We start from the raw sequence: 71,096 nt of genomic DNA on the forward strand, positions 1-71,096 counted from the left end.
AAACACCGGTTGTTCAGCTTGCTCTAACATTTTAAAGAACGAAGAAACTTGGGGGTTCGGGGTTTCATAACGCACTTCTTCATCGTCAAGGTCATCAGGATTAAGTCGATCCTCCAAAATTTGGTCAACAGTATCACGCAATGCATTTTCCACGAACTCACGGTAAGGATTCTCACTAGCATTTGTACTAGGTAGTTTCTCACCGTGATACGTCCATACATAATAATTATCGGCGAAACCATACGACCAAAGATGAATTTGAACATCTGCTTTCCTTTTAAAACCTAGGTTTTTGCATTTCTTACACGGACACCTCATTTCACCTAAATTCTTGTACTCACTACTTCCCTCCGCGAATTTAATAAACTCTTTCACCCCCTCTGCATATGCTTTCTTGGGTTTCTTTTTTTCGTCTAATCTTTCATACATCCACTGCCGTTCTAATCTTTTCATGTTATTATATATCTACACATTTATATATATCATTAAAAAAGATAATAACCTAACAATAATCAAAATCAAGCATAATAAACAATAATTTAACATTTTAACCAATATAAATATTGTATTTCTTTGAATTGGGTCCTTATCACTCCAACCTAAACCCATCAATGTACGTTTTAAGTCACTAGCAAACATGTACTTGTGATTTATTAATGAGAAAAAAAATTCGGCAGCAATTCCCATCCGTTCTCCAAATACACAATATAGAATAAATAATTACTCTACATATGCATTTAGAGAACATTAAAGGAATTGTCACCAAACTCTTTTCTCATTAACAAATCACAAGCACATGTTTACTACCTAAGTGACTTAAAACGTACAAAGACAGTCCCAAAACGGGGACTATTCAAAAATTACTCCTACTAGGTCAATATGAACAATAATTTTAACAATATTAAAAACAAAACATACAACAATGACTACTTTTTCAATTAACAAAAACTAACATGATTTACTTTTCATTTTACATATCTAGTCTAATTCATATCTATTCTAATTAACATTTAACAATAATCTAATTTTTAATAATAAAATTAAATATCTATCTTAACTCAACATGCATACATTAAATAAAAAAAAAATTATAACTAATAATCTAAATTAACAACATACATTAACAACATACATCCGTCACAACATTGGCTTCTATCCTAAGTCAACATGCATCAACACCAACCCTTTTTCAACAACAATTAAAACAATAACTAATAATCTAAATTAATTAAACTAATTAAAAAAATTAAAAGAGTAATATCCGTCAGTTTTTCACAATTAACGGAATATCCGTCGATAGAAACCTCGACGGATTAAAACAATAACTAATAATCTAAATTAATTAAACTAATTAAAAGGAGTAATACCTAATTAACTTGACCAAAAAAAATGAAAAAGGAAGTGCGGTGGTGGCGGCTGCGCGGCTGGCGGCGGCGGGCTGGGGGCGGCGGGCGGGGCGGCGGGCGGCGACGGCGGCGGCCTACTATTAACAAAAAAAAAAAAAGATAAATAAGAAAAGGAGAAGGAAAAGGATGAAGGAGAAGGAAAAAGATAAAGAAAATAGAAAAAAAAGATAAAGTTAATTACCTTATAATGATGGCGACGGCGTGGTGGTGTTGGTGGTGGTGGTGGTGGCGCCGGAAGTGGAGGAGGGTGGTGGTGGTGTCGGGTTTTATGGAGGTAAGGGGTTGAGGCGATTTTAATTGATTTGGGGGAATTTTAGTAAAGTGAAGGAGGAAATTTGCGCGTGTTGCAGTTAATAGAAACCACTGACGGAAATTCCGTCAGTTAAATAGAAATCCTGACGGAAATTCCGTCAGTATTATTATTTAACTGACGGAAAATCCGTCACTACTCACTTTATCAGAAAAATAATGCAAGGACTGTACACGTCAGTTAAAGTAACATTCCTGACGGAATATCCGTCAGTTTTTTCAAAAAACTGACGGAATATCCGTCACTAGGTCAATTATTGTGACAGCCTGTCACACACTACCACCCACTAATAATTGACCAAGTGACGGATATTCCGTCAGTATTATTATTTAACTGACGGAAAATCCGTCACTACTCACTTTATCAGAAAAATAATGCAAGGACTGTACACGTCAGTTAAAGTAACATTCCTGACGGAATATCCGTCAGTTTTTTCAAAAAACTGACGGAATATCCGTCACTAGGTCAATTATTGTGACAGCCTGTCACACACTACCACCCACTAATAATTGACCAAGTGACGGATATTCCGTCGATTTTTGAAAAACTGACGATATTCTCGATAAGAGGGTAAAGTGATTTCCGGTTTGTCATCCAATTTAACGCGCAAAAAGCATTGACGGATTTTCCGTCGGTATTAAAAGATTCCTGACGGAATTTCCGTCACGTTCTTTTTGCCTTTGACTTGGTCAACGCGCCAATAGATACGACGGGATATCCGTCAGGAAACTTTACTGACGGAATTTCCGTCACACATCCGTCAGTAACCCGTGTTTTCTGACGGCCTCTTTTTTCCGTCGGTAGGGCCGTCAGTAAGCCGCGTTTTTCTTGTAGTGGTCGTAGCCAAAGAGGATGTTGGACAATTGTGTTTTCCAGTTAAAATAGGTGAGGGGGTGAGTTTCTTGCATTGAGATAGGTTGACATCGATGAAGGGGGCTTTAGGGTCGTTGGGATTAGGGATGAGGTTGCCATGAGGAGCCATGGAAGGGATCGGTTTGGGAAGAGAAGGAAGACCGAAAAAATTGATTGTATTTGAGTAAGACGGATCTTATAAGCTCGATACCATGTAAGAGATGAGAAGAATTGATTATGAAGGTGGTTGTATTCATTGTTGCGTAAATTACAATATTTATAATGAGTACAAATACAAGACCTTGGAAAAGAATTAACCTAATTACCTAGACTATGCAAAGAAATAAGGAAAGCATAATTACAAGAAAGATATGTAGAGTAGCGATCAAGGCGAAAATATACGAGAATATACACGATATAATTTAATGACTAACAAGAGTTCCCTCACTAGCATTAATGAGAGACCGTCTCTCGTAAAAATCTGTATAGATTACAACTCGTGAGATTAATCACTAGGATTTTCTAAGTTCAATACATGAACTACGTAAGCGAGATCGCTAGTCGTCTACTTTTGCATTCATTTCTTGTACGAATACATAAATATAAGGATGATGATAGGATGTGGATTGATGGTATTAAGTCTACGTATTATATAGTGACGCCATTTCAATTTCCACGTTACAATAAACAAAATAAAAAAGATAGAATCCAATACTTTTTAATTTTATTGTCCCCTTCTTTTAAAATTTATCCTAAAATACTTGTCCCATTTCTAAATTTAATATAAAAAAATATTTGATTAGCGATATTGTCCCTAAGTAATTATTTAGGGCCATCTCCATTATAAGTAATAACATTCCCTCAACTTATTTTTAACTCGAGGATTGGAGTAAATAGTTCGTCATTTTTACTTAAAACCTTCCAAAGTAGGAAGTGGAAAAAGGGATAAAGGAGCCAAGGAGGTGTTTTTTTTAAGCCCATTAAGAAAAGAAATGTCCAAATTGAAACAGAGTCCTTTTTAACCGTATAAATACATCCGTCCAGTAACTTTCCTTGGGCTTTCAGCCCAAATTTAGATTGTCTAGCATTGTGCTTAGACACCTATTCTTCAAGCGTATATAGTGATTTCTTCACACAACAAATTACTATCTATACTTACAGGTTTACCCCTTCAATGATTATATATATTTTTTTTTTGTCAAATGAGACACAACAGTATAATATACAGGGGACGTAGGATTCGAATCCGTGTCCTGTTGCCATGATATTTTATGATCTTTTGAAGCTACAAAAAAGTATCGACTCATCTACGGTTATACGAATAACTAGTTTAGTAATTAAAATCGTGAAAAGTGGTACCGACGACCTTGTTAAAAATCTTCATAGCATTAAGACCGGCCTTATAACTCCCTTCTACCAAAACAAGTAAACGTATCGAGATTATATAGTTAGGTCGCAAAACATATGGAGTAGTAGTACTAATTAAGAACTACCTTAATTATCGATAATCTTAGAAGCAACCCAACTAAATTTAAGTTCCAAAAGAGGAACATATAGCTATATAAGGTGACTAGCAACAAATTACACAAAAGAATGCTGTTTGTAGTCAAAATTTCTTCACCAAATTGTACATATTTGAGATAAGTATAAACACAATTAAGAGACATTAAGCCAAGGACCCTAGAGGCAGTAAGTGCACTGTAACAAGTCATAAATCAGTACTTAAAACACAAAGAGTAATGGTCTGTTAACTAGCTGTCCAATGTACTACAATTACCACCAATCAACATCATTCATCATTGAACTAAAATTAGCTCATTACATTAGTGTTCTTCTTAACTTGGAAATATCTTATCACCTCCCATTTGGGGGAGGGGACCATTACATTTGAGGTTACATCTTTCTGTATTTCAGATTTCACTTCTCGTCCGTCCGTCCGTCCATCCGTCTGTAGCTTACAACTTCCTGTAATCATATTGCAAGGTACTCCATTCGACTGAAGCGTCAACATACTCAACAACTCCTATCCTGAGACGTGGGATGGCATTCCGATCTTACCTTGGATTAGAAAGGTCGTAAACTCATATTCTGCAAGTCTGCATGCAGTTTCATAGCTTACGACTCCCTGTAATCATAATGTAAGGTACTTACATTCGACTCAAGCGTCAACAACTCGTGTCATGAGACATGGGATTGCCTTTCAGCTTCCGACCTTATCCTGGATTAGATTAGAAAGGTCGTAAACTCATACCCTGCATGCAGTTTCATAGTTTCACCTAATCTGATAATAGCGAAAGCATCAGACACAGTAGACTTGAAAGATCTCAAGAGTTTACAACACAAATGATGAACAGAAGACAGCATGCAATTCATAAATCATGACTTACAATTGCGAAATTACATTGCATAACTTATGTTCTAATGTTCTATACAACAATCACAAGAAACTCAACTAAAGTTTCGACAGGCTGAACAACACAGAAACGAATTCCAACCAAAGATGCATGCAATGCTGAAAAAATTTATGTGAATTTTTTTTTTCCTTCACCCTTCCTACCAATTGTACATACACTTCATCTACCACTAATCTCCAATTCAATCAAAGGTATATATATTATACTTCAAATCACTGAAAAACCCGAAATCAAACAATAATATTACACTTAGAAAAAAAATTAATCAAAATGAACACAAAACATACATCAACATTCTTCCTATACATGATGAAACAATCACTCCAACACCAATGCCACCCGGTCGCCACCCTTTGGATGCAATGCCGGGTGGTGAAGACAAATGTGACGGCCCATTAATTCCGATATCCGGAGAATTCTCCGGTGCAGGCCCAGGCCCAATATACGGCGATTGGGTCCCAACAAACGGCCCACTAGCACTCCCACTACCACTTCTCAAATCAACCTCACTACCTTTCCCAAATAACTCCTTAGGCAACAACACACTCGATATTCCGAAAATAGCAACCGGGTTTTGATCAAAAACGGTCTGAGTCACAAAGGCCTGAACCAAACCGGTATTAAGTGCAACCGAACCATTAACTCTGGAAATATTAAGGGTAAAACTCCCTGCCCCATTATCCTCGGTCGCTAGAGTCGGTTCTAACGGGTTTACAATCGACTCTAGCGACCCTAACGGATAATAAGAAGTTAAGACGTGGAATTTTAGCACAAGGGATTTCTTATCGGCCGATAAAGCCTGAAGCTGAACCGAAGGCGGAAGGTTCGCGAAGGCTAAATCGGTCGGTACAAATAACGTTATCCCTGCCCCACCCTCTTTATTTTGAAATTCCGAAACTACCCCTGACGCCGTTATCATAGACGCTGCAACATTAAAATTATGTCCGTCAATTAACGCTTTCGTAATATTAACCTCAGGTGGTGCTGGCCGTGTCTCCGACGCCGTTAGATCGAAATCGTACGGAGTAAGGAGAGAATCAACGGTGAAAATCGATACAGAATACGGCACCGTTTTGATGAGAGAGAGGATATTGCAGGTGCTTGAGCTGTTATTTGGGGGATGAAACGAAACGACACCGTTTGATGGATTGAATGTTGAGTTTAACGACCCGAGATTAGCGGGTGCCCGACCCGTGGTTTGTAGTAGTGTCGGAAAGAGTGTGCCCGGTGGTTGGATCCGACGGAGATCCGGCCACGTGAGGTATTGGAGGAGCACGTGAGAGCGGATGACGTCAGGGAAGGAGGAAGGTGAGGTGGAGGTTGGGGAGGTTCGGAGGTATTGGTTGGGTACGGCGAGGATAGTTAAGGAGGTTCGGTGGGTAAGTTCGGATGAGATTCCGGTGGAGGTTAGTAAGGCGGTGAAATCGGAGAGATCTGGGTAATTAGAGAGGAGGGTGGTAATGTTGAGGGAGTAAATAGGGTAAATGTGGTGGGTTAATAAGGTAAGTAATAGGAGGAAGAGTGTTGGTGTAGGGGTAAAATGGGAAAATGGTACCATTTTTATTGGAGTGAAGCTTGGTTGAGGTGAGGGTGAGGTGAAGAGAGTGGAGTGGAGAGGATAAGTGTGTTTGTGTAGTGAGTGTTGAATTGGTGATGGTGGAAAGAGAGAGAGGAATATGGATGCATGTAGTAAAATGAATTGAATGATTATGATTAATTACTTGTTTCTTGTTGTTATGTGTTGAGCTTTGTTATGTTTGTTTCATGGAAGGTTAGTGGGGGTAGTGACTATAGTGAGGTTAGGGAAGGAGATTAAAATGTATATTGAGATATTGATTGATTCATTATTTTGGATGACGGTGTAATCGAGACGATCTGAGTTTGAGTTTGGATGGGTTAAAGATCGGTTTGAATGTTGGTTTGGGTTTGGGTTTGAGTTGTCTGGAAATTTTAAGATTAATCTTGATTTGGTAAAAGCTCGAGATTAGTTTGAGTGAGTTGGAGTGTAGCTATAATTGAACTGAATCTTAGAGTTTAGTAAGTTGACTCGGATCATTTACAAATTAGAAGTTTAATTTGGAAATGTGAGTTAGTTAAGGTCATGTTATTTTGTATTTCCTCTCATCCACACCAAATGTTACATTGACCTTATCACACTTGTTGAGACGTGTTTTGCAACGTGAATATATTTAGTTATACATTATTAAAAATTATAAAAATTTGATATTCTTATAGCATTCATGACGATAAACCAAACAAGATCTCATATGACTATATTTTCTCTTATAGATTAAGAATAATATCAAAGATTCTCTGCGACCATAAATAGTGCCAAAAAGTCAATGTAAACTTTGGTCTGAACGGAGGGAGTACATAATTTGTTTAATTACTCAATGTATTTTAGTGTAGTTAAATTCACTAAAACTCCCATATTTCAGTTATTGCAGTGTCACTAAAAAGTTATTTCAGTTTAATTTAGATCTCACTTGTTCATTTTAAAGAGTGTTAATCTAAAAGAACTCAAATTTGAGTATGCCATATTATTTACCGACCAAGGAAAAAAAACCATGTCTTTTAGTTCCGTTATTTTTCTAAATCGTTCATTTTTTATTCTAAAGGTAAATGTCATTGTTGATTCTCGGCCATTTGGAATTTCAAAGAGTACTTTAATAGTTTAATCCGGGTAACTTGTATCCTAGGTTGCACGAAAACGGACACGGACACGGACACGACACGGACACGGGATACGGCACTCCGGATTTTTTTAGGACACGGACACGGTAAAAAAAAATCAATATACATATTAAAATAAAGGGAATTTAAAGCCCTTTATGACTGACCCAGACTGACCCAAAGTCCTAAAAATGAGCAAACAAGCATTAATGCATTATACATTTGTCCCGGTTATTTGTTGTCCCTTTTCATATTAAGGTGTCTCAGTCATTTGTTGTCATTTCTATTTTAAAAATGAAGTTCATAAACAATTTGATCATTCACACTAGTAATTGGCTCATTCCTCTTTGTTATTCTTTGTGCCAAAACTAAAGGACAACAATTTACCGACAAGAGTAAAACAACATAGCTTAGGTAAATAATGAGCTACCAGTGTTGTATCCTACTTTTTCAAATTGGCTATTACATTCAACTATGTTCATTAGCTAAGAGCAGGAGTGTCTAAGAGAATGTTCAATCACGAGCGAAGAATCGAGCCCTCAATTTGGTGATCAAATTTACAAACGTTAGTTGAAAAAATACAATCCAAATTTTGGTGACGTGTACATTTATATTGGGGCCTCAATTTTTTAAAGCATGATCACCATTTATTTTAAGACACTCCTAATCCAAATTTTTCACATTTCACCAAAAAAAAAAAAAATAAAGAATAACTAGTTTTGGAGCCCGTGAAAATCACGGGATCGTTAATAATTGACTGTGTTTAAGTATTTAATTTGTGAATAACTTATATGGAGTAATCCCCCTTTCTCAATCATTTGTATAATTTTAATTAAAAAACCACTTACAAATAATTTAAAAAAAAATGGTAAATAAATGAACATGACTGAGGGAGCGGTATTTTAAAACAAAGTTTAATACACTCCAAATTTTTGATTCTGGATGATACGCAAACCAAAATGTGGATAGCTTGGTTGTTTTGAAGCGAGGACACAATCCGTCAAATTGAATTTTCGGGTATATCTGGTCTTATGGACAATCTTGACGCCATAGAAGTATTGAAACATGAATTTACGCTCCATTGTCGTCTCCTGTTTTCAAAGGATTTAAAAATATGGGTACAAGTTTCTAACAATAAAACAAAACATTAAAAAAAGTCACCCTTCCATATATGAACAAATTGCATTGAAATTTCTCTTCTACTACATATGCAGTTTAAAACCTCCTAACTTTAAAATATATAGCGTGATTACTTTTCATTCATTATCCTTTCTTTCTCTACAAAAATGTAAGTTTCTTATTACTTCACTTATAGTAAGTACACATATAGATATAGAATTTAAATAAATACTCCTGTCAAAATCCTAAAACTCGTACAATATGGATAATTATGCTAGTCTCGTAAAAATATTTCTTATTGGGTATGCGAAATAATTACGCGAAGTTCAAAGCAAATCCATTTTAGGATCGCATTAGCATATACATACCTCCTACAATAACATCATTAATTAAATTATCAAGTTAATTAATTGAATTGACACCTCCAATTAAGACTATTAAATATAAATACATGAACAAAAAGAAAAGGAAAAAGGAGACACAAAATTCTAATAAAATACTCTAAATTACAGAGAGAACAAAAAAACTAACTTTTGTAAGGACGGGTAATGTTGATTTGGACAACCTGGTATCAAATAAGACAATATGAATTGGTATTTTGATGAGATTTTATAGAAAGAAAATCAATGACTCTCAATTTTCTCGTTTGAGTTGCTAATGGTTCTTCAATTGCCTGTTTAATTAATGGTTCTTCAATTGCGTCTTTAATTAGTGATTCTTCAATTGTTTATCTTGCAAAGAGAAACGGTCGTGAACTTTTATGTGAGCAACTTTAACAACTATTCCAAATAATTCCAAGGAAAGGTTACATATATTTAAAATATCACATTTAAAATATCACTTTATAGGTGAACTCTAATAATTATTAGTAGTAGTATAAGATGAGCAAAACTAATTACACATTTCTCGGAATCGTGCAATAAATAGAGATTTATGCATATACGATTCTAAACATAGCTTCTTCATATTCGACCATTCACCAAAAATTATAATCAAAACAATACTATTATACTTCATACGAAATATTAGCCTTTTTTAATTCAGGAGAAAATAAAATATAAACAAATCATTCAAAAAAAATATTTATCCAAAAAATATTGTGAGTTACAGAATAGTATATTTGATGGAAAACGAAAAAAAAAATGATTTAAAGGCTTGAAAGCATTGAATTGGAATAATGAATTGGAGAATAAGAATCAGTTTCTAACTAATTACTATTTATGCATATTATAACACTATGATAACATCAAATTGACATATGTGCGCCGTACTTTAACAATTTGGCTAAGCAATTTGATTTGTAACCTGTTTGACAAAATAAAAATAGAACATAAGTGAAAGAGTGAAAGATAATAATGTAACATGTCAACAACTTATTAAATATTTTTGCTACCATAAATTATTTCAAATATACCATTGTAGAAAAAAAAAAAAGAAAAACCGACAAAAATGAAAGAGTCATCCAAACCAAGAAAAAAAATTGTAAAGAAGATCTATAGCCATTATTTCGAATCTTGTGCATTGTTATTGATATGTGAGTATGCCATCCTCCTATAATATTAATACAAACACACACAAAAAAATAACTAATAAAATTATAATTACTTCAAAACATAATAAAAATAAAAAGTAAAACAATTAATTTAGTTCTCATTGTATAGTTTACCTACCAATTTTTTGAATAAAGTTGAAAATTCATTCTCCTGCAATATTAATATAAACACAAAAAAATAACTAATAAGATTCTAATTAATTCAAAACATAATAAAAAGCAAAAGCAAAATAATTAATTTAGTTCTTTAGCTATACCTTACCTACCAATTTTTTGAATAAAGTTGGAAATTCATTCTCCTGCAATATTAATAAAAACACAAAAAATAATAACAAATTAATACAAAACATAAGAAAAATAAAAAATGAAACAATTAGTTTATTTTTCTATGTATACTTTAGGTGCTATTTTTTTGAATAAAATTGAATATTAGGTAAATATAATAGTTATATACTTATATATATGAAAAATTCATTACAAATTCTCTCAAAATTTTATGAATGAAAGAAAAATAAAAAAATATGGTACATAAATATGGAGTATTTATAGTAATGATAAAAGGAAAGTTAAAAGGTCATTTCATTAAATAAAGAAAATAATGGTTAAATAAATAAGGTAAATAAATAAAAAAAGTATGAGAGGAGATCAATGGCTTACAATTTTTTTTTATTCTTTTTTTTGTGTGTTTATACTTTATATTTTTTAATTTTTTTTACCTTATATTTTTTGATTTTCTTAAATTGGTAATCCATATCACTGTTTTTTTACCATGTCACATTAAAAGTTGTCACGTCACAATTAAACTTGCAATGTCACATTTTTTAGGATAGCCTTTTAATAAGATTATATAGATGGTAAAGACTAAAGAGTATAGAGGAAAATGAGACCTAATATAGGCACCACACGCTTAATTACTTTTGTAGGTCATTAAGTATGAAAAAGTCGCAATTATGTAAATGTCACCACCACCAGCTGTCGATTACAGAAACAAGACAAAGCATAAAATAGCTGTAGAATTCTTGCTTTTTCCCTTTTCTGAAGCTGATGGCTCCATCGCTAGGTGTATAAGATATTTGTGATCCGACTTGTATAATATCTTAATGGGCTTTATTAATTCCGGATGATTGTTATTGGGCTTTAGTTCGTTGGTTTCCTATCATCACTAATGGGCTAAAGATGAGAGTTTTTCATTGGGCTTTAGTTCGTTAGTTTCTTATCATTAGTAATGGGTTAAAGATGAGAGTTTTTCAAAGGGCTTTAAACCGCAGAAATTTCCACCTAAAAATAGTCACACTAGGTGCGGTTCATGACGGGTCAGGTCGTGTCGAGCTTAGCTAAGCTCGGTCGTGGGTTAAGTCAAAGCGGGTCCGATCATATCGGTCCAGGTTGTGTCTGCTTGTCTGGTCATTGCGGGCCGGGCTGGATTCAGTACATGTCACTACCGAGTCAGGTTATAAACATTAATAAGCAAGTATGAACTTTATTTTTACCGGAATTAGTGTGAATCTCTTATAAATCTTACCATAATTTTTCTTATTAATGTGTGCCTTTAGAGCACATCGAACACGTTAGAAAAATCGATAAACATAATATTTTATCTTAATTTAATTAATAATTCAAGAGATGTATTTATTTTAGTTTTAAGTTTACAAAATTAAGATGAATATCAATTCGGTTCAGGTTTAGTTGGGACAAATAAGGTAGTTTTAGGTTGTCGATTTGACCTCGGACCAGGTCAAACTGGTTTTGGTTCGCCCAATTTTCTTATTCTATGAAAATCAAGTTTGTGACAGTTCAGGTCGAGTTCCTTGAATCAGGTCAGCTTTTGCCCGCTCTAAAATGATGATTCGCTATTGATAACATCATTTGATTCATTTCCATTTTCCAACGGCAATTCACTTTACGATTTGCATGAATACAACAACATTCACTTATTGCTCGCATTGCATCCTGGTCTGCTCTCCATCTCAGCCAACAAAGTAAATTGATAATTATTTCGGCTATCTTGCTTGCTTCCCTGAATCATGTTTTCTCCGTTGTTCCTTTTCCTCTCGGTGTGTGCCGTAAAATAGATGCCTTGCTGGTGGCTTTTTGGTGGCGTAATGATTGAAATAAGCAGTCTATTCACTGGGCTTCCCAAAGTGTACTGCAAACACCGAAAGAATATGGAGGTCTTGGTTTTAAAAACTCCCACCTACTCATTCAAGCTTTGCTTCTTAAGAATTTCTGGCGTATCCATTCACAGCCAACAACGCTAGTGGCAAGATATATGGTTCCAAAGTATGGCCGAGATTTGCCTATCCCTTTAGCTAAATCTCGGGTTTCTCAACAGTCGTTTATATGGTCTAGTATTTACAAAGTTGTCTGTGCGGCTAAAAGCGGTATTTGTTGGAAGCTTGGTAAGGGAAATTTTGTGAACATTTGGTCCAGTCGTTGGATTAATGGTAAACTGCCATCTGTTACTGTTCCAGTTTCAGCTCCAGATCCTGCACCGTCTCTTTCTGATTTCTTACTGGAATCGGGTGACTGGAATCCTAACATGGTTTTCCGATATTTTTCCACCACCTGCGCAAAGGAAATTATTGCTTTGGAACCACCTGCACCGAACTTTGATGACTTTCTTTTCTGGAAATATACGGAAGATGGCACTTACTCGGCTAGATCTGATTATTCCCTCCTATGGTCAGAGTCTCCAGCTGCCAGCTCTATCCGCTCATTTGTCCATAACTTTCCTTGGAAGCTTGTATGGCGGAAGGGAATTCCGCCCAAACACTCGATTATGTTATGGCGTTTAGCTCATAACATTATGCCAACAACCGATAATTTGCTATCAAAACATGTGCCAGTCGACTCCGTATGTCCACTATGTCGGGCTTCCCCTGAAACAGCAGAGCATTTGTTTCGGTCCTGTGTAATTGCCCAGCATATCTGGAAAGCATCTGCCCTTGGGATCAACACCATTGCTAACCCATCTATTCCTTTCATCTCTTGGATTGCAGATTTCGTGTCATATCTTTATCGTCAAACTTTCGCATCTGATAAAAAATGGCTGCTGCTTTACTTCAGATGTGTTCTTCAAGCCATCTGGACTACTCGCAATTCCGTGCTTTTTCGAAACACTTTTGTTGACCCTGCGGTTACCTGTCGCATTATTGAAGATCTACTGCACTCACATAGTCGATTTTCAGAGGTACGTTCTACACATTTGCGATCACTTTATGGATTAGATGCACCCGCTGATGTTCTGGGTCAATCAACACTTCCACGGAAAGTGTTTTCGATCTCTGTTTCACCACGCCATGTCCCAATAACAAATTGTTTCACCTGCTGCATCCACAGTTCCAATTTGGATTTCTCCGACTCAAGTATTGTACGGGCAAGTTCATTTTTGGATGCATCAACTAGAGTTCTGTTAAGAGCTATGCGCTACGCCCATTCAGTGGGCCTGTCTTTTGTTTGTTTTAAGGTAACTTGTTGTAAACTATCTGCAGTTCTGGCAACCTCTTTGCCAGTCCCAATTAGTGTGCGGAATTCCATCTGAGAAATCCGTGCTTTGTTTGTAATTTATCCTTCCTGGTCTGTAAGCCTGGCAACAGGCTAACTATGAGTACTAGTTTCGTCCTTTAATATAATCGGTTTATTATTGTCAAAAAAAAAAAAAAAAAATACAACAACATTCAACGTTTCACTCCCAACCCATTTTAACCAAATAAATATTCTTTTCACATCATTTAAAAAGAAAAAAAAATCAGTTTCCTCCACCCAAATATCAATTGAAAAAAAATCCTTGTGTACTCCTTGAATGAGTCAAAATCATGCACATGTTTTTCCTCAAAAAAAAAATACACTTGTTCTTCTTCGTTGATTTTCAGGGTAGAAGATAGAGGGATAGAAGACGTAAACCGACATAATACCATAATAATGGTGTATTAAAATGATTTTCGTCAACGTGAAATCCTCGATACGAATATTATATCATATACTATACTATAATTATATGAGAAGATATCATACGTTATTATACACCTAACCTTAATACTTCTTTGATTATTTCTTCCAAATCAATATAATACGACATAAATGCAATCAACATAGTAGCAAAACAAATCAATATTCTCAACGTCAAAATCTCCGTCGGTTGGCCATGGCGGTATCAAAACACATAGTGTTCACCCTTATGTTCATATCTTTAATCTCGTTTAATGAACTCGTACCGGTCTCCGGTGAAACAAACAAATATGTTAAGCTTCCATTGGGTCAAAATCAAACCGGACCTGAAGCGATAGCATTTGATTGTAAAGGTGAAGGTCCTTATGTTGGAATTTCTGATGGTCGGATTCTCAAGTGGCAAGGACATCATATTGGATGGACGACATATGCAGTAACAGCCCCATATAGGTACTGTATATAACTTCTTTTCTTCTTCGTGCATCTTTAATCACGAATTGTTAAGTAAGACGATTTTACATGCAAAATCACATGCTATTCGGGTCAAACACCCAGATTATTTTACATTAAACTTTTATGTACATTATTAGTTACACATGGACAGAACATGAATGGGTACACTTGTTCCTTATATTAGGTCCATGTTATTATGATTTCATGTTAGTTGACAAAATATATTTCGTAGTTATTTTATACCAAAACTTGATATAATTGTAATTATTTTACGTTCGAGAATAATTGCTTTAAATCAAAAATTGATTTAAATGTCTAGTCAATTTTTTTTTTTTTTTTGGTGACGGGTTTTATCATGACCCGAGTTTAAAACTCTTAGCATCAAAATTAGTGGTTTCATAGGAGCATATTAGTTGACGATCATTTTGGACAAAAACTTGATGTGATTATATATATGTAATTAGGTCGGATTCGTGTGATGGAGTTGATGGTATTCCAAAAGAGAAAGAATGTGGGAGGCCATTGGGAATGAGGTTCGATATGAGAACATGTGAGTTATACGTAGCCGATTCGAGTTTTGGATTAATGAAGGTTGGTCCTGAAGGTGGTGTTGCTTCTCCAATTATCAATGGAAATCCGTTCCTGTTCCTAAATAGCTTGGACGTTGATTTTGTCAACAACCTTATCTATTTTTCAGAGACTAGCACCAAATACCCTCATTGGTAATATTTTACTACTAATCTGCCATTTTATATGTTTGGTAAATGTCATATTGTGATACTCCGTAATATATTAATAGGAAGTTTTTATTTTTGAATATTTTAAGAGCTTATACATGGAAATAATCTAATTGCCATATAATATGCTAATTTTCAAACGCATTTTCTTAATTTAATTTAATTAATATAATAGTAAAACCTTGCTACTAAAATCTGTTAAGCATCCCCTTATACTTAAAAGAATAAGAGTTCTTCAAAAAATTTTCGCCTAAATAAATTTGGCTATAATTGGGCTTTTATTATTCAAATATGTAATTGGGCTTTTATTATATAATATCTATAATTGGGCTTTTATTATATCATATCTGTTATTGGACTTTCATCTGGATTATACTGAACTTTCCACCGATTAATACGAAATATTAATAATAATAAATTTACAATTAAATTTTAAATTGAGTTAAATATCAATTTTATTATTATTTTCGTTAATGTTTCTATTTAAAATACCGCGCATTCGCGCGGAATCTATACTAGTATTCTATTAACATCAAACAATGGTACTATGAATCTGCTTGTACCGTTTGAATGTTATAAGATCGAGCTTTCATATAATCTACTAATTACCAAATGCATTTTCTTAATTCCGTTAAATTAATTTGACGATAATGTATTTTTTTAATGTTATCCCGTACTCTGAATCTGCTTCTACCGTTTGTCAAATGGGACCATAACTTCATCCCAACATAAATTAGACGTAAATGTTATTTTGATTTTTTATTTTGTAATCATATGTTGATCTTACAAAACAGGGAAGCCGGAGAAGCAATTAACAATGGCGATAAAAGCGGACGACTAATGAAATACAACATGAAGACCGGAGAAGTGACAGTGTTACTCACTGGTCTATCATTTGCTAATGGAGTTTCACTAAGCAAAAACAATGATTTTGTTCTCGTAGCAGAAACAACAGCAAATCAAACTCTCAAGTATTGGCTAACTGGGTATATAGCAGGATCGCATGAAGTAATTCAATTGAATGGAAGACCAGATAACATAAATAGAGATGCAAATGGCGATTTTTGGATTGCAATACAATTGGGCAAATCGGTCAAAATTAATCATCTTGGAAAAATACTAGAGAATTTGGAGGGTGACGAGATTGTTAACCCTACCGATGTTTCTGAGTTCCATAATCGTCTTTGGTTTGGATTTATTGATCATCCTTATATTTATCATACTTAAATGGCTCTAATTCGAGAGTCGATTCTATTATAGTAGGCATCACATCCGGATGGCCATGTTGTAAGATGAATGTTATGAAATGAGTCAGTCACATAATAATAAAAAAAAAGTCTTAAATGGTTCATGGTCGTGTTTCTCTTTTAATTTTCTTCTATGGGTACGATTGTAATAATTCAAACTATGGGTGATTATTATTTAATATGATCAGTCAAATATTTGAAATTGACTCGATTCGCAGAGGTTAAAACTCAAATTGACATAAGCCCTTCTTTTGTTGGCTCGCAACCTAAACCAACATGATGACCTATCCCAACCAGACTATATAATGTCTACAAGTGACCCGGAAATGGCACTGCGTAAGGCGAAAGCCTATATGCAATGCAAGGGTGTTCGGCTGTTGACATCAATGTGATTGAGTTATGAGTAGGGTATAAGCAGTTTTCATTTGATGCTAGATGATATCTCTATTTCAACAACTTTTTTACTTCATCTTACAACTTTTTTTACGGCTGCCAAAAAAAAAAACAAATAAAAAACAACTTTTTTACTTTTATTGGCAGGCATTCTTGGTCTTTAGATCCCGTATCCACTAACTTAAACTTAAGTTTTATAAGTTCTGTTGAAAAAGGTTAACTTAAAAAAAAAAAGGCCTTATATGACATAAGACAGAAGTATCGTGATAATAAGTCATGAGTATACGAATTCTCGTTCAAAGAATCAGAAATATGTACGTACTTTTTGTACTTTCATTGTTTTCCCAGTGAAGAAGGTTAGAAGATAGAAGGAAGAGCAAATGTAAAGCGACATAATGGTGTATTAAAATGAATCTCCTAGACGTGACAACTTCTTCTTTCTCAATTCTGATTTAATTAATATGAAACTATAAAATGCAACAAATAAATCAAGATCCTCAACATTTCTTTCCTTTTCTCCTTGTTTTGCTAGTTGGTTAGCCATGTTGGTATCAAAATACATAGTGTTCACCCTTAAGTTCATATCTTTAATGTTGTTATTTAATGAACTCGTATCTGTCTCCGGTGAAACAAAAACTTATGTAAAACTTCCATTGGGTCGAAATCAAACCGGTCCCGAAGCCATAGCTTTTGATTGTAATGGTGAAGGTCCTTATGTTGGAATCTCCGATGGTCGAGTTCTCAAATGGAAAGGACCTCATATTGGTTGGACGACATATGCAGTAACAGCTCCACATAGGTACTTTTTTTTCTTTTTCGTTGATGATACCTTTATTAATCGTGGATTTTTGGATCAGACGATTTTACGTGTAAAACCACAGACTATTCGGGTGAAACATCCTAGACTACTTTATGAGAAAATTCCTGCACATTATTTCGAAACCAAAATTTGATGTAATTTTAATTATTTAATAGGCCGAATTGGTGTAACGGACTCGTTGGTTCTCCATTGGAGGAAGTATGTGGAAGGCCACTGGGATTAAGGTTCGATATGATGACTTGTGAGTTATACGTAGCTGATTCGAGCTTTGGATTAATGAAGGTTTCTCCTGAAGGCGGTATTGCTTCTTCATTAGCTACAATTGCTGAAGGAGTTCCATTCGTGTTCACAAATGGCTTAGACGTCGATTTTGTGAACGGAATTATCTATTTTACAGACACTAGCACCAACTATCATCGATGGTATGTACTCATCCCTTCATTCGTGATTTGAGTTCAAACCCCGTCAGCATTAAAAATCTTGTAAAATGTATTTACAGGGAAGCTTTGGAAGCGATTAACAACCGCGATCAAAGTGGAAGATTTATGAAATACGACATAAAGACTCGGGAAGTGACCGTGTTACTTAGAAATCTCTATTTTGCTAACGGAGTTGCATTAAGCAAGGACAATGATTTTGTTCTTGTAGCTCAAACTACAACCGGAGAAATTCTCAAGTACTGGCTAACCGGTTATAAGGCAGGATGTTATGAAGTGTTACTTCAATTAGACGGAAGACCCGATAACATTAATCGAGATGGAAAAGGTGACTTTTGGATAGCAGTAAGATTGTCCAAATCAATCAAAATTAACCATCTTGGATATATATTAGAGACTATAGATGGTGACGAGATTATTAATCCTAGTGATGTTTCTGAGTTCGATCGTCGTCTTTGGATTGGTTTTGTTGATCAACCTTATATTTATCACACTAAAATGGCTTGATTTTTAAAGTCGATTTCTTGCTTTTTCCTTTTTCTTTCTGATGGTGTATACGATATTTGAGATTCCACCTGTATAATCTCTTCAGGTGCTTTATGCCTTTTATGAACTCCGGTCTCCGGATAATGATCGATGATTAGCCTTTGGAGGGTGACGAGATTGTTAACCTCTTGATGTTTCCGAGTACAATGATCATCTTTGGTTTGAATTTTTTTGTTATAACAGAAGTGAAAAATAACAAATAAAAGAACAATAATGATTTTTTTTTTTTTTTTTTTTTTTGATTAGGTAAGAAAACTAGGTTGATCCTCTTTGGTATGACCAACCTATCTCATCCTTTCGAATGAGGGAGGTAAGTTGAAGCCACCGGCTATCAAACCACCTCGAAAGAGTTGGACATGAATGTCCAACTGAAGCCATGAAGTCAGCAACCTTATTGGCTTCACGAAAGCAATGTTTAATTATCACTTCATCGAAAAAATGAAGGTCTAATTTCACATCATTGATAATACTAGAAATTTCCCACGGAATTTGCCAAGTTCCTCAAATCGAGTTAATAACACATAAGTTATCACCCTCCACAATTAACTTTGAGATTTCTAAGTATTTAGCTGCTAAAATACCTTCTTTTAAAGCAAGTGCTTCCGCAACAAGGATACTATTGGATCCGCACTTTTTTGCTCCCAACAAAACGACTTTACCATTGTGATCTCTTATAGAATATCCTAAAGCAGTTTTATTACCTTCTATTATCGATCCGTCAAAAATTAGCTTTAGAAAACCGTTTGTAGGTTTTTCCCACCAAATCTCTTCTCGGGATTGTTGAGATCTTTAAATCTAGTCACATTCCATGTCTTAGTGCTATTATTACATAAAGTAATAAGATTGCTGATACTTAAATTAACATTATTAAAGATAATATCATTTCTATGGAACCATGCATTCCACCAAATAAAAATAATCTTTATAAAATCATCTTTTGGAATTAAATCTTTGAGATAATTAAGTTTCGTTAGAAAACTTTGACTTGTAATAGTATCATAATTTGACAAAAACTCGTTGAAACTAATAATGTTCAGGTCTTGGATGACAGACCCAATAAAGGGACATTCGTAAAAGAAATGATCTTTGTTTTCAATAGGATTGTTGCACAGAACACAATGAGGTGGGACATCAATATGACTCTTGAGAAGTCTACTTTTCGTTGGAAGGCCTTCAACACAGGCTTTCCAAAGAAAAATTTTCAATTTAGGAGGAATATTCAATTTCCAAATCCACTGAAATTCACATTTGACAAGAGCTTGATCGAACAAACCTTGCGCTAACCAAGTTGCTGTTTTGGTAGAGAAATTTCCATCTACGGACAGCACTCTAATAAGGGTATCTGGAATATCATTATGTGGCACTGGAATGTTAGTAATCTGATTAACAATATCGTTATTCACTAAACTGGATAATTTACAAACATCTCAATACTTGTCTAAGGTTATGAAATCTTTAACCAAAAGATTAAGATCGCGGTTACTATCATCATCAACCATTCTGCTTGTAAGTGGGTGTGAAAAAACCCAATTATCAGACCAAAACTTAGTGTTGCTACCATTACCTACCTGCCATCTCAGTCCTTTTCTAAATAGAGTCTGAAGACTCATTAGTTTACGCCATTGCCAAGAAGAGCCTGAATTAGGCTTATGATCAAAAAGTGAACAATTTCTCAAGTATAATTTAGATACCACTTTGACCCAAATACTTTCCTTATCCATAAAAATTTTCCATAAAAGTTTCATTTGGAATAAGAATCCTTCCCAGCGTTCTCCTAATTTGGTTGGTTGGCATAAAGTTTGTTTACCAAAGTCGGTTGGTGGTTTAGGAATTAAATCTTCTGAAGCAGCTAATAATGAATTTATTTGTTATAACAGAAATAAAAAAGAACAAATAAAAGAAAAATAAAGACACAAACGCACAAATTTACGTCCACATGGTAGAAGGGAGAGAGTTTTATTAATATGTGAGAGTTTTCAGATTACAGATTCAGATGGTATGACTGTTAGGTAGAGGCTATATAATAAGACCTAATACAAAATGACCTAATAAAGGTCCAAAACAGACCTAGCCCAATAACTGATACGGTCAGCGAGACCCCCGCATAGTCGTTCGAATGACGACTAACAGAATCAAGGCACAAACCCAACATTATTGATCATCCTTAAATGGCTAAATTTTGAGAGACAGTCCTATTTTTTTTTTTTTTTTTAACGAGGGAATCCGCAGCCGCTATTTTCGGGGCGTACTAGGTAAACCCTCGCGTGTACGTAATAGCTTGCAAACCACGTATACCAGATAAGCCACCCGAGGGTGATAGGCTCGAAGTCTATTAGGCATGGACTCATGCCAAGAATGATCCACAAGATTTTGCTCTTAGAGGGGCTTAAACCTGGGTTTCTTGTAAATTTCACCCAAGTTTTAACTACTAGACTCTACCCTTTCGGGCAACGTCCTACTCCCTCTTATTCACAATAAACCTCCCATTTTATTTTGGCACAAATATTAAGGAAATACACTATCCCACCATATAATTAAATTTGGACCACACAAATACACTACCCCACTATACAATTAAATTTGGACCACACAAACATTTACCAAAAAAGAAAATAGGGAAGTTATTGTGAATAGACGGAAAAGGAAATAGGGAAGTTTATTGTGAATAGGAGGGAGTATTATATTAGCTGTCACATGGACTCACATCTCATATTAGTTAGTTTCTTGTTTTCATACAACTCGGGGTTGCTTGTTAAGATGAATGTTAGATATTAGCCATGTAATTTTTTTTTAAAAAAAATTCCTGGCTCAACTTCTTTCGTATCTCTTGTAATTTTGTTCTACGGATACCGTTGTAATAATTCAAACTAATGGTGATTATTTAAGGGTTATTTCATAACAATAATCCATCTTATTGATGATCTGCAATAATCATTCCATTCTATCAATAATCTCAATTAAATCAAACCTAAACACCTGCTATTACAGCCCGTGCAGATTTTGCACAGGTATAAAACTAGTATTGTATAGAAGAGTAATTTTTTTTTCTTTTTGCTAATTTAATATGAAGTCATAAGAGGTCTTAGCCAAGTAATTTTATTTAGATCCATACTATTTTTGTAATTTTGTAAGAGATCTTAGCCTAATAGTTAAAACGGAAATATCGTAATAATAGGTCACGGGTTCGAATCTTTGATTAAAGAGTCAAAAATATCACTTTGTGTACTTCCATTATTTTCCCATTGAAGATGGTTAGAAGATAGAACGAAGCGCAAATGTAAAGCGACATAATGGTGAACTAAAATGAAAATCCTCAACGTGACTTCTTTTTCTTTCTCTCTTCCAAATTAATATAAAACCAAACAATGCAGTAAACAAATCAATATCCTCCTTGTTTTGCTAGTTGGTGGTTAGCCATGGCGGAATCAAAACACATAATATTCACCCTTGTATTCATATCTTTAATGTCGTTTAATGAACTCGTAGTTGTGTCCGAAGAAACAAACATTTATGTTAAACTTCCGTTGGGTCTAAATCAAACCGGACCAGTAGCCATATCTTTTGATTGTAAAGGTGAAGGTCCTTATGTTGGAATCTCCGATGGTCGGATTCTCAAGTGGCAAGGACCTTATATTGGTTGGACGACATATGCAATAACAACCCAATATAGGTACTTTTATTTTTCTTTCATAATCCTATATTAGTTGCGGATTTTTGGATCGATTTTACAAGTAAAACCACATATTATCTCGATCAAACACCCTATACGACTTTATGAGAAATTTTCTACACGTTAGACGGACATGACTAAGGTAACAATTGGCCATTTAACTTTGTATATTGGTGAAATTCCAATCCTTATGTTTTATTTGTACAACCAAATTAAACGTCTTAACTTGAACTAACAATTAAATTTAAAGTTGCTCTTTTTTTTTCTTTTGGTTTAACTAAAATCTCAGTCAGAGTTCATTTAATTGCTATAAAACAACGTATAATATAGGTAGCACGGACCCTCCTTCAACCAGTCGTCTTGTGTCGGACATCGACATTCGTCGGACACGCGCCTAAATGTGTCAGACACCCATAAAGCCGTGTCTAACTTTCTTCATTTATTTGAGCACGTGTTCAACGAGTGTCCATGATATTTGAACATCATTTGAGGTGAATGATGTTCTTTAGACGAGAAGTGAGTTGCCGAAAGAGATTGATTAGAAGAAGGGTTTGGGTGGAAAATGAAAATGAGTTATAGTCAAGGCCAAGTTTTACCTTCACTTATTTAAATTTAATATCAAATACTTTTACAAAAATAAAATCGAACGTTCATAAGTTTAAAATATATATTTTTTTTTAATTTAAATAACGTATGCCGTGTCCTAAATTTAATAGGATGACTTGAGTGCTACAAATGAAATCTAATTAGGAGCTTAACTTCACACATAACTACATAAGTAAAGTTAAGGGTGTATTTAGTCAGTAAATGACTATACAACCAGTTGTATTGATTGTATAGAAAAGAACCAGGGCTTTATAATGTGTTTCCTTAAGCTTAGACCTATAGATTAAGAGCTTTGTTTAAAAGAATCTGAGCTCCATTATAAAAATATTGAACTTAAAAAATTATAATGAAACTCAAAAATAATATATATAAGCTTAATTAGATTTTAATTTTTGACATCAAAAAATTAAAATATAAATTAAAAATTATAAGAGCTCGAAAAAAATACACATAAGCTCAATTAGATTGGTTATAGTTGTACAATACTCTTTATAACCAGTTGTGTACTTGTGTGACAGTATTTGTGTATTTAGTCAAATTAACAGTTTCATACTACGATTCATATTAATTGACAAAAAACACTTATTTTGGGACCAAAATTTGATGCAATTGTATTTATTTAATAGGCCAAATTGGTGTGACGGAGTTGATCATTCTCCATTGGAGGAAATTTGTGGAAGGCCACTCGGGCTAAGGTTCGATATGATGACTTGTGAGTTATATATAACTGATTCGAGCTTTGGATTAATGAAAGTTTGTCCTGAAGGTGGTATCGCTTCTTCATTAGCTACAATTGCTCAAGGAATTCCATTCGTGTTTACAAATGGCTTAGACGTTGATCTTGTCAACAAAATTGTCTATTTTACAGACACTAGCACCAACTACCATCGATGGTATGTACTCATCCCTTCATTCGTGATTAGAGTTCGAACCCCGTCAGCATTAAAAATCTTGCAAAATATCTTGTTAAATGTATTTACAGGGAAAATGGAACCAATAAATGAAATTGGAGGGAGTAAAAACTAAAGAAATGACTAGGACGGATGATGTATATATTAATTTAATCTTGTAAAATGTATTTACAGGGAAGCTTTGGAAGCGATTAACAACCGCGATCAAAGTGGAAGATTTATGAAATACGACATGAAGACTCGGGAAGTGACCATTTTACTTAGAAATCTCTATTTTGCTAACGGAGTTGCATTAAGCAAGGACAATGATTTCGTTCTTGTAGCTCAAACTACAACCGGTGAAATCCTCAAGTACTGGCTAACCGGTTATAAGGCAGGATGTTATGAAGTGTTACTTCAATTAGACGGAAGACCAGATAACATAAATCGAGATGCAAAAGGTGACTTTTGGATAGCAGTGAGATTGTCCAAATCAATTAAAATTAACCATCTTGGATATATATTAGAGACTATAGATGGTGACGAGATTGTTAATCCTAGTGATGTTTCTGAGTTCGATCATCGTCTTTGGATTGGTTTTGTTGATCAACCTTATATTTATCACACTTAAATGGCTCAATTTTAAAAGTCGAATTATATTATATTAGCCGTCATATCTCATGTATTAATGAGAGACAGTCTCTCAGCAACCTTATGGTAATTCAGACACAAATTATGGGTGATGGTAATCTCTTTAAGGGCTTGTATAATCTCTTCAAGGGCTTTATGAACTCCGAATAATGATTGATGATTAGGCTTTAGTTCTATTAGGTTATATCATTAGTAACGCGCTATTCGTATAGAATTTCGAATTTGGATTGATTAACATATGATTTCACTGTAGTACTTTCATATATGTGAAGTTGTCTTATACACACGCATCTTATCTAAGTTGATCGATATGGCCACAATTTTAACTTTTTTGAGACATTATAAAACTTGTTATTTACCGCAAAATAATAACTAACATTAAATTTGATTTAAGTTTCTAGCTAGGAACTATTTATGTAAGGAGTTTTCATATCTCGTATTGTAATAATTCAAATTATGGGTGATTGAATTCATTGAAAGGTTTGATTATTTGATTTAAGTTTCTAGCTAGGAACTATTTATGTAAGGAGTAAGTCGCTAATATCCTCTTTACTTTTGTAGAATACGTAATTACAGAAACAACTCAACAAGACATAGCAGATAATGCAATGTTAACATGCAGGCCCGTCTAAGCCTAGGCGCTCTATGTGCAATGGCATATATCACTATATCAGTAATGGAATATACCCTTTTATTAGCATAACACTCGTTATTTTTGTCGGTTGGTAGCACCTTCATGTATGTAGACCAAAAATATACGAGTAACCATTTGTCATCGACTCCTTGCGTTGTGGTTGCTTACCCGGTCCTTTTCACAAAATATATATTCCATAAAAAATTACTTTTACAATTTCCTCACACAAACCATTAGTTTTCTAATTTCCCCAAGTATCAATTGAAAGAGTCAAAATATGTACTTTTTGTACTTCATTGTTTTTCTATTGGAGAAGGTTTAGAAGTTAGAACGAATAGAAAAATGTAAAGCGACATATTGATATATTAAAATGAATCTCCTCAACGTGACCTCCTCTTATTTCTCTCGAGTCTCGTCCAAATTAATATAAAATCATACAATGCACCAAACAAATCAAAATAATCACAACACATACTTTAATTTATTTGCTTTTCCTCCTTGCTTTGCTAGCTAGCTGGTTAGCAAGCCATAACATGGCGGTATCGAAACACATAGTGTTGACCCTTGTGTTCATGTCTTTGCTGTCGTCTATTGAACTCACCGTCGTCTTAGGTGAAACAAACATTACCTATACCCTCTTGCCTTTGGGTCAAAATCAAACCGGACCCGAGGCCATAGCTTTTGATTGTGAAGGTCATGGTCCTTATGTTGGAATTTCCGATGGTCGGATTCTCAAGTGGCAAGGACCTCATATTGGTTGGACCACATTTGCAGTCACTGCCCCAAATAGGTATCTTTTTTTTATTAAACTTTTAGATAAGACGATTTTACATACAAAATGACGCGTATTTGGGTCAACACCCCCAAACTGCTTTATATGAAACTTTACGTACATTGTTAGTTATAAATGTACAAAACATATCATGTACGGGTTCCATACTTCCATAGATATTGTTAAAAGCTTGATAATTAGATATACGAGTTGATCTAATTATCAAGCTTTTAACAATATGGACCATATGGAAGTATGGAACGCGTACATCACTGGTAAAATTAGTCGAACTAACATAGTAACAGTTCCATACGACGATTCAAGTTGACGTAATTCTATTGATTTAATAGGTCGGATTCGTGTAACGGGGTTGTTAATAATGCTTCAATGGAGAAAGACTGTGGCAGACCACTAGGACTAAGGTTCAATATGGGAACATGTGAGTTATATATAGCTGATTCCAGTTTCGGATTAATGAAGGTTGGTTTTGAAGGTGGTGTTGCTTCTTCACTAGCTACAATCGCCGAAGGAATTCCATTTGTGTTCTTAAATGGCTTAGACGTTGACTTTGTTAACCAAGCTGTCTATTTTACAGAGACTAGCACCAACTACCATCGATGGTACGACTATAAAGAATAGGGTTAAAGTATAATTTGTATTGATGAATAAACAAGTGTACAGGAGGAGAATATATACTAAGTTACACCAACAGTAAGCTAAAACTATGCTAACAAGAAGCTAGGAAATAGGATAGTTACAACAACTATATTTGACTAAATACAAGATAATGATTATAATAAAACATGTGCTAATTAGGTAGTTGTAGTTGATAGTACGTCGGACTGTGAAGTAGCCTTGACTTCGGTATTGACTTCGACTTTAGTATTCATATTATTAACATTCCCGCTCAAGATGGACGGTCGAAGACGAAGACCAATCTTGGAAGATAACTCAAGGAACCGAGGTTTATGAAGGGGCTTCGTAAGAGTGTCGGCGAGCTGGTCCGTTCCTTTAATATGCTGGATGCGAACAGTACCGTGACGGACTTGTTCCTTGACAAAATGAAAGGCCATGGCAAGATGTTTCATTCGAGAATGAAACACCGGATTCGCGGAGTAGTGGGTGGCACTGAGGTTGTCACAATAAATAGACGGAGCCGTGACAGTAGTAATACCAAGTTCTTGAAGAAGCGAATGGAGCCATATTAATTCAGTGGTCGTGGCAGCAACAGCACGGAACTCCGCTTCCGTGGACGATTGAGAAAGAGCACGCTGCTTTTTAGAAGACCAAGAGATGGGATTTCCACCCAAGTAAACAAGATACCCAGTGGTTGACACATAATCCGAAGGATCACCGCCCCAATCGGCATCACAATAAGCGTGAAGACGGAGTGGGGATGAATTATGAAAGTGAATGCCAAGATTGAGAGTGCCATTTAAATAACGTAACAATCTTTTTAATGCAAGCCAGTGAGTATGTGTAGGATGTGTTAAAAATTGAGCTAACTTATTAACGGGAAACGCAATATCGGGTCGTGTCAACGATAGATATTGGAGACTGCCAATAAGTGCCCGGTAATCTGTTTCGTTTTCGACGGGTTGAAGTGGCTCGGCCAGAAGAGGCGGGTGCGAGACCATGGGGGTGGTGGCGGGTTTACAATCCTGAAAGTTGTATTTGTGCAGAAGATCCGACAAATACTTGGTTTGATTTAAGTGAAGGCCAGTTTTCGTAGGTGTCACCTCGATGCCGAGGAAATATGAAAGAGGACCTAGGTCCTTTAGAGAAAAAGTGTTAGACAGGTGAGAAATAAAATTGGTGATGTGGTCTCGGTTAGGTCCAGTGACGATAATATCGTCAACATAAACAAGAACAAACAACTTAATATGTGAATTATTTAAAATAAATAATGACGGATCCGAAACAGAGTTTCGAAAACCATGTGTGACGAGGTGAGTTTTAAGCGACGTGTACCATGCTCTCGGTGCTTGTTTGAGACCATAGATAGCTTTTTGCAGTTTGCATACGTAGTCGGGTTTTTCCGGGTTAATAAACCCGGGTGGTTGAGTCATAAAAACCGATTCTTGTAACTTACCTTGGAGAAAGGCATTGTTAATGTCCAATTGATGAAGGTGCCATTTCTGAGTAACTGCAATAGTCAAAATAAGACGAATAGTTGTAGGCTTAATTACCGGACTAAAGGTTTCCGAGTAGTCGATTCCGGGTCGTTGGTGAAAACCTTTGGCAACAAGTCTTGCTTTGTGTTGTTTAATGCTTCCATCAACGTTGTATTTGACTCGAAACACCCATTTACAACCAACAACATTGGGGGCTTGGGTTTTTGGGACAAGAGTCCAGGTTTGGTTGCGTAGTAGAGCGTTGTGTTCTTCGGTCATGGCATGACGCCAACGTGGGTCAATAAGGGCTTGTTTGGTAGTAGTGGGAGTGGTATGAACCGAGGTAAGGGTGGCCATTTTGGCGGTTTTAAAATACTTGGGGTTTGGTTTTATGATGTTGTTACATAGCCGGGTGACAGCACGAGGGGGTGGTGGGGGTGGTGGGGGTGGAGGGGGAGAGGAGGCAGGGGAGGTGCGAGTAGGAGAGGGAGTTGTGGGTGGGTTATTAGGGCCGGAGGAGGGTTCGGGATTGGGAGCAGGGGAGCGTGGTGACAAAGGTGAGGAGGGAGATGGCGTGGGGTTCGGGTTAGGAAGTGTGGCAGTAGAGGTTGAGCCGGCAAAGGGAGGTAGGATGGGTAGGGTTAAGGTGCACCATTTGTCCGGAGAGGGTAGAGTAGAAGGAGGCAGCTGGGTGAGCTCGACAAAAGGGAAGTCGGTCTCAACAAAGCGGACATGACGAGAGGTGTAGATTCTTTTAGAGACGGGTTCAAGACAGAGATATGCACTTTGGGTCGTAGAATAGCCAACGAACACACATGGTTTTGATTTGGGTTCAAGTTTATGGTTGTTATAGGGTCGGAGCCATGGGTAGCATAGGCATCCAAAAGGTCGGAGTTTTTGATAATTGGGGTGCTGATTAAAAATAATTTTGTAAGGGGAATCGTTTTGTAGGGTGGTGGATGGCAGACGATTAATTAAGTAAGTGGCAGCGGAAAAGGCAAGAGGCCAAAACGTGAGTGGCATATGAGATTGAGTGAGGAGAGCAAGACCCGTTTCAACAACATGACGATGTCGGCGTTCGGCAAAGCCATTGTGTTCGGGAGTGTGAGGTGGAGAGGTGAGATGGTTTATTCCCGAGTTAAGAAGTGTTGGTGTAATCTTTGTGTATTCGCCGCCGTTGTCAGAGTAAAATTGTTTTATAGGTTTCTGAAAATAATTCTCGACAACGGCTTTGAATTGATTAAAAATGGTTAAGGAGTCGGATTTGTTTTTAATTGGATAAAGCCAAAAATAGTGAGAATAGTGATCGACAAATATAATATAATAACGAAAGGAATCGTGTGAAGGTACTGGTGAACACCAAACATCCGAAAAAATGAGGTCTAGAGGAGCAGTTGACGAAAGTGTAGAATTGGAAAAAGAAAGCTTGTGACTTTTGTTTATTAGACAAGCATTACAGTGCAAGAAATTTGAAATGCGAAAATTAAATGCGGAATTAAGTAATTTAAGAGTAGCGACGGAAGGATGTCCTAAGCGGTTGTGCCACAAGCTGCTAGGGGTGGAGATGGCGGAGTGCACGCTAGGCTTTGGTGGAGACGGGTGCCATTGATAGGAGCCTTCATGGTATGGCCCTAGAAGAAGGTTCGCCCCCGTCGAGATGTCCTTAAAAACAAAAGAAGTTTGTGAGAAAATAGCAGTAGCATGGTTGTCAAGGCAAAATTGAGAAACGGAGAGTAAATTGCGAGAAATAGTTGGGACAACAAGTACATTATTAAAAATAAGAGTATGAGTAGGAGTAGAGATAGAGTATGAACCAATGTGTGTTATGGGAAGAGACGAGCCATCCCCAATAATCAAGTCATCAGGTCCATCATAGGGTTGATGCATAGAGAGATTTTGGAGATCGTTAGTGACGTGGTGAGAAGCGCCACTGTCAATAAGATAAGAGGAGGAGGGCTGTTGAGACACGGTTGCAGTATGGGCATAAGGTCGATTCTGGCGAGGTGGGGGTGGGGGAAAGACAACATTAGGATAGTCACGTTTGAAATCGGGGCAGCCGCTAATGACATGACCCGTAGCGCGACAATATTGGCATTTCCCACGAAAGGGTCGTGGCTGGTTGGAGTTGTTATTGTGGTAGGGCTGGTTGCTATTGTTATTATTGTTGTAGTATGGTTGCCGTGGTGAGTTGGAGTGATGGGTTGGTGATGGAGTGGACCGAGACTGATTAGGGTGAGGACGGTAGGTGGCGGCATGGGCCGAAGGTGTGAAGGTGGTGGTGTTCGGTGTTTGTTTGCCAACAATGAGTTCCTGATGGATAAGTTTCTCATGGAGGGCATCAAATGTTATGGGTACGTCACGAGCACGGACGGCATCGATGACGGGTTTATATAGGGTTTGATCAAGGCCATCTAGTATTTGGGTTGTGATGTCTTCATTGTCAACGGGTTTGCCGAGTTGAGCAAGGGTGGCGGCACAGCTTTTTATTTCAAGCATGTAATCGGATATCGATTTGTCACCATGGGCTATGTTTTTCAGTCGGTTTTTGAGTTGGAGAATGTGGCCACGGGACGGGTTGGCATAGGTCGATGCAAGGAGAGTCCAAGCATCATGCGATGTGGTGCAGTCGAGTATTATTGGTGCAACTGACTCGTGAAGTGTTCCAGCAATTGCACCGAGAATAAGTTGGTCTGCCGCTAAACCAAGTATTGTAGGCTGGGTTTGGGACGGGTTCAGGGTTGGGTTTTTCAGAGGTGGCAGCGGGTGTGGTGGTCTTTGAAGGCGGGTTGGTGGAGCCATCGAGGAAGTGAAATAAACCGAAACCTTGGAGGAGTCGGGTTATTTGGAAACGCCAAGAGCGATATGTTGTCGGAAGTAGTTTTGAGCAGGTTGGGAATGAAATGGAGATGAGGGGTTTGTTGGGTTCGTCAGTGTTTGGAACGAGGTTGTTGGAGGTTGCCATGGATGAGTGTGAGTCAAATACAATAGTGATGAGAAGGAGAAAGGGTAGGATCGTAGGTTGGAATGATACCATATAAAGAATAGGGTTAAAGTATAATTTGTATTGATGAATAAACAAGTGTACAGGAGGAGAATATATACTAAGTTACACCAACAGTAAGCTAAAACTATGCTAACAAGAAGCTAGGAAATAGGATAGTTACAACAACTATATTTGACTAAATACAAGATAATGATTATAATAAAACATGTGCTAATTAGGTAGTTGTAGTTGATAGTACGTCGGACTGTGAAGTAGCCTTGACTTCGGTATTGACTTCGACTTTAGTATTCATATTATTAACAACGACTACTCCCTACGTCTCAATTATTTGTTTAGCTTTGATTAAAAGAAATGTTCCTTACAATGAACATCTTGTAAATTGTATGTACAGGGAAGCTAGACAAGCGATTAACAATAGCGATGCAAGTGGAAGATTCATGAAATACGATATGAAAACAGGGGACGTGACCGTGTTGCTTAGAAATCTATCTTTTGCTAATGGAGTTGCATTAAGCAAGTACAATGATTTTGTTCTTGTTGCTGAAACAACGGCTAACCAAACTCTCAAGTATTGGCTAACTGGTTATAAAGCAGGATCGTATGAAGTATTTCTTCAATTAGACGGAAGACCAGATAACATTAACAGAAATGCAGAAGGTGATTTTTGGATAGCTCTAAGAATGGCGAAATCCATCAAAATTAACTATCTTGGAGTAATATTGGAAACTTTAGAGGGTGACGAGATTGTTAACCCGAGTGATGTTACTGAGTTTCATCATCGTCTTTGGATTGGTTATTCTGATCAACCTTTTATTTATCACACTTAAATGTTTTGAATTTGGGAGCCGATTTTGTGTCACATCTCCTGTCATGTAAGTTTCGTGTTTTAACACAACTTTTCTTGTGTCGACAGTCGAGTGCTACCTTTAAGACATGTTAATTAAAATAAAAGGTCCAAAGGTTCTCAAATGCTTGTTTGCAAGTCCTTGTTTTCTCTTTGGTGATTGTTGTAATAATTTAAACTATTGGTGATTGAAATGTTTGTTTATGATTATTGATTTAATGTTCTTTGGTACTGGAATACAGTATTATTTATAATGCGAACTAGTTTCTATCAATTTTTTAAACCCGATAAAACTAATTTAGAATGACCAATCCGACAAGGCTGACAACTCGAGACTCAAATTGATCTATCCCGATCAGTTGGGCTTTGATTGTTCAGCAAGTGTAGCAATTTATTGAAGAATCTGAAAAAGAAAAAAGTTAACTTTGCGCTTTGATTGTTCAGCAAGTGTAGCAATTTATTACCAGAGTGAACCAGTCATTGTTATGCAACGCTGGTAATAACGAATATGGCTGATTAAGAAGTCGCCTTTCGTCTTTGAGGCTTGCACTTTTACACAATCTTCTGTCACTTGCAAAATCCAAAGCACCAATGCACCTCGATTCATGCTGTTTATTTTCTGATACTGATCTTGCCTGTTAAAATAGAGCTGATTTTGTAAATATTTTGACTTAAACAGCATTCTATTGCTTCTGAATGTCACTATATAGTTGAAATATTCTGTTGTTCAGGTATATGTACCTATCTTGTTTAATTGTTTATTGCTCCAGCAAACATGGAAAATCTGAATGAGTAGCATGCAAGGACTTTAATTGACTGAATCTGTCATAGACTCATAGCACAAAACTTTTGTGTAAGACTTGAGGAATGTGGGACGAGATTGAGAGGTAACGTAAAGGGATATTCTGGTGAGTGGGGAGAGGAAGAGGCTCGATGAGGACATGAGGTGGGATGGGCCGGTGCTAGAGGAGGGAGTGATTAAGATGAATGTGGATGTTGGGTGGAGGGTGTTTGTACATTGCAGTATTGCACACTGCAGCTTAGAATTTCAGCCATTTGTTTTTGTCATGTAGGTGAGTTTACAATGCTAAATTCGCGGATACAGTAAAAGAAGCAAGTTCCTGACTATGTTACTGATTTTCCTACTTGGATGAAGGCAAAATATACACTATCCAGTTATGTGAGCAGTGAAGGTTGGAGAAAAGGTGCAACGGAGAACGTCGGTAGCATTGCTTAAATGCTTAAATGTTCTATGTTATCTGATATACCTGAAGTTTTCAAAATACAGAGGTTTATGGTGACTCATATAGTCCTGTACTTGTGTGACTCTGAGGCTGTCATTCACAAAATCTCCATATAAGGCAGTTTACTGAGAATATCAGTTTGGGGTTGTATCTGTGTTCAGGAGCATGATTCACCCAAGAACGGCCATTCTAATACATTGTTGTACTCCGCGAAGATATTGACACTGTTTCGTCTTAAATCCTACAGTTGATTTCCAGAAATGATGATTATAACAGAGCAGAATACACTAGATGACCCAAGGCAAAGGAAGCCTGATATACCAATGCAAACGAACTGCTTGGTTTGCAGCCAAAAGTCAGGTTGCCTGAAGGCCTTCCTCTCATGGAAGACGACTCCCATCTTAGACTCAACATTCTCAGGGAGTGATGAGGATCTACTACGTCTTTCTAAATGGAATGTCGACAGGGAGCGAGGAGACTTACGAAAACGATTTTCAAAGCAACAATATCATTTCAGGAGTCCGAAAACACATCACCAGAGAACATTAATCTTTCATTTTACTCATCCTTTTATACAACAGTGTATTAATTAATACACAGAAAACAAAGGAATGCCATTAAAACTTCAAAATCAATGGAGTAACTAATTATACGAATAACTCATAATGTCGCATTCATTTTCATGTGCTTTAATGCATTTTCAATTTCTGCATTTTCAAGCTCAAAAACACTTCACAATTCCAATTCCTTTATACTCGAATTTGAAGTACACAGAATATCATCATAACGAACAAACAATTCGGCGTTCGTTTAGATACAGGAACTCTCAATTATTTGATCATTAGATTGTTCTGCAGATGAATTTGAGCTAGCTCAAACCAGAATTAACATACTTAAATCGAAATTAATCAGCAATTGAATCAACCCAAATATAACAACTGCTGAACATTGAAGAAACAATTAAACGTGCGGAAGAAAACAAGAATTAACAAGAACAAGATATTCATTAATCGAAACTTTAGGTAATAACACTTGCTTCAATTACATTAACCACATCATCAGCATCAACTACTACGATTACTAATTTACTAAAACCAAAACCAGAACGAACAACAATTGAAACTAATTCCAGTTCCACAACGTAACCCTAGAAAACATAACAAACACCTAATTGATTAATCAAATTAACCTCCGAAACCGTAGAGAGTTCTTCCTTGCCTCTTGAGAGCATACACAACATCCATGGCGGTAACAGTCTTCCTCCTGGCATGCTCAGTGTAAGTAACAGCATCACGGATGACATTCTCTAGAAAAATCTTAAGAACGCCACGTGTCTCCTCGTAGATCAAACCACTGATACGCTTGACACCACCACGGCGAGCTAGACGGCGGATGGCAGGCTTGGTGATACCCTGGATGTTGTCGCGGAGCACTTTACGGTGTCGTTTCGCTCCTCCCTTTCCTAATCCCTTTCCTCCCTTTCCTCTTCCTGACATTTTTGTTGCTGAATAAGTTTGTTTTTTTGGAGAAGAATTTTTGATTTGAGACTTGGGAGATGAGTTGTGTTTTGGATGAGGAAATGGGAAAGGTGTGGGGGGGTTATATATAGGTGTGGGATTTTGTGAAGGTAGAAGGAGCGATCCGTGTGAGAGGGTGAGGAGTGTTGTGAGACGTTGATTGTATTTTATCAAGGGTCCAGAATAGATGAGAGATGGTGTGCGGATTGAGAAACTGTGTTTTTCACATTTGGTTTGGCGGGAGAATTGCGGATGAAACACGCGCTTGATATTTCGATATTGGGACATTTTGGGGGGACTTATTTTAGAATTACGGTTTCAAATTTTCTAATTTTCAATTTCCCGCAAATAGTGAAAGTGTTACCAATGGTCCACAACTTAATCAAATATCAAACCTTTTAAAAGTTCATCTAGTTAATGAAATTATTTGGGTCTAAAATTAAGAAAATGTAGTATTTTTTTTTTTGAAAAGAAAAACGCTTCATTAATTCGGTAAATCAAGAGAGTCAAGCGTAACAAAGGGAGCGACACGCTCCGGAATCGACCCCACCCAATACCGCGTCGAAAAGTCAGTCAGTATTAAGTGTGCCATTTCATGAGCCACAACATTCCCATCTCTACGAGTGAAACTAAAAAGAACAGAAGAAAATGAACTAGCTAAATCTGAGACGACTTTTCCAACACTACCAAAGTAATTTGATGGGAAGCTTTTCAACTTGGGCATGGTTATCAGAGCTAAGCAATCCGACTCCAGAACAACTTGATCTAAACCCATTTACCTCGCAGCATTCAAACCAAATTCAGCAGCCATAGCTTCAGCAATTTTCGGCCACCACTTGTTTCACACCTATCCGCTCCACACTCCCCTTAAAATCCCGTATCACCATTCCAAGTCCGCACCCCATCTCCCCCATAATTGTTGCATCCACATTTATCTTCCAGTAGTCGTCCCTAGGGGATCTCCAAACAACCCTTTCCCTTTCAGTCACGCGGTGGTCAGATTCCCGATAAGGTTGTGCCTTTGTCCACGCTTCCCAAAAACTCTATGCTTTCTCCAACACAAGCTTTGGATCCACTCTAACATCCCCATGGTAGACTTCATTTCGATAAGTTCAGCAAGCCCACAGGGTTACCAAACAACGGCTCAACTCATCCCCTTTCAACCTCCTCATAACACCATCGACCCAATCCACCAAACTGCTTACTAACTTTACCGAGTTGACCTCCTCTTCCATGCTCCCAAACTCCCACATCTTTTGAGCGAACGGGCAGTCAACTAAAGCATGGACATCCGTTTCAATGGCACTTAGACATCTCTGGCATGTCGGGGCAGCAGTTACAACCCGTTTTTGGACATTGAACCCGCTAGGCAAAGCCCCTTTACATGCTCGCCAAACAAAATTCTTCACCTTCGGAGGTAACTTAAGCTTCCATAAGAGCGACCAAAAAGAAGAATTCGTGCTCGAGCTTCCTTCTCCCAGTGTGTTTCGCTTTTGTTCACAAATAAAATGATACCCGGATTTTACCGAATATGAACCATCTTTTGTATATGCTCAAACAAGCTTATCATTCTCCTGCAAAGAAAAAAGCGGATTCGAAGAAATTCACGAACCTCAAAATCATACAGATGTTGTCGCAGAAGCTCCTCATTCCAAACCTTCGGTTCGCCCACCCACCAGTCAGCCACCCTACTCCTATTCATTCCGCTAATTGGGGAAATTAACCTAGAAGAATCATTCATTCCGCTAATTGAGGAAATTAACCTAGAAGAACCTGAACTACACCACGCGTCTTGCCAAAAACGGACTCTACATCCATTTCCAATTAGCCATCTACTTCCCTGCTTGAAAATTGGAAGAGCTCCCATTAAGCTTCGTTAAACAAAAGACGGGTGGTGTCCCAAGTGTGCTTCTAAAATATTACCCGACGGATAATAACGAGCCGATAAAACCCTTGCCACAAGAGAGTAAGGTCTTTCTTAGAGTCGCCATAATTGCTTTGTAAGCATTGCTAGGTTGAAAGATTTAAAACTCCGATAACCCAAACCGCTATCCTTCTTTTATCGACACATCCTCTCCCACACTATCAAAAAAAAATTGTCATTTCTCACCGCTATGGCCCCACCAAAATCTGGCTAAAGCTCCCTCAATTTTAGAGCATAGAGTGGTCGGAAATTTAAATAACCCCATATAATAGGTAGGAATCGATTAGCCTATGGCCTTTATAAGGATTTCTCTACCCGAATACGAGAGTAGTTTTTCCTAAGAAATAGAGTTTTAGTGATTTCAAACTGTATATTAGACCGCAATTTTCATACATTGTATGGAGCTTGATTTGCAAGTCATGACAAGCTACAATGCAAATTCATAAGAAATCTTTTAGTGCTTTATTATAACTAGTGTAGATCCCGCGCAAATGTGCGATAAATATAGACCTTTTAATTTTTAGTGTATTAGTTATATATTTTAGATTTATATCTCGCAAAATTTTATAAAAAATAACTAATACTAAAATTAATCAAAAGAATTGAATAATTTCATGAATTGTGTTTTTTATGAAAATATTTTAACTACATCAATTTTTTAAAAAAATCTTTTTTCATCACGAAGTTAATAATAGGAGATACAGTTTTTATGTATAGATTATTTTAAATGAAAATCTAATTTGTTTCCATATATAAGTTTGACCACTTTTGAGGGAAAACTTTAGAGAAGTAGTATTCTCTCAGTATATAGGAGGATTTATACTTTTAAAATTTGCACCTCATTAATATTTATCAGTTCACTGCATTGTATTTTGATACGAAACAAAAAAATTGAAATGGAAAACTAATAAAAAAATGTATGTAGGTTGTGAATTTTTTTTAGTGAATGTTTTTTGTCACGAAGCTAATAGTAAGCATGTGTCAAGTTATTGTCTACAGTAATAATTATTGCATTACTGAAAAATTTAGCAACTTATACTTTATAATTTAATATCAATTTTATTTTATTTTAATGAAAAAATCATAATTACGAATTTATTTAAAAAATTAGAGTTTATTTATAAGAATTTATTCATTGAAAATATAATAATGTAATGAAATTTTTTTTTATTTATTACCTTATTTAGCTAGATGCTTTTTGGAGGGAAATTAAGAGATTTTTTTTCTCTTAGTAGTAGGGGGAATTTATACATACAAATATATTTATCACAGTTTTTCTCAGTATTTTGAGTAGTTATATAGGCGTTAATTATCCCAAATCAAAGTTGATTCTTATTCCTAAGCTAACAACTCGGGGAGAAAAATACGAGTCCACATTAGTTGACTGTTAAGCTCACAAGAGAAATAAGAATAAGTCAACTAAAACCTCGTTAACATAACGGGTCATCTCAGCTCATCTCGCCACATCGAGCCCTTTTAAGACCAGTTCAAGAACCCGTGTAACGCCACTAACGTCCCAACCCAACCAGCTCTGGCCAAGCCGGAGCCAAAGGTTCCCAATCTATCCCGCTCCCTTAGTTGGTCCACGCCCGACAATAGGGAGCCCATGTCGCTCCATCCTATATGTCGTGCCCCCACCTACTTACCCCCAGTCCGACCCAATGGCTACATTTACAGGGAGATTAACTCACCTAAATCATCCAACATATAATCTCATTAATTTGTTCATGTGTATATAGTGATTACGCAATTGTTCTATTAAAATTTGCACATAATTATTACTGATGGGGCATATTCTGTGCCCGCTGACCAAGTCAACATATTGAACGAGGTCAAAGATATCCACAGCAAGCCAATGACTTAGACATCCCAGCCGATGCAGCCTTTCGGCCTGCCAGGCTGGGTCTCGGCATGGCAACCTACCAGCCGGGGCACATACCCGCGTACTCATATCCAAGAACCCTCGGCATGGAGTCAACCAGGCTCGCCGGCCTGCCATAGGTCCCTCGGCCGAGGGTAGATCAGTCTTTCCACCTGCTATGCCACTTGGCCCACTTGGCCACTACGTGACAAAAGGTAAAAGTCTATAAATACTCCTCAATCCTCATTGAGGAAGGGATCCAGAATCTAACCTAAGAACCACTTAAATTGGTATTATCTCTCTCATCTCTCTACAATACACGTCATCAAGCAACATTCTACTTAATCACAATAAGTTCACTGACTTGAGCGTCGGAGTGAGTACGCTTGGCACAAAGCCAAGCCCTCGGTTGCTCATTGTTGCGGGAGAGGCCGAGGAGAGCAATCAAGGTTAGAAGAGGCATTATTCGACAAAGCTAGCGTGGTAAACAAACCCGCTTTAATTCATACCCGAACAATTGGCGCCGTCGTCGGGGGAACAGATACTAGAAGCTAGTCATTCCCAAACACAAAAAAAAAAAAAAAAAAAAAAAAAAAAAACCCACCCAACAAGCTAAGAAGATGTCAAAAGAACAAGAGGTGTTCGTAAATCAAGAGCCCCTCCACCCGGATGATACCGTCCACAATTAGGTTGTGCGGCCCTCCACCACCGGGATAATTCAACCGGAGTTCGGGATGCCAATAATGCCGATACGCCGCCGCCCGCGCCGACCAGTCACCGTCATGGGGCGTGTGGTTGATGCAAAGAAAGTCCGAAGCGCTCCCGGACTGATTGTCGGCCGCAAGCTCACACATCACACCGACAAGAGCGGCGGGACCCGTCCAGGAAGTTAGGGCCCAAAAGGTGACTCCGAGAAACCTGAACGAAGCACTAAGAGAGGCCGAGCCTACCAAGACGCCGGGGAGCCCGAGTGTCGGTGGTAGAACTAAGCCCTTCCCGCACTCGCGGAAGGACGATGTCGCCGCGACGCCCACGAGGCATGCCCCGGACGAGCGAAAGGAGTCCGACTCACCGAGTCGGAGAAGGAGTCCGACTCACCGTAGTCGGAGAAGGAGTCCGACTCACCAGAGTCGGAGAAGAAGCCCTTCCCGCCACGGGGAGAGGGGCCGGACTAAGGATGCGAGGAGCCGATCGCCGCGTGTCATTAGACACGTGGTCAGACAGCCCCTCAGTGCCTACGTCCTAGAGACCCAGGTGCCGCCAAAGCTAAAGCTACCATCTATATCATACAAAGGAGAGGGCGACCCAACCGATCATGCCGAGGCTTTCGAGTCTCACATGTCGGTGTGGGAGCAACCTGACGAGGTCTGGTGCCGAATTTTCCCAACGACCTTGGTTGGAATGGCGCAAAGCTGGTACAAGGGGCTACCCGATGGGTCGGTATACTCCTATTCCGACCTAAGAGACGCGTTTTTGGCCCAGTACTCTACCAATAAAAGGAGAGCCGTTGAGACATCGGATCTCCTGACCATCAGGCAGGAGGGAGGCGAGTCACTCCGAAGCTATGTGAAGAGGTTCGATGCCAGGGTTCAGCAGATTAGGGAGCCGAACAAACTAGCGGCCTTCGCACTGATGAAAGGCCTCCCCAGAGGGGACTTGAAAAACGAGCTCATCAAGTGCGGTGGCCTGAGCCTTGAGTCCGCCAGGAAATTGGCCGACCAGGCCATTAAGGTCGAAGACTATCACAAAATATGGATAGGCCACGGCGAGGCCGGGCACTCAGAAAGAAAGAGCCACCGGGAGGACAAGCCGGATGAAGGGCGCCGTGACAATAATAGGTCGCGGACCGACAGGCCCGCCGCCGAAGAGAACCCGGCGGACGCGGGGGAGTTCAGTCCGTACTACCATAAGAAGTACAAAGATCACACCCCCCGGTCGTATCGGCCGCCGAGGTCTTCTCCCGAGCGAAACGAGGGGCGAGAAGTGGGAAAGGCCCCCAAACCTAGGGGGACGGTGACACGAGCCATCTTTGTGAGTACCACGGCCACACCGGTCACTTAACCAACGACGCCGGCATTTGAAGAATGCCATTGAAGAGCCGATCCGAAAAGGGAGCCTCGGCAAGTATATTGCCGGAGGCCAAAAGACTAACACCGGTGGCTCAGATAAAAAATCCGTCTTTGAACGGATAGGAACAATTCATGTTGTCATCGGGGGAAACGAGAACGGCGGATCCGCTCGCGGACACAAACGGCACCTGAACGGACTGTATCAGGCCGTCAACTTCGTGCCCACTACATCGGCCCGCGCTTCCAACATCCCGAACATAACTATTGGGAAGGAGGACTACGAAGGGATCATCGCCCCGCATAGCGACCCACTCGTAGTCCACTTAGACATAGCCAACCACCTGGTCATGAGATGCCTGATTGACACGGGTGCTTACACGAACATCATGTTCGGGAGTGCTTTCTAGGGCTCGGCACGAAAATTGCGGACCTTAGCCCATGCACCAACCCATTGTACAGCTTCTCCGGGCAGCTTGGTCCCCCAGGGTCTATCAAGTTACGGTGATGTTCGGCCATCCGACGCGCCAAGAATGTGATGTCCGAGTTCGTGGTCATCGACGGCTCATCCGCATATAACGTTCTCATCGGTCGTATCACCCTGAGCGAGGTCGATGCTGTAATGTCCATCCGGGCCCTGACACTGATGTATGTCTCGGACCGCGGGGAGGTTCATAAACTCGTCTCAAAGAACGAAAAAGACGAGGTGGTCAACGTCCAAGTATCGGCCAGAGGATGCAACATGCAATCCTTCAAAGTAGCAAAGAAAGAGGAAAAAGGGAAGAACCCATCCTTAAGACAGGAGGACGAACCGATGAGCACCAACCACGTCGCCATGGTCGAAGGGGCCGAGACCGAACAGATAGAGATTGACCCAGGGCCTTACGCACCGTGATCGCTCGGTGTCGGCCGGAACCAAAATTCAGGGCCGATCTCCTAGACCTGCTGAGAAGGAACAAAGACGTCTTTGCGTACTCGGCCGCCGAGATGCCAGTGTAAGCCGAGAAGTCATCGTTCACAAGCCAACGTACTCCCCCAGCCGCTCGCCCGTGAAGCGAGAGGGTGAGAAACTCCTCGGCCGAAAAGGAAGATGCCATCAAGGCCGAGGTTGATAAGTTGTTAGATGCAGGCTTTATCATCCCTTGTACATACCCCGAATGGCTAGCTAATGTTGTAATGGTTAAAAAGTCATCAGGGGGGTGGAGGATGTGTGTTGATTTTACGCAACTTAATAAAGCATGCCCGAAAGATTGCTACCCCTTGCCTCGGATAGATAGCTTAATAGACGCAACGGCAGGCTACACAATGCTTGAGCACACTCGACGCCTTTTCAGGATACCATCGGTATTCATGGCGAGAGGAAGACATGCCTAAATGCGCATTCATCACCATACACGGCACCTACATGTACAAGATGATGCCGTTTGGTTTGAAAAAACGCCGCGCGACTTACACAAGACTGGTGGACAAAGTGTTCCAAAATAAAAAAGGGCGAAACATTGAGGCTTACGTCGACGATGCTATTGTCAAGAGCAAGTCCGACGGCGAGCACCTAGCCGATTTACACGAGACATTTTGTTCACTAAGGAAATACAAGATGAAGCTTAACCCTACAAAGTGCAACTTCGGTGTCCGGGCCGGCAAATTCCTCGGCGTGCTTGTTAGCGCCAGGGGAATTGATGCCAATCCAGAGAAAGTCCAAGCAATTCTAGACCTTCCGGAGCCGAGGAATCGCAAAGAGGTTATGATACTGACCGGGAGGATGGCGGCCCTTGCCCGTTTTATCTCTCGGTCAGCCGACAAGAGCACCCCATTCTTCAAAGTGCTAAAAGGGAATAAAGACTTCTGCTGGGGGGAGGAACAGAGCACGGCTTTCAAACAATCAAGGCCCATCTGCAAACTCTCCCGACCCCATCCAGGCCGACGGGGAAACGCTATATCTATATTTAGCGAACCTCGGCCACGGTCGGTCTTGTGTCGTCGAGAGAAGAAAACAAGCAAAGAAGACCCAATATACTTTATCGCCATACACTGTTGTTGCCCGCCGAGAGAAACTACCCGCTGATTGAAAAAGCAGCCTTTACCGTGGTTGTTGCCGCAAGGAAGTTGAAACCCTACTTCGACGCACATCCCATGACGGTCTTAACCGACCAGTTGGAGAAAACACTGAAAAATTCGAACAATCGGCGACTTATCAAATGGGCGGTGGAGCTATCCGGCTTCGGCATTCAATACAAACCAAGGCCTTCGATAAAAGGGCAAAGGCGCGCGACTTCTTGGCCGAGTGCACGTATCAGGAAGAATCGTGTCCCGGCATGTGGGAGGTATATACCGATGGATCCTCCACATGTCAAAACGGCTCGGGAGCCGGCATCCTTATCATCAGCCCAAACGGGGACGAGTTCGAGTACGCTTTGAAGTTTACCTTCTCGACCTCAAACAACGAATCCGAATATGAGGCGGTGATAACCGGAGTTGAGTTAGCCGAGCCGCCGGGCGTAACACATCATTTTGAAAACAGACTCTCTCTTGGTGACTAACCAATACGAAGCTCGGGACGATGGGATGGTAAGATACCTGGAAAAGGTAAAAGCCGAGACCTCAAAATTGAAGTCATTCAAAATGCGACACATCCCTGTGTCCGAGAACAACCGGGCCGACGCTCTCTCAAAGCTGGCGCTTCAACCATAAAGAATATCACCAACCGTCTTTGGTGGACATCGAACGCTAAAAGCATTGACGAAGCCATCGGCATGGTGTGCGGCGTGGAAACCGAGACGACATGGATGACTCCGATAAAGGGGTATAAACTGTCAAATGAATTACCAGGGGACCGCAACCTCTCACAAAAGATAAAGAGGATCGCAGCAAGGTACTTGGTGTTTGAAGGAGAGTTATATAGGAGGTCCGCGACAAGGCCACTCCTAAAATGTGTCGGTCCAGCCCGATGCGAGCTATCTTGACGGAAATACACGAAGGCATCTGTGGGCATCACATGGGGCAAGAACACTAGCCCACAAAGCTCTCCGAGCCGGCTACTTCGCCCACCATGCTTGAAGATTCCGAAACAAAACCGAAAAATGCAACAATCGTCGGATGCACGCTCCGGTGATACACGCACCTTCCCGAGACCTGCAACCAGTGCTTAATCCCCTTCCCTTTGCACAGTGGGGAATGGATCTACTAGGGCCATTTCCAACGGCATCCGGAGGAAGAAAGTTCCTAATCGTCGCCGTCGACTACTTCACCAAATGGGTTGAGGCCGTGGCGTGTCACAAAATGCAGCTGCGGCGGCCGTAAGAAAGGTGATCTGGGAAAATGTCATAACTCGTTTCGGGTTACCCCAAGTCATGGTGTTCGACCATGGCCGAGAATTTTGGAGTGACACAATAATGAGCTGGTTGGAAGAACTCGACATCAAATTTGCATACTCCTCCGTCTCGCCACCCCCGAGCAACGGACGGAGGCGGAGGCGACCAATAAAAACGATCCTCAACGGCTTGAAGAAGACAGTTGAAGACCTCAAGGGAAGATGGGCCGATGAGCTACCCGGCGTTCTATGGTCCCTCCGGACCACGGAGAAAGAAGCAACGGGTGCGATCCTTTTCACCTAGTCTACGGTCCGAAGCGATCTGCCGATTGAAGAAGCAACGGTGCCAACATTCAGAACGGCCACTTTTAACCCAGATGAAAACGAGGAAGGCCTAAGAACCTCCCTGGACCTGGTCGAAGAAAGCCGAGATACGGCACGCCTCAACTTAGCAAAGATATCGAGCCGAATGAAAAGGGCCTACAAACCGAAGAGTCCACAAAAGGGACTTAAAAGTAGGAGATCTGGTCCTAAGGAAGTCAGCCGCCACCAACAAAGGAAACATCCATGGCAAGTTGACGGCCAATCGGGAGGGTCCCTACAAGGTAGTTGAAGAAATGAGGCCGGGTACATACCGGCTGACGGACATGGGAGATGTACCTTTGATGAGCCATTGGAACACCGACAATCTCGAAAAAATACTTTGTATAACAAATGAGTTGCCCAAAACAATTGTTGGCACCCCAATGCATATTCATATCTAATGAGGAGTCATCCAAGTTTTTCATCAAAGTGTTAATCCACCCCAATCGAAGGCATACTAACATATGTACACAAAGAGACAGAGCCAAAACCTCGATCATCCCGGACTTTAACGGGAGTGACGGGGGGACGAGCCGATATGCTAACATATGTTCAACGGCGTCAAAACGTAAACTCCGTTGCCCCGTGAATCGCTGCCGGGAAGAGACGAGTGAAACGCGATCGCCCTCGGCAAATTATGACCGAGCTTAAAGACGTTAAACACAGTTGAGATACGCATTCTAACTGCCTCGGCCAAGCCGAAGGTAAAAACGAAAAGCGCTCAATTAATTAACGCAACCGCCCTCGGCAAATTAAGACCGAGCTTAAAGACGTTAAACACCGTTGAGATACGCATTCTAACTGCCTCGGCCAAGCCGAAGGTAAAAACGAAAAGCGCTCAATTAATTAACGCAACCGCCCTCGGCAAATTAAGACCGAGCTTAAAGACGTTAAACACAGTTGAGATACGCATTCTAACGGCCTCGGCCAAGCCGAAGGTAAAAACGAAAAAGCGCTCAATTAATTAACGCAATCGCCTCGGCAAATTAAGACCGAGCTTAAAGACGTTAAACACGGTTGAGATACGCATTCTAAATCGCGCCTCGGCTGAAGCCAAAGGTAAAAACGAAAAGCGCTCAATTAATTAACGCCGGAAGACAAGTGAAGGGGTAGACCAAATGCCTCGGCCCGACCCGGAGGCAAAGCAAGCAAAATTCTCATTAAGGAAAAGATAACGAGTTACAAGAAGGAGAAACACAGACGACGGCCGTCCCCTTTGGGATAAGCCAAGACTCTACCTACCAAGGTCTTACAAAATACAAGGAAAAGTAAAGCAAAAGGTTTGACTGTTCTTTGAAGCGCCAAAAGGATGGCAGGGAGAAAAGGCTTAATAGTTGGCCCCCGAATAGCTGAAGCTATCCGAGACGCCGGGTGAGCCTGGTGACGACCGCCCGTCTCCCTATGCTGTTCTTGCTTGCCCTTACCGCCATCAGCAGCGTTACCCTCGGTGAGCGACTTAGATGCAATCTGGCGACCTTAGCATCCTCGGCTTTCTTGGCGGCCTTAGCATCCTCATCCGCCTTATCCGCCGCAGCTTTCTTAGCAGCCTTAGCATCCTCAGCTGCCTTCAGTCTAGCGGACTCCTCCTTGGCCGCCCTCGTCTTCTCTGCAAGGGCCGCCTTTGCAGCGGTCGCCTCCTCCTCCTTCTTGGCCCTCGCATCCTCGGCAGCCTTATCCGCCGCAGCCTTCTCTTTAGCCTCGAGCCTATCGTCGAACACTCGTCAAATTTTGTCCACGAAAGGAGCCATCCTGATAGACCTCATCTATCACCTCCCGAAAGCTTCTTCGGTCGGGTCCCTATCGAGCACACATGCGAGGGAGAATCGTGCTTTGAAGCGTCTCAATATCCTTCTCCCTTTGGGCAAGGATAGCACTAGTCTCCCTATGCGACTCCGCTTGGAGCCGATACGCCCTTTTCGACTCCTCCCTTTGGGCGACAACAACGTCGTAGCCGCCCTTGTACTGTCCCGTTCCTCCTTCAACTTGGCGGCGGCGAGATCGGCACCTCTACCTTGGCCTTCTCGGCCGACAGCGACTTCTCAATTTCCTCGACCCGCGCTTGTGCGGCAAGGAGGTCAAGCTTAGCCTTCCCGGCCACCCCCTTTGCGGCAACAACATCGAGCCTCAGCTGCTCTATCAACGGTCCCGTCTCGGCCAAGGCCTTTTCTTGCTCCCTAATACGAGAGCCGGCCAGATCGGACCAAATCCCAATCCTCTTGCTCAGCCTTGTACCCTCCGCTGTGAGCTGGTCGTTGGATATCGACGCGAGTACGGAGTCGGCATTTTTTCCCGCCGTCTGCATAGGCCTCTTCTCAACTCGCCGCTCAGTAATTGGGACAGACTGCGCCGGTTGATCTACAAAAAATTCAACCAAAGAGTCCACGTCAACGTTCATGGACATACCAGAGAGCCGGTCATCAGGTATATCTAATGAGCCGGCTAAATCTGAGCCGCAAGTTAGACACATGTCGGAGGGCTTGCTCTTCTTGGCCGGTTGACCCGTTTCCTCGGCGCTGGCATTAACATGAGCGACGGAAGCAGAAGCATCGGTGGCATGGGTAGATCTTTTCCTCTTACGCCTAAGCGGAGATCCCTCAGCATCGGAATCCTCTCCATCGACAATGTCAACGACCTCCACCTCTGGTGGAGGCGGAACTGAGGTTGACACCGTCGCCGCCGTAGACTTGGCTTTTCGGACCCGGCGAGGCAAGGCGGCGCTACCTTGGCACAGGGCCGCCGTCTCATCCAAGCCCTTCAAGAGGTCAGTAGGCGACGGACGGCGGTCATGCACATCGACCTTCGGATTCTTCTCCTTAACGTTTCCGTCTTTGTCCAGCCCCATCTTCTCGAGGAGTTGCTCAGACAGAACGGGACCAAAGTGCTCTGTAAAAGAAACAAAGTAAAACTTAGACAAAGGGACATGTCAAGAAACAAACAACGAAAAACATTAAAGCAGAAATGGGCCTCACACCGACCCCACTCACCCCGTGCTAGGGCCGGTATGAGGCCGACATAGCAAAGCGGCTCGTCCATCAAGATGACTTGCGTCGGGGGCAACCAAACCTTCGGCGCCCCATCATCATCGACCTCGAAAAGCTTCAGTGCCTGCTTCTCGTCCTCATTAAGATAGACATTCGCGGCGTCCATCTTATTCTTGCCCTTGGGGATCATATTCTCACGCTCCCCTTTGCTCTCGCACCGCAAGTTAACGTGGTCTTTGAAAAGACCGAGGCAACGGATAATCATCCGGGACCTCGACATACACCCACCGTTCCTTCCAGCCCTTGCAAGAGGTGAGCTTAGGCACGGTGAGATAGCCTGGCTCGATCCCGGACGCTATACCATCCCCGGCCACCTTGAACATTCATTCGAAGAAAATGAATTCGGCGGAATAAGTTTACCGTTGGGATCACCCCCTGGCGACACGACCACACGAAGCCGACTATAGTCCTAACGGCCAAAGGGTGAAGCTGCGCCGCTGCAACGTTCATCGCCTGAATTATGGTAGAGACGTACATATTGAGAGGAAACCGGAGACCATACTCCAAGTGCCTCATATATACGCCGATGTGACCGGGGAGGGCAACAGACGGTCGACCCTCTCCGGGATGACAATGTTGTACCCCTTGCCAAAAAAGAAGTGCTCTTCGAAAAATTCGAGCGGAGCGTGGGCGAGCCCATCGGTCCAAGCACGATTGGGGCCGATGGTGCGATCGTAATGATGCAAGACTGTCGCCCTCTCCGCACCGGAAGGATTCCTTCCCTCATCATCGACATCATCTTCCCACTGCTCCAGAACTCTGCGGTCAACTTCAGGGGAAGGAGACCTAGGGCCCCTCGACCTTAACGGAATTGCGGCTACCGCCTCCTCCTCATCAAAACGCGACGGGGAACCCCCCGGCGCACGGCTACTGGGACCGGCATCGAGAGAAGACATGGTTCACAACAATTACTTAAACAAAACAAAAAGTTGAAAAGGTTTTTCGTTTTACCTTGAAGAAAAGTGCTACGCCGACGTAAAAATTCTGAAGATCGGAAGAGAGGGAAAGACTTGGAATTTTGGAAAGAAGAAAATTTTTAGAATGAATGAAATTATTAACCAATTTCACTTCAGAGATCCGTATTTATAGGCAAAGGCCCATAAAGGAGGACCAATCAAAACGCAGCCCATGAAGCGTCGGCCAATCAACGAAGAGACACATGTCGTGCATGCGTACACGAATGTCAATCGACGCAATGAGGTTGAATGTCAATCAAAGCAACAAGAACCAAGCGTCTTCAACACGCCCCTTCATATCCCTTTGCCTATTCATCTTCCTCAAAGAAACACCTAAAGTATCTATTCTCCGCCGGCAACACGGCTAACCAAGCTAGGCAAAGACACCGGCCGGGGCAATCAAAAATACACCGGCACTCTCAACCTTGGGTCCGCCGGCCAAGAAGACCTTCTCTTCCACATTTTGATGTCCATTACACATCCATGTGGAGGGGGATACTGATACGGCCTGTACGAAGTAAGCCGAGGGAGAAAAAGCCGGCGAAAAAAATTTTCACTTGCACGCAGAATATACACCCGGATACATCGGAGCCCATACCACGGCATAGACTACGGCTGGGGCAAATTGATGGGGCATATTCTGTGCCCGCTGACCAAGTCAACATATTGAACGAGGTCAAAGATATCCACAGCAAGCCAATGACTTAGACATCCCAGCCGATGCAGCCTTTCGGCTGCCCGACCACCGGTCTCGGCATGGCAACCTACCGGCCGGGCACATACCCGCGTACTCATATCCAAGAACCCTCGGCATGGAGTCAACCAGGCTCGCCGGCCTGCCATAGGTCCCTCGGCCGAGGGTAGATCAGTCTTTCCACCTGCTATGCCACTTGGCCCACTTGGCCACTACGTGACAAAAGGTAAAAGTCTATAAATACTCCTCAATCCTCATTGAGGAAGGGATCCAGAATCTAACCTAAGAACCACTTAAATTGGTATTATCTCTCTCATCTCTCTACAATACACGTCATCAAGCAACATTCTACTTAATCACAATAAGTTCACTGACTTGAGCGTCGGAGTGAGTACGCTTGGCACAAAGCCAAGCCCTCAGTTTGCTCATTGTTGCAGGAGAGGCCGAGGAGAGCAGTCAAGGTTAGAAGAGGCATTATTCGACAAAGCTAGCGTGGTAAACAAACCTGCTACTTCTGGCCCACTTGAGCCATGACTTTGTTTTGGTGATTTTCTTCGCATTTAAGTATTTCCACATAAATGATTGTCTATTACTCTATTCATTTTTTGCATATTCTCGTCCGTCACTAATTCTTGCACAAATGTCAACATAGGTAGTGAACTAACAAAGTCACCTACAAATATAGGAGTCATTTAAAATCCCCAAAACAACGCACAAATACTACTATACATCCAGTTGTATAATAAGCATTATACAACCACTATTCATTTATCCGAGCTCGTGTGTAGTTTTTCTGAGCTTTTTAAAAGTTTATTTTCTTTTATGTTTAAGTGTGTGAGTTCAGAAAATTTACCGTATAGCTCAGATACTTTAAAACAAAACTCGAAAACTTTATTATAGAGCTCGAATTCTAAACCATACAACTGGTGGTATAGTCTATTAATTGAACGTAGTAACAGTAAGTGATTATACATTTGATAATATAGTTTTTGAACATTAACATGAAGTTTTTGAGTTTTAATTTAAAACTTTTGAGTTTTATTATAAAGTTTTTTTGAGTTCATTTACTTAAAAATTAATCTCAAAAAGTTACATATAAGCTCAAAAAAATTTGATTTTCTACATCATAAAATCAAAATGTAATTTGTAAACTCTATAGAACTCGAAAAAAATACTCAAAAACTCATTGAGTGTGAGGAAGTACATCTGATGTACAATCTTTTTTCTCCCGTAATAACCTAAACCGAACGACAACAAACATTTCCTCTCAAATACTCTATAATTTCAGTAGTGGTTCATTGATTTAACCACTAACCTTTTTGTTCCGGGTTTAATTCCAGAGCAGGTGTTTGTTACCACTCGTAGCTAGTAGAATGATGTCCTTGCTTGAATCCTCCTTGCGGTCTCCTGAAACGATGAACAAACTGAGGGCTCGGCTTTGGCCGAGCGTACTCACTCCGACGCTCAAGTCAGTAAACTTAGAGAGAAGTTGTTGTAACTTGGCTAAGAGTGTATTGTAGAGAGATAAGCAAGATATTACCAGATGAATAGTGGTTATTAGGTCGATTTATGGATCTCTTCCTCAATGAAGGTTGAGGAGTATTTATAGGCTTTCACCTTTTGTCACGTAGTGGCCAAGTGGCTATCAGGTGAAAAGACCGTTATACCCTTGGCCGATGGACCTGTGGCAGGCTCGCCGAGGGTCTTGGATATGAGTACGCGGATTTGTGTCCCGGCTGGCTAGTTGTCTGGCCGAGACCCAGGTGACAGACCGATGGGCTTCACCGGCTAGTCTGTCTAAGTCGTTGACTTTGCTGTGAATACCCTTGACCTTGCTCAATGTGTTGACTTGGTCAGCGGTGCAGAATATGCCCCATCAATTTGCCCCCAGCGTAGTCTATGCCGTGGTATGGGCTCCGATGTATGTTGAGCGTATATTCTGCGCAAGTATTTTTGCAAAATTTCTGGTATCGGCTTCTTCTGAAGCATCGGCGTGGTTCTTGTTAGGCCGTACCATATATCCCCCCTCCACATGGATGCGTAAAGGGTATCCGATGTGGGAAATAATATGACGCTGGCCGAGACCAGGGAGAGTGCTTGGTCACTTTTGATTGCCCCCGGCCGGTGCTTCCTGGCTTGGTCGATCATGTGGCCGGCGGAGAGCAGGTGCCTAGGAATTTGTTGAGGGAGATGAACAGGCGAAGAGATGTGAATGGGCGTGTTGAATACGCTTGGCAACTGTAGCATTGATTGACATTCAACTGTTGCGTCGATTGACATTCAACTGTTGCGTCGATTGACATTCCGCGGTTGCATGTCTGACACGTGTCCGCTTGCTGATTGGTTGACGCTTCATGGGCTGTGCCCTGATTGGTCCTTCTTCATGGGCTTTTCCCTATAAATAGGGTAGTTATTCCGTGATTTTGGCCATTATTTTCATTTCCTCGAATTTTCAAAATTTTCCCCCAAAATCTTCCTCTTTAAACTTTCAAGGGCTTTCTTTTCTTCCAATCTTCGGTCTTCGATCCGGCGAGTGTATTTCTTCAAGGTAATCAAACAAATTTTCTTTTATTTCGTTTGTAGTTTGTTGTGAACATGTCTTCTGCCGATGCTGGACCTAGTAAACCCGCGTCGGGGGGCCCTAGGTCTCCTTCTCCTGAAGTTGATCCTCAAATTCTTGAGGAATGGGAGGACTCTGATTCCTATGGCGATTTTGGTGATGATTTCGGTGATGAAGAGGAAAGGTCTCGTCCTAACGAAGGGAGGCGGTATGTTATGGATCACGGCGACGCTGTAAGGTCCGTTCGACCGTGCTTGGGCTCATAAGCTCGCCGATTGTTCAAAGCGAGGAATTTTTCGAGGGCCATTTTTTCTTCGGTAGGGGATACAAAATTGTTATCCCTGAGGAGGGTCAGGCCGTCTGTTGCCCTCCACCGGGCCACACCGGCGTGTATATGCGGCATTTGGAGTATGGGCTCCGGTTTCCGTTGAATGAGCACGTTATGGCCATTATTAGAGCCATGAACGTTGCCGTTGCACAACTGCACCCGTTGGCTATGAGGACCATAATCGGCTTTGTCTAGCTCTGTCTCTTCAAGGGAGAGGCCCCAACGGTGAATTTATTCCGCCGGCTTCACCATCTCAAACCATTTTCTCGCGCGTCGGATGGTACAGTGTGGAGATGGAGCCGGGTTATGTCTCTGTCAACAAACTTTCTTCTTGCAAGGATCGGCAAGGCCGGTGGGTGTACGTTAAGGTGCTTGGGATGACTATCCGCGCCCTCGCTTTTTCCGGACCGAGTTAACTTGCGGTGTGAGACTCGGGCGAGCACGATAGATGGGTTTCCGGAAGAAGCTCAAAATGGATGCTAGCGTGTCTATCTCCGGACGATGAGAGAGGTCGGCAATGAGGCTCTTTGAGGTGGACAAGAGTGGGGTGCCGAAAAGATGGATTCCTCCGACGCAGATCATCCTTCAGGATGAGCCGCTCTGCCATGTCGGCCTCATACCGGCCCTAGCACAGGGTGAGTGGGGTCGGTGTGAGGCCCATCGCCGCTCTTAATGCTCTTGCTCCTCGAATTCCGGTTTATTTCCTCTAAACTCTTTCTTTGTTTCTTTCGCAGACCACTTTGGAAAGGGCTTGTCGAGGATCTTCTCCGGAGAGAATGGGCCGCACAAAGATGGGACCGTTGCCAACTTGCATCCCAAGGCTCAAACCCACGACCGTAGGAGGTCGCCGGGTGATCTTATGGAGCAGCGGGCCGAGGGGCTTGAGCATGGAGGAGGCCCAGCGAAGGTTATCGGCGGCGTTGTTCGTCGGACGCGGAAAACAGTGTCTTCGGCGGCGAGGGCGTCGACGTTGGCTCCAACTCCCACCCCCCCTTCTAAAAAGGTGGAGGTTGTTGATATTCCTTCTGAGGGGGACTCCGATGCGGAGGAATCTCCCCTTATCCGAAAGAGGAAGGAGGCAGCCTCTACCGTTGGCAAGGAAGTGCCTCCTCCGGCCAAGAAGGCGAAGCACGGTACCTATTCATTCCGTGGCCTAAATTTAGCCGAGTCATTGGGTGCTCCCGATGACAAAGCTTCTGACATGTCGATATACGTTGATACCGACGTCTTTATTAAATTTTTGTAGGCCACCGCGGCCGCTTCTGCTCGTTGGGCGGCGGGTGGAGGGGACCTCTGCGCAGTTGGTGATCAAGGCGTCACCGTCAACCCTTCATCCCGAAAGGCTTCCTCCTCCCGGCCGCAGGGTTGGGGTCAAATTGTTACCACCGTCCCTTCATCCCGAGAAGGCTTCGTCTCCCCTCCTTATAGAGGAAGGCACGAAGCTAATTAGGGAGCTTGCAAGGTGGAACGTGGTTACCGCTGCTCGTCTCACGGAGCAGGAGAAGGCCGTGGCTCGAGCTGTTCATGAGCGTAATGCCGCTAAGCAGGTGGCTGCGTCGGCAAAGCTGGGTCTCCTCAATGAGCGGAAGCTTAGGGGAGATGCTGAGAAGGCGCTCTTGGCTGAGAGAAAACTCAGGGAGGACGCCGAAAAAGAGGTCCTTGCTGAGAGAGCCAAGGCCGAGGCTGCATGGCAGAGAGGCTGCGAAGGCTGGCCGGAGAAGTGTAACCACGTTCAAGGGCGTGCCGACCTCTATCTCCAGCAGAGGAACGAATCCGAGGGCCTGTTTAAGGCCCAGGCGGAGGTGGTTCGGGGCAAAGAGGCCATCATCAAGCAGAAGGAGGCTGACATTGAGATGCTCCAGGCATAGGTTGCTTGATGAGGGCAAGCTTACAGTAGATCTGCTTCAGCTCCTCACATACCATCATGTGCTGCTTGATGAGAACAAGTTTACAAAGAGATCTGCTTTCACTGTTCGGGGCCGATTATTAAGCCCTTCCTCCCCGCCATCCTTTGGTGCTTCAAATGATAATTGTAGTTTTTTTTGCTTTTCTCCTTGTATTTTGTATCCTTTGGTAGGTTGTGTTATCTCCATTCTTTTCGCCTGCAAACTGTTATTATAAATAAGAGTTCATTTCTTTTGCCTTCGGTATGGCCGAGGTCTTTGCCTTATTTCTTTTGAGCGTCTCAACGGTATTTAGTGTTTCCACTTTGCCTCTGGCTTGGCCGAGGTCTTTTCTTGTTTTTGTCCGAGTTGTCCACTTACGTTATTAATTGAGCGTCTCTTTTTGTTTGAGCCTTGGTTTGGGCGAGGCAGTTTAGAGTGTGTATCTCAACTGTTTTTTTAACGCTTTTAAGGCATTTTGGTTTGTTTATCAATCGCTACTGGCCGCGATCGTCGCGCGTGTCGCTTTTTGATGGAGATCGCCGCTCTTGTCGGTCTGCATTTACGGAAGAAGAGTCGGCGTCCGGATAGCGTGTTACGCGGCGTCTACCACTTTAAGTGACTCGCCAAGCGTCTACTATTTGGGGTGATCGCCACGGCGCTACATTTCTTCGTGGGGACCACCGCTCTTATCTATGACAATGTGAGTCAAGCGTCCGGATAGCGTGTTACGCGGCGTCTACCACTTTAAGTGATCGCCAAGCGTCTACTATTTGGGGTGATCGCCACAAAGACTACATTTCTTCATAACGATCGCCGCTCTTGTCGAATCGACAGTATGAGACGGCGTCGGCTTATAACGATCGCGCTCTTGTCGAATCGACAGATGATGAGACGCGTCGGCTTATATAACGATCGCCGCTCTTGTCGAATCGACAGATGAGACGGCGTCGGCTTCTCATAACGATCGCCGCTCTTGTCGAATCGACAAGATGAGACGGCGTCGGCTTCTCATAACGATCGCCGCTCTTGTCGAATCGACAGATATGAGACGCGCGTCGGCTTATAACGATCGCCGCTCTTGTCGAATCGACAAGATGAGACGGCGTCGGCTTCCATAACGACGCCGCTTTCTTGTCGAATCGACAGTATGAGACGGCGTCGGCTTATAACGACGCCGCTCTTGTCGAATCGACAGTATGAGACGGCGTCGGCTTCTCATAACGACTGCCGCTCTTGTCGAATCGACAGTATGAGACGGCGTCGGCTTCTTATAACGACTGCCGCTCTTGTCGAATCGACAGTATGAGACGGCGTCGGCTTCTTACTTCCTGCCAGTGATTTATGGGGAAAATGGACATCATGGGAGACTTGGTTGATTTTACATTCGATATTAACATGCGTCGGGGTGCCCACAGCTGTTTTGGGCACCTCCGGTGCTATACGAGGTCTATGAGTTTCCTAATGCCTTATCAGAGGCGCTGTTCCCCCGTCAGCCGTCGGTTGCATCCATAAGGTCGCCCTTCGGTTGTGAGGATGAGCTTTTCCCCTTCTCCGACTGCTTCGCCACTTTGAGGGATTGCATGTTGCATCCTCTGGCAGATATCTGGATGTTGACCACCTCGTCCTTCTCGTCTTTGGAGACGAGCTTATGCGCTTCCCCCCGGTCCGAGACATACATTAGTGTCAGGGCCCGGATGGACATCACTGCGTCGGCATCGCTTAGAGTAACTCGGCCTATTAGGGCGTTGTAGGCGGATGAGCCGTTGATGACGACGAACTCGGCTAGGACGTTCTTGGCCGCATTCCCCTCGCCGAACATCACCGGTAGTCTGATTGAACCCAGGGGTACCAGGCCAGCCCCGGAGAAGCTGTATAGTGGATGGGTGCAGGGGCTCAAGTCCTTGATTCTCAGGCCGAGGTCATGGAAGCACTCCCGAACATGATGTTCGTGTAGGCGCCTGTGTCTATCAGACATCTCTTCACTAGGTGGTTGGATATGTCCAAGTTGACTACGAGTGGGTCGCTGTGAGGGGCGATGACTCCCTCGTAGTCCTTCCCTCCAATAGTCATATCGGGAATGCTGGGGGCGGTGGTCGCCGCGTTGGGCACAAAGTTGATGGCCTGATACAGCTCGTTCAGGTGCCGTTTGTGCCCATGAGCCGACCCACCGTTCTCGTTACCTCCGATGACTACATGGATAACTCCTATCCGTTGAAAAACGGATTTCTTATCTGAACCGCTAGCGTCAGTCTTCTGGCCTTTGGCCACATACTTGTCGAGGCTCCCCTTACGGATTAGCTCTTCGATTGCATTCTTCAAATGCCGGCAGTTGTCAGTGAGGTGGCCGGCGCAGCCGTGGTACTCGCAGTACTGGTTCGAGTCACCGTCTCCTTTTGGCTTGGGAGGCCGTTCCCACTCGGCCCTCGCCGCTTAGGGCGAAGACCTTGGCGGCCGATGCGACCAGAGGGGTTTTGTCATGGTAATGCCTTTGGTAAAACATTCCCGAACTGTCGCCGGCGCCCGTCGAGCCCTGTTTCTTGGCAGATCTATCAGACCGTGACCTGTTATTGTCACGGCGTTTATCATCGGATCGTGACCTGTTATTGTCACGGCGCCTCTCATCCGGACTATCATCCCGGCGGCTTTTCCTCTCTCGAGGGCTCGGCCTCGGCCGGGGCCTACCCAGTCTTGTGGTAATCTTCCACCTTGATGGCCTGGTCGGCCATCTTCCTCGCAGCGTCTAGGCCCGGGCCCCGTGCTTGATGAGCTCGTCTTTTAAGTTTCCCTTTGGGAGGCCCTTCATCGGTCGAAGCCGCCGGTTCGGGATTGATTTCCCGAATCTGCTGGACCTTGCCGTCGAACCTCTTCATATAGCTTCGTATAGATTCGTCCTCCTCCTGTTTGATAGTTAGGAGGTCCGACGTCTCCACGACCGTCCTTTTGTTGCAAGAGTATCTTTGGGCTAAGAAGGCGTCCTTTAGGTCGGCGAAAACAAGATACCGAACCGTCGGGAAGCCCCTTGTACCCGGTTTTGAGCCATCCCATGCGAGTCGTTGGGAAGACTCGGCACCGACCTCATCAGTGCTCCCATACCGACATGTAAGACTCGAAAGCCTCGGCGTGGTCGGTCGGGTCGGCTGTCTCCTTTATATGTGAACGCCGAACTTCGGCTTGGTTGGCACGGCGGTGTCTAGGACATAATCACTGAGGGGCTGTTTGACCACGTGTCGGATGACACGCGGCGACCGACTCCTCGCGTTCCTAGTCCGGCTTCTCTCCTCGTAGCGGGAAGGACTTCTTCTCCGGCTCGGGCTTCTTCTCCGGCTCTCCGAGTCGGGCCGCTGTTCCCCGGGGTGTGCCTCGTCGGTGTTGCGGCGGCGATGTCCTCTCCCGAGTACGAGAAGGACTTACGTTTACCACGACCACTTTGGGCTCCTCCGGCGTCTTGGTAGGGTCCGCTTCTCCCGGTGCTCGTTCGGGTTTCTTGGAGTCACGTTAAGGCCCCGGTCTCTGGGCGGCTTCCGCCACTCGTGTCGGCGTGCCTATGTGGTGGTGTACTCCCAATCGGGTCCGGAGTGTCTTCGGTTTTGCTATGTCAACCACCTGTCCCATGATGGTGACCTGGTTGGCGGGCGGCGGCGTGTCCGATGTTATCGGCATTCCGAATTCCGGTTGGACTACTCCGCCGGTGGAGGGTTGTACTACTCCAGAATGATGAAATGTATCATCTTGGTGTAGCTCGGTTTCGTCGGTCACGACTACTTGTTGTTTCGACATCTTAGCTTTTTGGGTGGGTTTTTTGTGTTTTTGTTTTTGTTGTTTGGGAATGAATGTGACTAGCTTCTAGTTTGCCTTTCCCCACGACGGCGCCAATTGTTCCGGGTTTAATTCCGAGCGGTGTTTGTTACCACTCGTAGCTAGTAGAATGATGTCCTTGCTTGAATCCTCCTTGCGGTCTCTGAAACGATGAACAAGCGAGGGCTCGGCTTTGGCCGAGCGTACTCACTCCGACGCTCAAGTCAGTAAACTTAGAGAGAAGTTGTTGTAACTTGGCTAAGAGTGTATTGTAGAGATAAGCAAGATATTACTGGATGAATAGTGGTTATTAGGTCGATTTATGGATCTCTTCCTCAATGAAGGTTGAGGAGTATTTATAGGCTTTCACCTTTTGTCACGTGGTAGCCAAGTGGCTATCGGTGAAAAGACCGTTATACCCTCGGCCGATGGACTGTGGCGGGCTCGCCGAGGGTCTTGGATATGAGTCGCGGTTTGTGTCCCGGTGGCTAGTTGTCCGCCGAGACCAGGTGATGAACCGATGGGCTTCACCGCTAGTCTGTCTAAGTCGTTGACTTTGCTGTGAATACCCTTGACCTTGCTCAATGTGTTGACTTGGTCAGCGGTGCAGAATATGCCCCATCACTTTTAAATATGTATGATGTTGTACTCTATTTCACATGATTAATACGGATATATGACTAAGAAGGTAGTTCGTCAATGTCCAATCCAATAACTATTTGCCAAGATTAATTCCACTCTATCCAACATTTACCAAAAAAAACTGCACAAAAATTAACAAATACTCTCAACAATTATCTTTGATATTTGTTAAGTCTCGTCTATGTGGAACACATTCGATTCAACTCGATCAAAACTCAAAACAATTGACAAGTCCTCTTTGTAATTAATTATTCACAATAACAGCAATTACACCCAACAATTTGCCTTTGATATTGTTACTCCGAAATAGATTTAAGTAGCAGCCAAGCTTTGAAATACTCCGAATGTAAACTAATGTAATTCATCAACGTCAATTTCAATATAATTAATTAGCTAATCAAGTTCGTGTACAAATTGTCATCTATCAATCGATAATCGAAGAAATGTATGGAATAATCCAAGATATATTACGATCAAAACTAAAAAACCAGAACGCAATAAATTTCATAAGAAAGAGAGATTCTTATATTAATTCTGGAAACATGTTACTCCAATTACATCCATAGTTCAACACACCTAAAACAACAATTAAAATGAAACCTAATTGAAATACTCCTTAATTAAAACCAGATCTACAAACCTAAACATTCAACAATCCCAGCACAATTAAAACGAACAATCAGATCAATTAACCGCCGAAACCGTAGAGAGTTCTTCCTTGCCTCTTGAGAGCATACACAACATCCATGGCGGTAACAGTCTTCCTCCTGGCATGCTCGGTGTAGGTAACAGCATCACGAATGACATTCTCTAGAAAGATCTTGAGTACGCCACGTGTCTCCTCATAGATGAGACCACTGATACGCTTGACACCACCACGGCGAGCTAGACGGCGGATGGCTGGCTTGGTGATACCCTGGATGTTGTCGCGGAGGACTTTACGGTGTCGTTTCGCTCCTCCCTTTCCTAATCCCTTTCCTCCCTTTCCTCGGCCTGACATTTTTGTTGAAGTTGGTTTTTTGTAGAGAGAGAAAGGGGTTTGAAGAAGTTGTTGAGAGAGAAAATGGGAATGAGTGGGATGAGGTGGGAGATGTGTGAGTGGAGGGGTTTTATAGGAGGGGATTTGCGGAATGTGGTTTGAAAAGTAGGCGGGAGTTTAGGAAAGATTGGACGGGATGTAAGGAGCGATCCGTGTGAGATGAAATCGAGGGACGTTATTGGTGGATTTTTTGTGAAGCGGATTGCAATCCGTGTGACATGATATATTGTCAAAAACGAAAAATGTTTGTGTTACTTGTATGGTGAATTTGTAAGAGTATTTTAATAATGAGTTGTTTAATTTTATACTAGTACTAGGTAGTATCACACGCTTCGCGCGGCCTGTTTTAAAATTTTATTATTATAATTGAAGAAAAATAACAAAATTTGTATATGACCTTTAATATTTTTAACTATAAATAAAAATAAATTAATTTTTCTCAAATTTAATTTTGTAGGTTTAACTTCAATGTTTTAAAATAAATTACATACCGTTTTAATTAAAACTAATAAGTGATAATTAATTATGCATGATCAATGTTTATAAATTATTTTATGACTGATCAAATATCATATTAATTAAAATAAAATTTATTCGAATAATGCAACAATCAACATTAAGTTTTCAAATTATATCATTTCACTATACTTTATGTTCCAAATCAATTAATATTTGTTCAAAATAATGTGAATATAATTTTATATAATTTTTTTTTTATTTATAACGTGTGATATTAATGTATCAAACATATAGAGTTCAAACTCAACTTATTCAAATGTTTTCATTGTGTCTTACACATGTTATGTGTCAAACATATCTATAAGAATTGCACCTTTTGTATTTTTAAACAACTATATATAAATGATGTTTAAGAGTTTACCTGTAAATAAAATAGGTTAAACTTTCTTAAATAATATATTTTGAGGTTTAACTTCAAAGTATTTAGAAGATGTCATATAAAATATTTAACTAAAAGTAATATTTAGCTAGTCATGATCAATATTTATACTCGACGTATACATATTTTAATTGAAGATATTAAAGAAAAATATAACACTTTTTTCTACTTTTTCAATTCGTTTATAATTCTATATTATTTTATAATCATTACTTTTGTTTTGATTATTTAAATACACTCGCGATCACTGTGTACATACATACTCGTTATCACACTATTTAAAGCTATCAAAATCTCACATTTAACTTATTACGGGATTCTACCTAGGTCTGTGACCCGTGAAATTCACGGGTTTATGAGAATTTTTATGAGGCTTGGTGTCGATTCAACAGCTTTATGTTTACGTAAAAAGACATGTCGACGACACCAAGCCTCATAAAAATTCTCACAAACACCTCTATTAAATCATCGGGTTCTCACCACTATTTAACTTATTACGCATAAACACCTCTATTTAACTTATTTTGACTCCTGTACTCTCTCTTTTCAAATAAATTTTATAATTTTGTTAAAATATACTTCACATATAAATATAAAATATATGAAATTCATTTGAATGAAGGGAGTATTTTATTTTCTCCATAGTTTCTATAAAGACAATTTATCGCCAGTTGTGACATAAATTTTTTACCAATTTAACATTACATATTGAGTAAACTTCTTAATATTTGGAAATTCAACTATTTGAAAGCGAGAAATGACGTTTTGAAAAAAAACCATTGAAACTTCAACATATTTGTATAACACACTACTTTTGTACTCCACTTGTAAAATTGCGATGAGCATTTAAACATCTTGAAAATGTATACACAATTACTAATTGTAAAGCTGTAAGGGAAGAGGATTCTCTCCGTTTTTGTTGTTGTCCATTTTCTCTCACAAAGATGTTTATTATTATTATTATATACTATATTCCAATTTTACTCATTAACCCTTTTCATTTTTAAGTAAATTCACAACCATTCGATTAGGCCTAGAGAATCTGAACAGTTGAGAAGTAATGAACATCCATTTCGTTTTTTTCTAAGAAAAAGGGAAAATCGTTACTCATAGAAACATTAGTACTCCATACTATATACAGTAGTCCCTAATAGTGGCAACATTCGTAAAATTGTTCGGAATATCAATATCAACTATTTTATACATTAGATTTTGTTTTCTCAGTTTGGGTAAGCATAATGAAAGAAAAGAAGCCTATATATATATATATATATATATATAAAATTAATAAGCATAATTAAAGAAAAGAAGAATGGATGTATAAAATAAAAGTTGTACCATAATTTTATTTTTGGCATAACTGTCACCAACTCGATTGTTTTTACACCATTTTCTCAAACTGTTTTGAACTTATTCAACAACTATACCGCTTGTTATGCAAAATTGTTAGCCGTTTAGAACTCTTTATTCATCGAACTCATTGAAATTTTTACATTTAGAAAGAATGCATAACTAAACGGATGCAGCATTTCGAATAAATAAGACAAAGTGAAAATTTGGTAGTTTGACCTTCATTCTACTATAAGGAAATATAAACCTCTAATCTCATTAACTTCCCTTTTTGGTTGTAATTCTTAGAGAACATCATCATACACATATATACATATTCAATTATCCACAACTAATATAGAATCATATTAGTAAGGGAATTGTCCTCACTTGAACTCATAGTTGATCTTGCACTTGAACCTAATAATATCACCATATATGTGTGAATGTGTGATTCCACTTTGCTATTCATTGAACAACTGAAGTTGTATAGTATTTGTTTTTCATGGGAAGTATGACCAATTTCAGTTTTCTCCTTGAAATAAAGGGTTATCATTTCCGATGCATTTGGCAGCCATTTTGCCAAGAGCGAGATCGGATTCAGTGAAGTTCTTTAATGGATCATCTTGATTTTAGACGACGATACTCAAATCAATGATAAAAAACATTTAACATTTAGGAAATGATCAATGTGACTACTGTAAATGCTAAGTTTTTATTTGAAACTTTTTGCAAATCTTCTTAAAATAAAGAGAAAAAGAAGGATGTGGCTCAAATCTGATGAGAGAAATAAATTTATAGGGTAAATAAGTGGATGAAGAGAAGGTAGTCAATAAAAAGATATGAGTTACAATTCAATGATGAGTCTACCACTCTTTTGAATGAAAAATTGGGAAAATGTGCGTTGAACATTGTTTGTTGACATTACATTGAAACAAAATATTGCACATAATAGTATACTCGTAGTCTCATACGGAGTATCGGAAGATAAATCATACATTGGGAATGTGCGTAGTAATTTAGTACACCTCATTTCATTTCTAGTCAATTTATCATTTTCCTTTACATACTACAAAGAAGTTACTAATTTGTGTACCTACTATATTTCAAAGTACTATATTATTTCCAATTTCCAATTATTTATTTTCTTTTGCATGCTACATGTCTAATCTACATTGTTGCAACCCAACTTTATATATAGATATAAAGTTTTATAACTTTCTCAAAAATGTCTTTTTGAAAATTCACGGGATCACACTAAGTTTTATAACTTAGTGTTTGTGAAAATTCACGGGATCACACTAAGTTTATAACTTTCTCAAAATGTCTTTTTACGTAAACATAAAACATTATGAGACACTCACTTTAATCATTTCTACAAATAAAAAATATTTCAATAAATATAATGAAAATTATACTCAATTTGAAGCATTTTTCGCAATGAACGTAATTATTTACGTTTTAGAATTTATATCAAAATAATTTTTTAATAAATTTAGAATCAAATCACTCTAATTATTTAATTTAATTTTATAATAAAATTTATTAAATTATAATATATTTTGCTGAGATTTATACAGCATTTATTATGTTTATATTTAATGTTCAGCTGTAATTAATACTTGTATTTAATGTTGGGTTGACACGTGGCGCATCCACAGCGTTTCAACCCAGTTATATATATATATATATATATATATATATATATAAGACTAGTAGTACATCGAAATAAGAGGGCGTAGTATATTTCCGAGTGATTTTTTGTTTGTCCATTTTTTATTATTAATTAATTAAAGAATTAAAAGAATTAAATTATTGTTTTCGAAGTCAAGTAAAATTGTAAGGTTAATTTTAACTCAATTTCTAGTATAAAACCTTATGCATTACAATACAGAAACTTGCCATGAAATTAGTTTGATTCTTTTTTCTCTCAACAATGTTATAGTAGTAATGGCCAATGGCTAAACTCTTGATATTGTCTTAACTCTTAAATTAAGACCTATCACAAGTCTGAATGACTCGATCCGAAAAGATTGACCGAAACCCGAAAATGACCCTAATTTGTTGGACCCGACCCGACCCGGTCTTGACCCGAAACCCGAAAATGACTCTAATTTTTCGTCCGGTACCAGGTTCAGACGAAAAATTTCTTCGTCCAACACCCATACTGGATGAAGGATTTTTTCGTCTGGGTTTGGACGAAAAAGTTCTTCGTCCAGCCCATTTTGTATATTTTTTTTTCTTTTCCCGAATCTAGTTTTGACAAATTCCGTCTACAAATCTATCCTAATTCCGTCTCAAATCAAGACATCTATCCTAATTCGGGAATCGGTCGCTACTAAAACATCAATTTGAAACAAAATTAAATCGTACACTCACCTCGTTACTAGCTTCATTGTTGAAATCGTTGTTAAAATCGTTCTCGTTCATGTTGTTAATTACAAAACCCGCTCTTTTTTGTTTTTAGGGAACCGTCTTTTTTTTGGAGAGATTTTAGTGAGACAAAAATTAATTGCAAAACCCGTTGTTTTTTTTAGAGAGATTTTAGTGAGACGAAAATTGAGTTCTGTTATGGAGAGCAAATATGAAAATTTACATTAAATGTCGACGATAATTAGTAAAAGTGTCGACAATCTTTAGCACGAACCATATGTTAAGGGTGAATTAGGTTGATAATAATGAACAGAGTTTTGGTCTGATTGTTGGCCCATGAGTACTAGCTAGTGAGATGTATGTTGTCATGTCTAATTTTTAGCCCACTATTAAAAGTTAGTTTTTCTATGTACGATTATTTAAAATAATGTTCAAAAATAAAGTATTTGTCGTTTTGGTTCGATTTTGAAATATTTGTCAAAATGGTGTCCACGTAGGCTTGGGTATTCAAAACCTAAAAATTTGAACAAACACACCATTACCAACAGCGTGTGTATGGTAAGTAGGAAAAGAAACTTGTTTAAGTTCCTGGGGCTGTCAGTTGGAGAAAAAAACTACTATAAAGACACGTCAATGCTAATGGCGTGTTTCATTCATTAAACACGCCAATGCTAATGGCGTGTTTCATTCATTAAACACGCCATTACCAATAGCGTATTTGTTCAAATTTTTAGGTTTTGAATACCCAAGCCTACGTGGACACCATTTTGACAAATATTTTCAAAACCGAAACAAAACGACAAATACTTTTTTTTGAGCATTATTTTAAAAAATCATACGTCTTTCTATACCCATTTTAACATTAATACGGGTCAATTATCATCCTATTTGTGTATACACAAATTGTTATGTAAGACCTATATTTAGGTAAGATTAACCCAATAGCATAAGGCTCAACAAAATTGCTTACTCGAAATATGAAATAATTTTTTTATTTTAATAACCTAATATTTTAAATTAATAACTTACATATTTAAATATGTTAGTTTTCATTATAAAGTATAAAGTTATCAAAATAAAATCGAAAACTTAAGAACATCTCCAATGATTGAGCAAAATGACTTGTTTGCAAATTCTTAAAGTTTCAAGCTAGTTGTTCAACCATATGAGAGCTCTCACGTGAACTAGCTTAATTTGAGCAACTAGCTCTATGTAGCTAGTAGCTCAAATGGACCCACAAAGTGATATATGTCAATTAAATAAATGTATTATTTGAGTTCATTTAAGCAACAACTTTTATAGCTTAACCATTTGAGGCGTTTGTAGCTTAGAGCATGAGCAATAGAGAGGATGATATGATCCTCTTATTTGTTCTTTCACCCTCTTATTTTTTGACACATCATCTTTTTTATGAACCACATCCATTTCCTCTATATTTATCCTTCTCTTCTATATTTTTGTCCATAATAGAGAGGATCCTCTTATCCATCATCTACCCATTATCTACATTTTACAAAAGAAAAAAATAAAGGAAAATAATCCACATGGAGAAATATTACTAGATAGTAGACACAAGGGTCAATGATATACTTCCTCTAAAATTAGAAGAAATATAGAACATCCTCTTACTAAAAGGATTTCCTTAGAGCACCCACAATATAGAGGATTGAGCCTCCTCTTAACCCTCTCTCTCTCCTCTAAGAGGACATCCTCTCTATTGTGGAAACTATGTTAGGTGTACTCTTGTATAGAGGAAGATGGGTGCTTCCTCTACTTTTAGAGGAAAGTAGAGCAAAGGAAACATAGGCCTTTGTGTCCACAAGCTAATGTTTATTTGCCATATGGATAATAGTTTAATTTACAATTTTTATTTATTATGGAAAAAAATTTACTCAATATACTTTTAATTGTTATTGTACATTCATATTTGTTCGAACATATATGGATTATGTTTCAAGGCTCGAACATAAATTAAAAATATGCATTACAATTTAATGTGAAGTTTCATGTATTTTGTTTTATGAATTTTATATCTTATTTTGCATTATGTATTTAATGTATTTTGTTTTGTGAATTTTATATATTATTTAACTTAGCAACACAATATTTGTTTTTAAATTAGTTTTATTAATTTGTAAATTATTAAAACAATATAAAGTAACCCATAATATTAAATATAAATAAAATAAATATATATAATAATAAGAAAAGTAATATAAGAGGATCCTCTCTATTGTGGAGGAAAAAAAATGTAGTCGAAATGAAGAGGATGTAAATAGTGGGAAATGAGGTGGATGAAAGAGGGAATGTGATGTCAAAAAAATAGAAAGAAAGAGAGAAAATAAGAGGATGAAACCACCCTCTCTATTGTGGGTGCTCTTACATGCTCCACAATAGAGAGTACCTTCTCTTAGAGGAGAGAGTGTGCTAAGAGGATACTTCATCCTCTCTATTGTGGGTGGTCTTAAAAGTGTTATAGCTAAAAAATGTGATGTGGAAAATTAAGCTAGTTGAGTCGTTGCTTACCATTGTGGATGCTCTAATAAATTACTGTTTTTGCTTGAGCTTTTCTCCTATTGGGCCAGTCATATGCTATAGGACGATCCTATAGGAGAGTTGCTGCCTGCTGGTGTGTATATAAAACAAAGTTAGTTTTCCCTATACATTCTGCTTTTATTTTATTCATACTACTTTACCTATATTAAATTTAAAACGGATATATCTGTCTTTAATAATAATTTGTTCGTTACTAATGTTTATTTGAGGATGTGAAATTTGGCAATTGTTGTAAATGGGTTACAGTTCATTATAGAGATAATTTTCATGCGCAAATAATGTGAATAGACCTTAATATAAAGGTACTTCTATTTAGTACGTTTTTCATAATATTGTATTTACATTAAATTTAATGAAAAAAAAGCCTCATGTAATATGAGATGGTAATTTTACCCCCTGAAATTGAGGGTGCCTTAATATTTTTTTTTTAATTATTTATAAATTTTAGTTTGTATTTGTGTTTGTTGAATCTTAGTATTATTTACCATTTTCAATTTTGGCATTCGCTTCGTTTTTAATGCGGTATATACACAAATTGATGGAATGAGTGAGAGTAATAGTTAGGGTTGTATTTCAACTACTCTTATTTCTCCTTTTTACGTAAATTTACTATGGACTTATTTGAGGTACTAGTTTTAAACCCGTGCAAAAAATGCACGGGTCGTAACTGCAGGCGTTATTATTGGATACGGGAGCATATAAATGAACGTGATAAATGTGCAATGGGGTGAAAATGTAAATAGTCCATAATTTGATATTCGACTTAATATAATTGAAGTTACTAACTAAAAAATATGCTACTAATATGCATCTTTTGAATACTTATTATAATAAAAATATATTATAAATTTTTTTCAAATAAAATACGCAGTAACTATTATTTTTAATATAAAATTCTTTATAATACGTATTCAAATCATATATATTTGCTAATAAGGTTAACTAAACTTACCTTGACCGATCAACTGAGAAGAATGAATTTCTTCACTACGGGGTGCTTCCTCAGTTTGTGATATCGAAGGACTAAAATCTTCATAACATTCACCAAATGTGGCACATAAATCTCTTACTAATCGCTGGAGGACATCTGGTGGAGTCTCGTTACCTATGTAGTCATGATATAAACACGATTTAGGGTTTAATTTGTATCGTCACAATGGTAAATAATTTATTTGTAATCACGGTCTCTTACGAACCTGTTGTGTTAAAGGTAAGCGATGTCGTAGAATCAATATGAACATTCGCAGGTAATGACACTCTATAATATCCCAAAAAAAAAAAATATAATTTAATATATACTTCCTTTAATTTGTTATTCTTTTCCCTTTGATGTGGGCACAAGGATTAAGGGTGAGAATATATATTATTTCATTAAATAATCTTGATGACCTATTTATTCAAATATATTTTTATGGACCGCTAACACGAAAATATAGTTAATATAGGAAAGACGTGTGTATGAAAGACGGATTGAAATGGATAAGTTTGGACTTTAGAAGCCACGTATTCATAACATGAAATGTCATGCATGCATGCATTAGGGGCTACGTGCCTTTCTCTTGATCCATTCTTAATTGCTAAGAGTATGAATATGCATGATTTACGTATGAGTTATCCTAATATCTATACTTGTTGGTTAAGATACTTCTTGCTATAAATAGCAAGGTTTACGTTGGTTTTTATAACAAGTTTTCACTCTATCTTACCTCATTCATACAATAAAGTGAAAAGTGTTTTATTATAAAATTTCATAGATATAACTAATTCTCTCTAAAAGAAATAAGGTATGATTTCGGGACCCTTCGTCGATATAAGTAATTGTTTACATTTGAAATAAGATAGTAGAAATAGCATGTTATATTAGTTTTATTGTTAATTTCATCTTATGATTGTTATACTGCCCACATGTTATATTATTTACCGTCTTATAAAGTTATGACTGTGATAATGGTACTATCGTTATAATGTACTATTGGCCAATTGTCGCATTCGGGATACAATTATTGGATAGAGATGACATTATTTTATCCTATGTACATGGAAAGAGGGGGAGGGGGAAGTATGACCCCATATGAATGAGGAGGGGAGGGGGAAGTATGACCCCATATGAATGATGAGGGGAGGGGAAAGTATGGCCCCATATGAATGTTAATTATGTTATCCGGCAATGCCGAGATGAGTCTCAAACCCGGATTTCTTATCCTATGTACATGGTGGTGGGCTTGGCCCGGAGGAGTTTCTACTCCGTAATGTCTCTCCTTTCAATAATAGTAGACCGGTATAAGAGTGGAATGAGATCTTACATGTTGAAATGACAGGTTATGCATGTCTATTTTATGATTCAATTGTACCCATGTGACCTATCACGCAGCCTTGTGAGACATTATTAAAATATTAAAATGAAGGTAAGTAGGGCCGGTGGAGGTGACCGGAGTCATACTCAGCCTGTGGTTGGCTGATTCCGTTACTTTCATTCTTTTTCAGGTACAAGTGTCGGGGAATGACAAGTGTGAGGAATTTCAGATAGGATCAATGGCCTAATAGGATGAATATGTAATAGAGTAATTAGTTTTTAGCTTTAAAAAGTGTTTTTATATTTATTTTTTTTTTACATAAGCCTTGTATTCTCCGAAGGGGGAATACGGGGGTGACGCCCTTGTAATTCCGCTGCTGTTTATTATTAATAAAAAGAGCCATTTTGAGCTGCCTGTCTGCTATCCGGGGCGTTACACACTCTTCTTACTTGTCGTCTTGTTGCACCTAAAATAAAATAAGATGTGAATATTAGATAATATTAAATTTATTTTGAATAACATAATAGATCATATACCGGTATTATCCCACGCGATATAAAAAGGGAGATAATAAACGATACATTACGATTTTTTATTTTTTTAAAAGGGATATAATCTCACGCTATATCAAAAGGGAAATAAAAAATGATATATTCTGAATTTTTTATTTTTTAAAAACGATATAATAATCGATATATTACGATTTTGACCAAATTATTACCAAATTATATTTTGACCTTATTAATATGCTGTAGATATGTATTGGGCCGTCCAATTTTTTTTATTTCCGTTGGGCCGGTGTGCATTAGGTGTTGTCCAATTGTTTCTTCAACTGATAGTCCCAGTTGAACACTACATTATGCATTAGTTGTATGGTATATATACCCTCAACCTATTACACAAACCCTATTTTTTCTCCCTAAAAACGCCGTCACTCATCCTCTCTCTCTCTACACTATATTTCTGGCTTTCTCTCACAACACTACATTCACCATTGTTCTTTCCGCCTTTTCATCACTTATACACCATATTTCCGCCCTTTATTCATCATTTATACGTTATATTTCCGCCTTTTCGTCATCTTTTATCAAAATTTAATGGTTAGCATCATAAGTGCTCATCATTTTTCGAGTAAGTGATTTTGTTTTTGACATCCATCGGGTCTATACTTTCGTTGCTGGGTTTATAATCGGCCGATCTTCAAAGTCATGGGTTTTGTTTTCGATCGAGTAAGTTAATTTGTCTTCGACATCCTTTATATTTATTGTTTCTTCATATTTATGAATCATGGTTTAATAGATCTGTTTTCTCCATGAGTTATTTATATGTAATTGCGGTAATTGTTGTATTTTTTACATTTATTTTATCTAGTAACGATTAAATTCATTATATTTGATGAATGTGTTCTTTTTGTAATTAACTATACAAAGTAAGGCTGGATTAAAATGATTTTTAAAAATCCATACATTAATTTGTTTGCATGTTGTGTCTTCTTATTTATTTTTTTCAATTTTTTTGATAAAGGCGCTGTGTTTTTTTATTTAAGATGAAGGTCTTGATTTGGGATGAATTTTCTGGGTTTAAAAATTGGTTTCTGGGTTTGAGGATGAATTTCTGGATTTCAAACTCATAAATTCATCATTTAATCACAATCCTTCATCTTCAAACCCAGAAAATTATGTTAAACCCAGAAATCTTCAATTTGATTTTTAGAATTTGTACCCGAACCCGACTCTCAACCCGAACACAACTCTCAACCCTAAATTGAGTCTGAATCCGAACACGGACCCTAATCCGAACACAGACCCTAATATGAACCCGGACCCGAGCCCGAAACCAAACCCAAACCCAAACCCAAACCCTAATTCAAACCCAAACCCTAATCGGGACCCAAACCCAAACCCGAATCCGAAACCAAACCCAAACCTGACTTGAACCCGAAACCAAATCCGAACCCAAACCCGAATTCAAACCCAAACCTGAATCCAAACTCAAACCCACATCCGAAACCAAACACAAACCCAAACCCGAACCCGAACATGAACCCAAACCCGAATGTAAACCCGATCCCGAATGTAAACCCGAACCCGAACTTGAACCCGATCCCGAATGTAAACCCTGACCTGAATTTAAGAGAATTCAAACACGAACCCGAATTTAAGAGAATTCAAACACGAACCCGGATTTAAGCGAATTCAAACATGACTCGTAATCACTAACCCCGACTCAAATTTAAAAATGAACTTTAACTCGAATTTCATTTAATTCATTATGTGTATTGTATTTCATTTTCTTTTGTATATATATACAATATAATATGTTTTAATG

The 71,096-nt window shown here is 39.6% G+C and overlaps 8 protein-coding genes and 2 long non-coding RNA genes across 10 annotated transcripts; 6 read left to right on the forward strand and 4 right to left on the reverse strand.

Moving 5' to 3' along the window:
• Nucleotides 1-4,912: 4,912 nt before the first annotated feature.
• LOC141617226 (fasciclin-like arabinogalactan protein 4) lies at nucleotides 4,913-6,761 on the reverse strand. Its single transcript, XM_074434412.1, has one exon. The coding sequence runs from the start codon at nucleotides 6,538-6,540 to the stop codon at nucleotides 5,248-5,250; it is 1,293 nt and encodes a 430-aa protein (XP_074290513.1). The 5' UTR covers nucleotides 6,541-6,761; the 3' UTR covers nucleotides 4,913-5,247.
• A 7,604-nt stretch (nucleotides 6,762-14,365) lies between these two features.
• LOC141621981 (protein STRICTOSIDINE SYNTHASE-LIKE 10-like) lies at nucleotides 14,366-16,932 on the forward strand. Its single transcript, XM_074438101.1, has 3 exons — nucleotides 14,366-14,724; nucleotides 15,192-15,449; nucleotides 16,259-16,932. Exons 1-3 carry the CDS (start codon nucleotides 14,471-14,473, stop codon nucleotides 16,689-16,691), a joined length of 945 nt encoding a protein of 314 aa, XP_074294202.1. The 5' UTR covers nucleotides 14,366-14,470; the 3' UTR covers nucleotides 16,692-16,932.
• Nucleotides 16,933-17,461: 529 nt separating this feature from the next.
• Nucleotides 17,462-18,998, forward strand: LOC141622096 (protein STRICTOSIDINE SYNTHASE-LIKE 10-like). Its single transcript, XM_074438182.1, has 3 exons — nucleotides 17,462-17,903; nucleotides 18,080-18,346; nucleotides 18,424-18,998. The coding sequence occupies exons 1-3, from the start codon at nucleotides 17,647-17,649 to the stop codon at nucleotides 18,866-18,868; spliced, it is 969 nt and encodes a 322-aa protein (XP_074294283.1). The 5' UTR covers nucleotides 17,462-17,646; the 3' UTR covers nucleotides 18,869-18,998.
• A 5,328-nt stretch (nucleotides 18,999-24,326) lies between these two features.
• LOC141590712 (protein STRICTOSIDINE SYNTHASE-LIKE 10-like) lies at nucleotides 24,327-24,704 on the forward strand. The gene has a single exon (XM_074411280.1). The coding sequence runs from the start codon at nucleotides 24,327-24,329 to the stop codon at nucleotides 24,702-24,704; it is 378 nt and encodes a 125-aa protein (XP_074267381.1).
• A 1,126-nt stretch (nucleotides 24,705-25,830) lies between these two features.
• Nucleotides 25,831-26,769, forward strand: LOC141590722 (protein STRICTOSIDINE SYNTHASE-LIKE 10-like). Its single transcript, XM_074411290.1, has 2 exons — nucleotides 25,831-26,148; nucleotides 26,481-26,769. The coding sequence occupies exons 1-2, from the start codon at nucleotides 25,892-25,894 to the stop codon at nucleotides 26,767-26,769; spliced, it is 546 nt and encodes a 181-aa protein (XP_074267391.1). The 5' UTR covers nucleotides 25,831-25,891.
• Nucleotides 26,770-29,613: 2,844 nt separating this feature from the next.
• On the reverse strand, nucleotides 29,614-30,804 carry LOC141622193 (uncharacterized). The gene is made up of 2 exons (XR_012532904.1): nucleotides 30,059-30,804; nucleotides 29,614-29,906 (listed from the first exon to the last, which is right to left on the reverse strand). It is a non-coding gene; the product is annotated as an uncharacterized LOC141622193 (long non-coding RNA).
• A 340-nt stretch (nucleotides 30,805-31,144) lies between these two features.
• On the forward strand, nucleotides 31,145-32,884 carry LOC141590740 (protein STRICTOSIDINE SYNTHASE-LIKE 10-like). The gene is made up of 4 exons (XM_074411305.1): nucleotides 31,145-31,212; nucleotides 31,640-32,040; nucleotides 32,537-32,588; nucleotides 32,824-32,884. The coding sequence occupies exons 1-4, from the start codon at nucleotides 31,145-31,147 to the stop codon at nucleotides 32,882-32,884; spliced, it is 582 nt and encodes a 193-aa protein (XP_074267406.1).
• A 1,437-nt stretch (nucleotides 32,885-34,321) lies between these two features.
• On the reverse strand, nucleotides 34,322-34,926 carry LOC141617233 (histone H4). The gene has a single exon (XM_074434419.1). The coding sequence runs from the start codon at nucleotides 34,830-34,832 to the stop codon at nucleotides 34,521-34,523; it is 312 nt and encodes a 103-aa protein (XP_074290520.1). The 5' UTR covers nucleotides 34,833-34,926; the 3' UTR covers nucleotides 34,322-34,520.
• A 23,855-nt stretch (nucleotides 34,927-58,781) lies between these two features.
• Nucleotides 58,782-59,376, reverse strand: LOC141617239 (histone H4). The gene has a single exon (XM_074434425.1). It carries the CDS (start codon nucleotides 59,277-59,279, stop codon nucleotides 58,968-58,970), a length of 312 nt encoding a protein of 103 aa, XP_074290526.1. The 5' UTR covers nucleotides 59,280-59,376; the 3' UTR covers nucleotides 58,782-58,967.
• Nucleotides 59,377-68,175: 8,799 nt separating this feature from the next.
• LOC141622266 (uncharacterized) lies at nucleotides 68,176-69,205 on the forward strand. Its single transcript, XR_012532924.1, has 2 exons — nucleotides 68,176-68,258; nucleotides 68,959-69,205. It is a non-coding gene; the product is annotated as an uncharacterized LOC141622266 (long non-coding RNA).
• Nucleotides 69,206-71,096: the final 1,891 nt, after the last annotated feature.

The sequence above is a fragment of the Silene latifolia genome, chromosome 1, assembly GCF_048544455.1.
Source record: "Silene latifolia isolate original U9 population chromosome 1, ASM4854445v1, whole genome shotgun sequence".
NCBI lineage: Eukaryota > Viridiplantae > Streptophyta > Magnoliopsida > Caryophyllales > Caryophyllaceae > Silene > Silene latifolia.

Coding starts and splice junctions, on each gene's coding strand:
- LOC141617226 (XM_074434412.1), bottom strand. CDS start 6,540: ATGGTACCATTTTCCCATTTTACCCCTACACCAACACTCTTCCTCCTA.
- LOC141621981 (XM_074438101.1), top strand. CDS start 14,471: ATGGCGGTATCAAAACACATAGTGTTCACCCTTATGTTCATATCTTTA. Junction 14,725..15,191: donor GCAGTAACAGCCCCATATAG/GTACTGTATATA, acceptor ATATGTAATTAG/GTCGGATTCGTGTGATGGAG. Junction 15,450..16,258: donor AGCACCAAATACCCTCATTG/GTAATATTTTAC, acceptor CTTACAAAACAG/GGAAGCCGGAGAAGCAATTA.
- LOC141622096 (XM_074438182.1), top strand. CDS start 17,647: ATGTTGGTATCAAAATACATAGTGTTCACCCTTAAGTTCATATCTTTA. Junction 17,904..18,079: donor GCAGTAACAGCTCCACATAG/GTACTTTTTTTT, acceptor ATTATTTAATAG/GCCGAATTGGTGTAACGGAC. Junction 18,347..18,423: donor AGCACCAACTATCATCGATG/GTATGTACTCAT, acceptor ATGTATTTACAG/GGAAGCTTTGGAAGCGATTA.
- LOC141590712 (XM_074411280.1), top strand. CDS start 24,327: ATGAAGACTCGGGAAGTGACCATTTTACTTAGAAATCTCTATTTTGCT.
- LOC141590722 (XM_074411290.1), top strand. CDS start 25,892: ATGGCGGTATCGAAACACATAGTGTTGACCCTTGTGTTCATGTCTTTG. Junction 26,149..26,480: donor GCAGTCACTGCCCCAAATAG/GTATCTTTTTTT, acceptor TTGATTTAATAG/GTCGGATTCGTGTAACGGGG.
- LOC141590740 (XM_074411305.1), top strand. CDS start 31,145: ATGGAGATGAGGGGTTTGTTGGGTTCGTCAGTGTTTGGAACGAGGTTG. Junction 31,213..31,639: donor TTGGAGGTTGCCATGGATGA/GTGTGAGTCAAA, acceptor TTGTATGTACAG/GGAAGCTAGACAAGCGATTA. Junction 32,041..32,536: donor TCATCATCGTCTTTGGATTG/GTTATTCTGATC, acceptor TTGATTGTTCAG/CAAGTGTAGCAATTTATTAC.
- LOC141617233 (XM_074434419.1), bottom strand. CDS start 34,832: ATGTCAGGAAGAGGAAAGGGAGGAAAGGGATTAGGAAAGGGAGGAGCG.
- LOC141617239 (XM_074434425.1), bottom strand. CDS start 59,279: ATGTCAGGCCGAGGAAAGGGAGGAAAGGGATTAGGAAAGGGAGGAGCG.